At 38.9% G+C, this 63,664-nt stretch overlaps 2 protein-coding genes across 2 annotated transcripts; both read left to right on the forward strand.

Annotated features, from left to right (window-relative positions):
- The first annotated feature begins 24,936 nt into the window (after positions 1 to 24,936).
- LOC131258371 (protein OXIDATIVE STRESS 3-like) lies at positions 24,937 to 26,837 on the forward strand. The gene is made up of 2 exons (XM_058259653.1): positions 24,937 to 25,317; positions 26,475 to 26,837. The coding sequence occupies exons 1-2, from the start codon at positions 25,001 to 25,003 to the stop codon at positions 26,758 to 26,760; spliced, it is 603 nt and encodes a 200-aa protein (XP_058115636.1). The 5' UTR covers positions 24,937 to 25,000; the 3' UTR covers positions 26,761 to 26,837.
- A 5,356-nt stretch (positions 26,838 to 32,193) lies between these two features.
- On the forward strand, positions 32,194 to 60,608 carry LOC131258376 (uncharacterized). Its single transcript, XM_058259663.1, has 10 exons — positions 32,194 to 32,417; positions 32,496 to 32,666; positions 38,269 to 38,398; positions 44,610 to 44,732; positions 44,863 to 44,916; positions 57,920 to 57,966; positions 58,228 to 58,335; positions 59,306 to 59,360; positions 59,521 to 59,576; positions 60,254 to 60,608. Exons 2-9 carry the CDS (start codon positions 32,496 to 32,498, stop codon positions 59,541 to 59,543), a joined length of 711 nt encoding a protein of 236 aa, XP_058115646.1. The 5' UTR covers positions 32,194 to 32,417; the 3' UTR covers positions 59,544 to 59,576; positions 60,254 to 60,608.
- The last annotated feature ends 3,056 nt before the right edge of the window (positions 60,609 to 63,664 follow it).

The raw sequence follows: 63,664 nt of genomic DNA on the forward strand, positions 1-63,664 counted from the left end.
TGTATAAGAATTGTACAACACATGCTATCTACTGGGATACGGGGAGTGTGCTTTCCGAATAACAACCGTTGCTGGATGATTGGAACACGTCGTTTAGAGATGGATAGTGATTGGGTGAGGTGTGCAAATGATTAAGGAAGAAGCGTCCAAGAAATTAAGGGAACACTAAAAGGCCACTGTAATGGTCAAATATGAAGCATATCGTCTAGATGATTCTTTTTCTGTAAAAAAGTTCATAAATAGTAGAGGAAATTAACAGAGCAAATCGTCTCATACCAATCCAACAAACCAACCAAATTATCTTTCTTTACCATATCTTAAATATATCTTAGAAATAGCGGTAATCCTTAGTCATAATCTGTAATCTTTAATTGTAGTTTAAGTCTATACTTTTGTGCTGGACTATCCATGGTATCAATATAATTATTTTATTTTTTTAGAAAATGCGTTTTATTATTGCTCTATGTAATTGACCGTAAGTATTTTTTTTTATTCGATTGTTTTCGTTTATAAAAATACTTTCATACGAAAGGCAATGTGTAACCCATCTTCAGAGGAAGAACTCCACCTTACAATAATCGCCCGATCATCTTACAACTATATTGTGAGTGGCTAAATAAGTGACTAATCTACTCAAGTTTTGGTAATATACGCTCATGTTTAATATTTCTACTTATTTTGGCGCCCGTGGGTTAAGTTGCTCCATTTGAATCAAGTAGTACAATCGACTCTCTCACCACACATGTCATACATGACTTAACCAAACCCAAAGCCAATAGGTCCAAGCAGGGTCTCTGCAGCGCCGTGTTTTATGGGCGTTGTTTATCCACATTGCAGATCATTTTAAGGCGAGAGCCAAAAAACGAAGCAGATCCAAGGCTCAAGTGTGCCACACAGTGGGAATTGAATGTCCACCGTTAGAAACTTCTTAGAAGCTGCAGAAGTTCTAATCGAGGTGATATGTATGTTTTCCCTTCGTACACGTCTCCGTGAACATATGAAGAGGTGGCCCGAGGAAGGCTCCAGCAGTAGGCGTCATTATCACCGCTTTTTCATAAGGTGCAGGCCACGGTGAAATACACATCCTGTTGCGCCCTACGGATCCCCCATCAGGACGGAATCTGAACCGTGTCAAAGCTTTGTGGGGGCTACTTTTAGGGCATGAGCCAAAAACGAGGCAGATCTAAATCTAATGTGGACCACACTACAGGAAAACAGCGTTGATGGAACATCCACCATTAAAATCTTTCTAATGTCCATTATAATGTTTATTTGACATCCAACCAATTGATAAGGTTACAAAGGCCGGATGCAGGGAAAACATAAATATCAGCTTGATCCAAAACTTCAGTGGCCCCCAAAAGGTTTTGGGATAGGCCACGTGAGATGAACGGGAGAAATAGACAGTGGGTATAAAGAGTATACATCACGATGGAGCCCACAGAGATTTGACACCAGCTAGCTGGCGGAAGCGGATTGGCTGGTGTAACACACCACCGACCTGGCTGGTGTGGGTGCGACGTCGTGGGAAGACGAGCTGACATTCCTCAATCTCCGAGTTGTACGAACGGTTCAAGGGATATCAAAGTTACACTGGCCCATCCATCCCGTTCATCCATTCAGTGAGATCATTTTAGATAATGAACCAAAAAATGAGTCACATCCAAAGTTCAAGTTGACCAGACGCGGATTGCGTCCTACCCCGCTATCTCTAGCCACGAACGGTCAGTTCTGCATGTGGGAGCACTGTGATGTATCTGTTTATCCAAACCGTCCATTACTTCTATCATATCATTTTAAGGTATGTGCATAAAAATGAGGTAGATCTAACGCTAAAATAGACCACACCAAATAATAATCTTGGTTACATTAAATGGACAACATTAAATGCATGTTGTATTAAATGCAAGAGTCATCGGTGGTGTGGCCCACTTGATCGCTGGATCTGACTCATTTTTGTGTCATACCTTAGAATGATATAAGAGAAGGGATGAACAGCATAGCTAAACAGATACACGACGGTGGGGCCGCCAACCGAACTGCCCGTTCGTGGCTAGAGACGGGCGGGGTAGGACGCAATCTGCGTTCGTCGACCACACCACGTATACCAATGGGGCAATGATTCTTACCGTTAAAAAAATAAAACATTCACCCTGAAAACGTTTATTTTCCATCCAATCTATTCACAAGGTCACACAGACCTAGATGAATAGGAAAACAAATATCATATTCCCCAGAAGGGTTTCAATGGTAGACGTTCAATCCCTCAATACTTTTTGCAGTGTGGCCTATTGATCTTTGGATTTGTCTTATTTTTAGGCTCAAGTCTTACGATGAGCTCGCCAAATGGATGGACGGTTTGGATATAACATATACCTCATGATGGGACCCACAGAACTTGGTTACGTCAACACATCAGCCAGATCGGTGGTGTGTACTGCACCAGCCAATCCGCTTTCCTAGCTGGCTGGTGTTGGTGTCAGTAGCCAAACTGCGTCCGACGCAATGCACTTCCCAGGAGATGGTTCCCAACAATGTCTGGGACTTTCGCTTTTTTAAAGTCATCAAGGGACGTTGTGGGGCCCACGTGTTCCCCAACCACGGTGAAAAAGTGCGAGAAAAGGTGGGACGGAGGGTTTAAGGTCAACGGTCATATTCCGTTGAACGATCTTTGGTTGCCGATTCGATCGGTTCCTCGTTGATTGAAGCTCCCCTATGTGTGTGGATAAGGATGGATAGCAACGAACGGTGGAAATTAAAGTGCCCATCAAAACCATGACTCGTAGCATCGTCGGCTTCCTTATCTGTTCCTACCTTCCTCCTTCCTTGACACGATCAATGGGGCCCACCTGACTTACGGAATTTTTTAAGAGACTCGTCCCGGCCTGCGTACATCTACACTGAAACTCCGTGTATATACTCTTCCAAGAGGACCCGGATTGCGTCCTGCCACTGATATGATCCAAACAATGAGGCAGGTACCACAAAGTGGGGATTGAACTTCCACCGTTAAAAACTTCTTGAGAGTTAGAAAAGTTTCGGATCAAGCTGATATTTGTTTTTCCACTTCATCCCGGACTAAATGACCTTATGAATAGGTTGGATGATAAAAAAACATCATGGTGGCCCTTATAAAGGTTTCAACGGTGGGTGTCATTAACACTGCACCTTCCTTTGATGTGGTCCACTGGAGCTATGGATATGATTCATTTTTTGTCTCATAACTTTAAATGATATGAGAAAAGCTAGGAACGGCTTGGATAAAACACTTACATAGCGGTGGGCCCCACAGAGCCCTGCTCGGATAGATTACTGTGCAAACCGCGTCCCTTCCAAGAGGTTTGCTTATAGACTGCACATATACACTGAAACTTCATGTATATACTCTTTCAAGGGTTTGAGTACCCATAGGTGGTGAAATTCCACTAGCGTGAGTGTGTGTGCGTGTGTAAAAAAAAAAAAAAAAGGGGGTTTGCTTACAGACGCGTTAAAGCTTTACACATTCACATGCGGTTTTTTGATCCATGATGTAGTATGCGTTGATGGGGTTTTCCTCCTCAGTTTGGAGGAGAGATAGTGCAGCCGGTTGAATATCGAAGTGTTTCATCGCGCTGCTCAACCAGTTGAGTGGACTGCTTGACCATTCGAGGGTCACTATACTCAAAGTCCAGTGAGCTCAGTTTTTTAGTCTCGACCAGTCGAGTGAACAGTATTAGACCAGTTGAGGCCCTAGCTCGACTAGTTGAGAGTTACGCAGATTTGCGCGGATTTTGTGCGGATTATGTAAATTAGAGGCGGTTTCATAGAGGCGCGAAAGGGAAGTTGCTTAAACTATAAATAGGGATCCCTAAGGCTTTTCTAGGGCATTGAAAAAGGCTTTCTAAAGCTATTGTGTTAAGGGTTTTCATGACTAAGGTGAGAAAGAGAGAGAGAGGGAGAGAGAGGAAGCTTGTGGAATGGAGTTTTTGCAGTTGATGCCTCAGCGCTTCTATGTCCTCGTGATCGGTGAGATCTCTTCATTTTTCATTATTCTCTTATTGTTTATCCACTTCTGCGTGAGTGAAGAAGGTTTGATCTAAGCGGTGTGTGCTTGTGATCGGTTGTAACGTTTTACTTCATAGTGAATTGTTGCTGTGGACTAGGTCCCGTGGTTTTTACCTCTTTGAGGGTTTTCTAAGTAAAAATCTCTTGTGTCATATAGTTTATGCTTTGATCTATTTCATTGCTTTATTATCTCATAATTCTGGTGTTTTGGGAAGTGAGATCCTAAGGTTTTTGTGCAATGCCTCCAACAAAGTGGTATCAGAGCGTCCGGGTTGGTTGAACGGAGTGGAATCGGTTCTGAATTATGGAAGGTGGCTTATCAAGGATGATCAGTCTCAATGGTTCTAACTGGATTATATGGAAGTCTAAGATGGAAGACTTGCTTTATTGGAAGGACTTGTATGCTCAAATCTTAGGCATATCAACAAAAACAAAGGATACGACAGATTATGATTGAAAGAAATTTGGACCGGAAGGCGGTGAAGTTTATTAGACAATGGTTGGACGATTTCGTATTCCACCATGTGTCTACGGAAACCTTAACCGCTAGCCTATGGTTGAAATTGGAAGGGCTGTATGAGAGGAAGATAGCCGACAATAAGATTTTTTTGATAAGACGACTTGTGAATCTCAAGTTCAAAGATGGTGGTTCAGTGGCTGAGCACATGAATGAAGTCAGTAATATATTGAACCAGCTCTCCGCTATGAAGATGGTCCTGCACGATGAATTATAGGCTTTGCTATTGCTTAACTCATTTCCTGATAGTTAGGAGACATTGGTAGTGTCTCTGAGTAACTCTGCGCCAGACGGAAAGGTGTGCATGGAACATGTAACTAGTTGTCTCTTCAATGAGGCCCTTGTGACACAAGAGCGGGGGAGAGGAAAGAACAGAAAGAGTGGAAAGGCCTGAGATAAATCAAAAGGCAAGTCAAGTACCACAAAGGATGTTAAATGCTGGAATTGTGGCAAGAAGGGCTACTATAAGCATTAATGTCGTAATAAGAAGAACGACAAGAAATGAAAAGGAAAGGAGAAGGAAGATGAATCAAACTCCACTGCGGTTGATTCAAATGGTGACGTTGTAATTATTCTTTCAGCAGATCATAATATTTGTCTCACGGCTACGAGTCAGGACACCGATTGGGTGATAGACTCGGGAGCCTCGTTTCATACGACTCCACGCAGGGACTTCTTCCCAAGCTACAAGTCAGGTGACTTTGAGACCGTGAAGATGGGAAATTCTGGCATATTAAAGATCGTAGGGGTCGGTGATATTTGTGTGAAGACCGATGTGGACTGCACATTGGTTCTCAGGAATGTGAGGCATATCCCAGACCTTCGCTTTAACTTGATATCGACGGAAAAGTTGGATGATGATGGTTATGAAAGCCGATTTGTTGGTGGGTGCTGGAAGCTCATCAAGGGTTCGTTGATTGTAGCCAAAGGAAAGAATTGTTGCACCCTTTGCAAGGCAAGTGTCAGTGTGTGCAAGGGTAGGTTGAACGAAGCGAAAGATTCAACTATTGACATATGGCACAAGCGTTTAGGCCACATGAGTGAAAAATGGCTTCAACTACTAGAAAAGAAGAAGCTCCTTCCAAACGTGATAGGTATACCTCTCAAAACCTGTATTGATTGTTTATCAGGGAAACAACATAGAGTTTCATTTGTTAAATCTACTTCTCATGTTAATAAAGTACATGTATTAGATTTGGTTTATTTTGATGTTTGTGGTCCTATGAGGACAAAAACCTTGGGTGGGGCATTGTATTTTGTTACTTTTATATATGATACATCTAGGAGGGTTTGAGTTTATGCTTTGAAATCCAAGAATGAGGTCTTTGGTGTGTTTAAATTGTTTCATACTATGGTTAAGAGAGAGACATGTAGATAATTGAAGTGCATCCGCACTGACAATGGTGGTGAATACATTGGTGACTTCCATGAGTATTATAAGTCCCTGGGTATACGGCATAAATAGACGGTTCCCAAGACCCCCAGCATAATGGTGTGGCTGAGCGAATGAATCATACCATTGTAGAGAGAATCAGATGCATATTATCCCATGCAAAGTTGTACAAGACGTTCTAGGGAGAAGCAATACACATGGCAATGTATCTGATAAACAGGTCCCATCAACCCTGTTAAATAAAGAAGTACCCGAGAAGGTGCGGACTGCACAAGATCCATCGTATAGTCATCTCAGGGTGTTTGGATATAGGGCATCCGATCACATACCAAAGGACGAGAGGTCCAAGCTCGATACGAAAATCAGGCAATGTGTGTTTTTGTGGTATGGTGATGAAAAGTTCGGCTACAGATTGTGGGATCCGACTGAGAAGAAACTCATCAGGAGTAGAGATGTGGTTTTCTTTGAAGACAAATGTATTGAAGACCTTTGTAAGCCAGAAAAGACGCAACCTAGTTCAAGAGAGCTAGAAGATATGGATCCGGTTATTCCTCCCATAGTGCCTGATGATGGGGGAGTACAGCAAGGTGTAGAGGATGAGGGAATTCCTACAGAAGATGGACCGGGGGAGTAGCTCCCACTTGATCCACCTGTTGAGCCACAGGTGAGGAAGTCATCTAAGGACAGACAGTCATCCAAGAGGTACTCGCCGCATGAGTACATTATGTTCACTAATAATGGAGAGCCAGAAGATTATTCTGAGGCCTTAGTCGACGAGCATAAGGGGGAGTGGTTAAAAGCTATGCAAGAGAAGATGAAATCCTTGCATAAGAACCACGCATATGATATGGTGAAACTGTCTAATGGCAAGAAAGCTCTAAGCAACAAGTGGGTGTTCAGAAAGAAGATTGAGCAGAAGAATTAACAAACGAGGTTCAAGGCCAGACTTGTGGTGAAAGGGTTTGGTCAGAGGAAATTCATAGATTTCGAGGAGATATTCTCATCAATGGTGAAGATGACATCCATACGGGTGTTGCTTGGGTTGACGGCTAGCATGGATATGGAGATAGAGCAGTTAGACGTTAAAACTATCTTTCTCCATGGTGACCTGGAAGAAAAGATCTATGATTGCTTGCCTCCAAGTGCAGAGGTTCGTAAGTAATATCCTGTGAATACAGGGTCGATCCCACGGGGAGATGAATTACGAGAAGGAAAAAATCAAATGCAAAACAAAGTAAGTAATAAAAACTAAACTAATGATTTGATTTTGGAATTTTTGAATGGATGTAATTCAACTAAATTAAAATAACACTCAAGCTTCAAAGTTCCACACATAGGTTAATGTTCCAAAATCATGATGACTTGGATAACACAACTAGGATCTGAGCACTATGGTCAGCCTAATCAGAAAATAAAACAGTTTAAATATTTTAATAAATGATATAAAAGATTAGAAAATCATGGATTTGCACCATTGACCTAGATTCTTAAGCGCCAGTGATTTTAAGTATTCAATATCCATAGGATAATGAATATCAAAGAAATGTAGCAGGTTGAGAACCTCTCCTATTTAAGAAATCTGATTGATTCAGGGTAAGCCTATCCATCAATGTGAATTTCATATGATGGAAACATATGGATCTCACAAGAGGATAAAAAATAAAATCTAAATAATAGATAACATGCATATACCATTCTTTTCATCATTAAAACAATCAATCATCGTAACTTAAAGAATTATTAAACCCATGTGCTTCCCTTCTACCTTGGGCTAGAAGGAACTTAGAAAAACATAACCAAAATAGAGAAAGAAAGCAACAAGAAAGAATAAATGCAAATAGAAAAGATTTTAAAGAAAAAATAATTTATAAAACTTAAATAAAATTGAAAACCCTCTAGAAACCCTAAATCTTGCTCTTGAATACTTTGAATAATGCTTAGGAATGCCCTATGAAGCCCTATTTATAAGTGGGGAACTATAATTTTCATACAAAGTTGGAAAACTCTAGAAACCACCTCAAATTTATGCAGTTTTTTAAAATAGACTTCTCACTGCACAGTTTGTTTAAAATAGATTTGTCGCTGTGCAGTTTTTCAAAATAGACTTCAGAACTTTAGAATACACTTTTTCAGAACGATTTCAGGATTCTTCACTTGGTTTTCTTGGATATTTGTCATGTGAATTCTTCAATCTTGATCTCCTAAGATCCATCCCTTGCCTTGGTGATCTTGAGCATCAAATCCATGCTTTTTAGCACCCTTTTTCAATCTAAGCTCTTAAATTCACCTTGCAACACATACATAAGTAAAATAGAACATTAAGCTGATTCATGTTCATAAAACCAAGATGTAAATGGGAAAAATTATACAATATTTGAGTCTCAACACACACCCCAACCAGCATTTTTTTAGTCCCGAGCAAAATAAGCGAAGAAAAAATAAAAATAAGAATAAAAACTAATTTTAGAAACAAAATTAAAATGAAAAAAAATTCTAACTACACCACATTCGCAGGTAATCTTAATTGCATTTAGCATATGCAACAAGCCTTTAAACCCCTAGGTTTTTCCTAGTGGACGAGTTATAGTATCGTGAGGGTTTTCAGAAATGTTACCCACAAACATTGAAAACATGAAAAATAGTTCAACACTCAAAAATTTATACAATTATGCCTCCATTCATCATGTGAATTCCAAAATAAAATAATACTTACCTTAAGTCTGAAGTTAGTTAGAATCTTAATTTCCTAATCCATTACATCCTTGAGTTCAGAGACCTAATCAAAATTTAGAATAGTTATGATCCAATATACTTAGGTGCTCCGTGACACTAGTCTAACTTTGAGAAATATGTATGTTCTCTATCCTAACTCCTTTCAATCATTCCAAAAATATGAAATCTCTAGTTATCTCGTTTTCTTTCTTTATCATCTTATATATCCTCATTATTATAGATCACCCTTAGATGAAGATTCCCACCAGGTTTGCTTCATAACCTAAGGTATCGTACTTGTAATGGTAATAGTAATGGATACTTAGGTATCCTTACTCCGAATTACTGACATGATTGTTATGGTCATTGCATTCATGTTTATAAAAAAAAAAATAATTTCCATCACTTTTTTTTCCTTCAATATTCTCTCTTTTAAGCATATATCAATGGTACTAGTTCATTCAACCTTATTTGAATAAAAATTTGTTATTCTAGTTCACATATCATATCCTCACTTAGTTAGCTAAGGTGTATTGTGAATTCAGGACATCAAATTACAACTCACTTTAAATTAGTGATTAGATAATTAAGCTCAAGTCTATAATTTTCAGTTATCAGAATTCTAACTACTATCGACCTAGAGTAAGTATTAAGTTTGCCTTTGGAATTCGCATAATATCATGTTCACATTCTTGTATATAAATATATTATTTTGAAAATGTTGAAAAAAATTCTCCATAAACTTTATAAAAAAAAAACTGAAACCTAAAAAAAATAAATCACATGGATGACTATCCACACCCCTCAGCCTAAATCTACATTGTCCCTAATGTAATGATAATGTAATGCAGAGAACAATAAAAATAAAAGAAATGGTGGATAATACCTACCATGAAGAACTCACCTGCTAGGTAACACTAAAAAAATTTGAATATGATACAAATCCTACACAAATGCTCCGTTAGAGTAGGAGTATCAATTTGAATATGCTGGCTCATGAAGAGGGACAGACTCCTCTCCCAAATAAAAGTTTTCCACATAAGGCTTTAATCTCTAACCATTAACCTTGTACACATTGTCATTATGTAAATTCTCAATTTCAACAGCCCCATGAGTATAAACATTCTTCACAATGAAGGGGCCTGTCCATCTTGATCTTAACTTTCCCGGAAAGAACTGGAGACGGGAATTGTACAATAAGACCTTTTGCTGAGGTTCAAATTTTTTCCTTAAAATGTTTTTGTCATGAAAAGTTTTAGTCATTTCTTTGTATATTTTAGAATTTTCATAGGAGTCTCTCATCAGCTTCTCTAAATCATTTAATTCTAATTTCCTTTGTCCACTTGCTTGGTCCACATCAAAGTTTAATTTCTTTATTGCCCAGTAAGCTCTATGTTCCAATTCCACAGGTAACTGACAAGCCTTCTCACACACTAATCTAGATGGAGACATTCCAAGCAGTCTTATAAACAGTCCTATAAGCCCATAAAGTGTCGGATAGTCTGAGGGACCAATCCTTCCTATCTAGCCTTATAGTTTTCTCTAAAATGTGTTTGATTTTTCAATTAGAAATCTCAACTTACCCACTCGTTTGTGGGTGCTATGGGGTGCTCACTTTATGCTTGATGCCCTATTTCTTCATCAAAACCTCAAATGTCCTATTGCATTAGTGAGACCCGTCATCACTAATGATGGCCTTTAGAGTTCTAAATTTAGAAAAAATATTTTCCTTTAAAAATCGTATGACCACTTTATTGTCATTGGTCCTACTTGGAACTGCCTCAATCCACTTTGAAACATAGTCCACACCAACCAATATATAAAAAAATTTAAAAGAAGATGGAAATGGACCCATAAAATCAATACCCCAATAATCAAATATGTCCTATGGTAAAATTGGGGATAAAAGCATCATGTTACGCCGGAACACTCTTCCTAACCTTTGACATATATCACAAGCAATACAGAAAGCATGAGTGTCTTTAAACATGGTCAACCAGTAAAAACCATACTGCAGGATTTTTGCAGTAGTTTTCTTAGCAGAAAAATGGTCACCACATGCTTCCATGTGACAAAAGGAAATAACACTCTGAACTTTATCCTCTGAGACACAACGTCTAAAGATTTGATCAATCTCATATTTATATAAATACGGGTCATCCCAGTAACCTCGGTTTCAAAACGCTTCCTATCTTGTGACTTCTAATGATATGACATTTTTTCCGTTATAAGATAGTTCACTATATCCGCATACCAAGGTAATTTGGAGATCGTAAATAATTGTTCATCAGGAAAAGTGTCCTGGATATGCATCTCCTTAGTGGAATCATCTAACATTAATCTGGAAAGGTGATCAGTCACTACGTTTTCTACTCCCTTATCTTTTATCTCTAAATCAAATTCTTGGAGTAGGAGGATCCATCTCAAAAGTCTCAGCTTTGCATCTTTCTTAGATAGCAAATATTTCAAAGCCGAGTGATCCGTGAAAATGACTACTTTGGATTCCAGCAAGTAAGACCTAAACTTATCCAAAGTAAAAACTACTGCAAGTAATTCTTTTTCAGTTGTTGAGTAGTTCACTTAGGCCGAGTTTAGAGTTCTACTCGCATAGTGAATAACATAGGGCCGTTTATCTTTCCTTTGGCTCAAAACAACCCGTATGGCATAATCACTTGCATCGCATATTAGTTCAAAAGGAAGTGTCCAATCTGGTGGACGCATGATAGGTGTAGTGGTAAGGGATGATTTAATTTTATTTAAGGCACTTGCAAACTCATCTGTCCACTTAAATGGAACATCCTTTTGAAGAAGATTAGTCAATGGTCTAGTAATGACACTAAAGTCCTTGATGAATCTTCTATAAAAACTAACGTGCCCTAAAAGTGATCTAATATCTCTAACAGTTCGGGGGATAGGTAGATTAGTTATAATGTTTAATTTTGAGAGATCTACCTTGATTCCATTTTTGGAGATAACATGGCCCAAAACAATTCATTTTTGAAAGATGAAATGACATTTCTCCTAATTTAAGACAAGATGCTTCTCTTCACACCTAGATAAGACAAGAGATAAATTGTTGATGCATTCCTCAAAACTATTCACAAATACAGAGAAGTCATCCATGAAAACCTTAAGAAACTTCTCAACCATATTTGTAAAAATACTTAACATACACCGTTGAAAAGTTGTTGGGGCGTTACACAATCCAAATGGCATCCATCTGAAAGCAAACGTACCAAATGGACAAGTGAACATGGTTTTCTCTTGGTCTTCTAGGGCTATCTCTATTTGGTTATATCCGGAATATCTATCAAGAAAACTATAGAAGGAGTAACCTGCTACCCTCTCTAAAACTTGATCAATGAATGATAGAGGGAAATAGTCCTTCTTTATGACCTGGTTCAATTTTTTATAGTCAATACAAATACGTCAACCTGTGGTGACACATGTTCGTATGAGTTCATTATTAGAATTCTACATGATAATTATTCCGGATTTCTTTGAGACTACTTGAGTTGGACTCACCCAAACACTATCGGATATTGGGTAGATGATTACCACATCTAATAATTTGATCACCTTATTTTTTACAACTTCCATCATGTTTGAATTGAGACGCCTTTGAGGTTGTTTAATTGGTTTGGCGTCCTCATCGAGGTGGATTCGATGGGTGCATATGGAAGGGCTTATACCCTTGATGTCAGAAATGGTCCAGCCTAAGGCTCCTTTGTGGTCCCTTAGAATATTCAACAATTTAATCTCTTGATCCTTTGTGGTCACTCAACTTAAAGTTCAGCGATCTCAGTTTTCTGGCCTCGACCAGTCGAGGGCCTAACTCGACCAGTTGAGGCCCTGGCTCGACTAGTCGAGGGTTACGCAGATTTGAGCGGATTTTGTGCGGATTACGTAAATTGGAGGCGATTTTGCAGAGGTGCGAAAGGAAAGTTGCCTAAACTATAAATAAAGGTCCCTAGGGCTTTTCTAGGGCATTGAGAAGGCTTTTAAAAGCTATTGTATTAAGGGTTTTCACTACTAAGGTGAGGGAGAGAGAGATAGAGAGGAAGCTTCTGGAAGGGAGTTTTCGCAGTCGACGTCTCAGCGCTTCTACATCCTCGTGATTGGTGAGATCTCTTCATTTTTTTCATTATTCTCTTATTATTTATCCACTCCTGCGTAAGTGAAGAAGGTTTGATCCAAGCGGTGTGTGCTTGTGATCGGTTGTAACGTTTTACTTCATAGTGAATGTTGCTCTGGACTAAGTCCCATGGTTTTTACCTCTTCGAGGGTTTTCCATGTAAAAATCTCTTGTGTTGTATGGTTTATGCCTTGATTTATTTCATTATTCTATTATCCCATAATTCTGGTGTTTTGGGAGGTGAGATCCTAAGGTTTTTGTGCAACGCCTCCAACATGCGTGTGCTAGGCTGTTTAGGTCCCGTTTGAGAGATTGTATTTCGGATGCACTAGATTACAAATTACAAATTAAAGTAATTCTAAATTCTCAGTTGCGTTATGGGAACTTCAGAAATAGCAATGTATTGAGATTATGTAGTATGCTCATGTGAAATTGAAATTGATTACTAAATTAACTTTAATAGCCTTAATATTTTTTATTTTGTGTGTGTGTGTGTGTGTGTGTGTGTGTGTGTGTGTGTGTATTGTAATAAGTCCATTGAAACATGCACTTAAGCAAAAAAATGATGAAATTTCAAGCCTTGAGTGGGCCACAAGCATATGATCACAAATGAGTGACTTGTTGATGTTTTTAAACTGTGGATTTATATGGGCAATGTTAAGAATGTCCAGATCATTCTATTAATGTAAATTTAGTAGTGCTGCCAATAATTTGATTGTTTTAAATATCATGAGCGTGCTATGTGTGTAATGGATTAATAACCTAACATCACTTTTGTTACACATTTGACTTTCTTATATTTGAAAGCGAGAAGAAAAAAAAGAAAGAAGCATTTTATTCTCATAATATCATAAGAAAGAGATCTCAAAATAAGTAAAATTGTGTATTGATAACTATTTCTAAACGACTTTTAAATTTGTGTATTGATAACTATTTCTAAACGACTTTTAAATTCAAATGCCCTAAAAACATTAAAATTTGGGCTACCTAAGATACAGATTGCATCCGATCATTGCCATTAGAGCCCACTGTAATGTACGTATTCTATCCATGTTGTCCATCCATCTTGATATATCATTTTCGAGCATGAGCCTAAGAATGGGACATGCAAATCTTAGGCAGACCAAACCACAAGAAACTGTGGTGATTGAATGCCCATCATTAAAAACTTCATAAGGCTCATTGTAATGTTGATTTTGTTAGTGCACATATTAGTCAATAACGTGAGTCTGTATGTCAGTGAGTCATTTGAACCCTTGGAAGCTGAAGATTGAATACATATGAAGATTTGAATCATCAATGATTAAAGGAACATATAAAATGATGTACCTTGGTGACCTTAACCTTAGACCCAAAACAACCTACCATCTACATGATACATTCTTTAATAAAAAAATATATTTAATTGATCATCCATCAACCTTAGGAGTTCATTGAAAACATGATAAATAGACTAAAAGATATTCAAATCTACTATAAATTAAACTGCTTACAATAACAGACTTTTGAGCAAAGCTCGATTGAGTCAATTGGTCGAAAGTTGAGTCAATTGGTCGAAAGTTGAGCTCGATTGATCGAACGAACATGTACAAAATTGTCCAACAAGTTCTCTAGCCAAATTTAGGTGCCGATTTCTACCTGTTATTTGATCTTTGTAAATCATTCTCTTATAAATGAGCATTCAACCTTGGGCAAAATGATGAATTTTTTGTGCAAGTAGAGCTTAGGTGATTCCCCACTCATATCTATCATCTTAAGCCTCTAAACATATGAGATTTAAATAATCTTTTTTAGCCTTACCACTCTAATGATTCCAACATCTATTAAGAAGATGAACTTGATATCCACATTGTTCTAGAGATTAGACACAAACCTATAGACATATTTATGTATAAATCTTGTAGAACACCCATTTATGTGAATCCCTACTAGGAACCAACTATGATAATTTAATTGTAGGAGATTTAACCTAACTCTCATCACATTGGTCACCTTATTAGAGCATCGCAAGGAAGGTGTCTGATCGTAGAGTTGAACTATCAACATGGATAAATGTTGGAGTAATTGAGAAACTGATTCAAGGATGAGAGAGCATTGAAGAAGCATTTTAAGAAGGCGCTACAAATGAGCTTAATCTGACAAGTAAGTTGTCAATTGTAGGGTTAATGTCACACTCCTTCATTGTGTAAAATTGAGTGAAGAGTTTGTGACCCAAACTTGATAAATTCTTGTGTAAGACATAGGCTCTTGTATAATTCTGTATTCACCAGACACGGGTAAGTACGTGTTAATCTTCATGAGAGAGCCTCCAGTAAGAGTGTACGTAGGGCATTAGATTATGACCACTAATGATTGTTATAGTCTCCATGGGGGAGCCTCCGATAGGAGTGTACATATGGCCTTGGATTATGACCGCTTGTGATTGCTAGTTAGCTGATAGAAAATTAAATAAATCTCCACGAGAGCCACCGACACGGGCCGAAACGTGTTCCTCCGACATGAGAGTATACATGTAGGTTAGTGGTTAGCCTAGGAGAAACCGTTGTAAAGGTTAGATGCAAACCTGATTTAAAACCTCAAATAGTAAAATTCGATACACTCGAGGAGATTGTGTTCGTCGGGGGTAAAGTAGGCAAGTAGCCGAACCATTATACATGTTTATATCTAGGATTTTTATTTATACACATTTCTATTTTATACTTATGTGTTTAATTTGTTGAATTATATGAATGCATAATCAGATGTGTGCTAGTTGTTGTATAGTTAGGATATCCCACACACGATCATTTTTTATATATATCTATATAGACTAATTGCTTATATTGTTGTATTTATTGTAGTATATGTGATTGGACCTACTTTGTATTGAAAGGTTAAGCATTATTTGCCTTATTAAAAAGAATTAGCAAATTAGTCAATTAGACAAGAAAATTTTAAGTGATCATATTTACCCCCCTAATTCTTAGCCTATAATTTTAAGCGTCGCTAAGCTTTCGTGCATAGTATGTGATGTCATGTTAGACTACCAACATAATTTCAAAATTTACATCAAAACTGTTGACTAGGCTATTGTAGCCTCAAGAACGTATTAATGATGAGCGTTCAATCACCATTGTTTCCTATAGTGTGATTCAAATGAGATTTGGATCTACATCACTTTTGGGATAATTGCCTAAGATAATCTAGTAAACTTGATGAATGGCATAGATAAAACAAATACATTATGGTGGGCCCACAGAGCTTTCTCAACACTCACCAATATTGTTGGCAATGTGTGTTACACTACGCAAAAGTTTAAGAATATGGTGTTTACCATTTTCTTTTTGCCTGGCTGATCACTGACTTGCTCTTTGTTGGGAAACCACGTACACATTTCTCTTGTATGCGCAAATTAATAAGATTATTGGTATAAGATATTTAGATGATGAAAGTCATTTCTAACACAAACAAGTAAATCATTGAACATATAAGATATAAGAGAAACTAATATTTTTTACATGGAAAACCCTTTGATGTGAAGGTAAAAACTACGGGAGCTAGTCCAACACAAATCTATAATAGAAATAATAGAAATATAATCATCAAGAGACCTCTCTTGGACACCCAAACTACATCACACAACTAAGAATTACAAGCAACATAAAAGAAATGGAATTTCGCACAAACTAGAGATTATTGAAAATCCTCAACACAACCCTTGAAGAAGACAATTGAAGAAATCAGTGTTATGGATGAACATTCACAAACTTGGATGCAAAGATTTTAGTGATAGAATGCTCTTATTCTGTCTTTTACAAAATCCATTCTTTCTTCTTATTTTTCCTCTTTTTCTCCAAGAAAGAAAACTCACAAATGTTGTTTGAAATCTCTCTCTCAACAAAGAAACCTTTTTTTCTCTCTTTTTAGTTTGCTTGGCCAAAAGATAAAAAATACCTCCAATCTAGGTTAGACACACATGATAACTGATTTTAGCACACACATGCAGCTACATACATTCAAAACAAAGCCAACTGCTAATAAATCGAAGAAAAGTGGGATGTGGATTGCATACTAACCTTGTCAAGAGCGAGTAAGCCAACTGCTAATAAGCCGAAGAAAAGTGGGATATGGATTGCATACTAACCTTGTCAGGAGCGAGTCACTACTTGTTGGTGCTTTGTGAGCCCTACCATGATACATCATCGAGTTTTGCATCTTGGATTTGGTGGTAAACATGTGTATTTCAAATCCAAATAGTTGCTTTTTTACATTTGACATTTTTATATTTGGAGGTATTTCAAATCTACCTTTTTGGTGCGTAATAAAAAAAATATGCCTTTTTACCTTCTTTACAGGGCAAGAGAGTCTCATCTATAATGAAGGTGTCTCCCAAAGACTAATTCATTAGACACATGGTACACTGATGATACCCAAAATAATTCAATTATCAATTGCAACACTAAAATTGCATCGATGGAATGATCTGAACCATCTGCACCTTGGACATCTAATTAGACGAATAAAAACATCAATGAGTTGGGTTTTTGTGATCCTTACATTTGTGACCCACTAAAGGCTCATAATTTCCTCTCTTTTCTTCTTTTTTGCCAAATATATATATTTGGAATTATTACAATCATCCTATCAAATATATGTCTCTACACACACACACACACATATAAATTTAATATATAAAATCTAATTTAGTTAATAAAATCTAAGTTACATGAATATAGGAAGAATTTCAATGCCCCTCAAATACAAGCTCCTAAACAAAAGAATTAGATTTACATGCATTTCATTACAAATTCAAGCTCCCAAACGAGCTTATGTGTTTTATCACAAAGCCCATGAACCTGATAGCTCATTTTAAAAAATAATTGAAAAATAAGACAGATCCAAATCTCAATGGTCGGCACCACAGTAAACCATGGCGAATGAAGGCCTACTATTTAGAAAATTCTCCAGCACAAAAGTTTTGGATCAAGAGGATATTTATTTTGAGTGCGGATCCTCTGCCTCCCGGAGGCAGGAACTCCCTGCCTCCAGCGTTTTCATTGGTCAACGTCACTGCAAGTGCCACCTCATCAATATTTTAAATATAATAAAAAAAGTAAATTTAATAAAAACTATAACGGAGAAGTTAAACGGCAGCGGTTTGCGCGTACAGCACCTCAGTACGGTAGGCGTAATGAGTAGAGTCTGTGGAGCCCACCGTTATTCTCATTCGTGCAATGTATCAACTCCATCCATTTCTTTTAACATCTAATTTTAGTGTTTTACAACAAAAATTAATCATATCCCAGGATCAAGTGGACCACACCACCTGAAACAGTGTGAATTGAATTCTACCATTGAAAAGTTTTTGGGGTCATGGAAGTTTTATATCAAGATGATATTTATTTTTTCCATTCATCCATGTCTTTGTAATCTTATGTACAGTTTGGATGAAAAATAAAAATCATTGGGGGCTTAGAAACACTTCAATGGTGAAAATAAATATTTCCACTGTTTCCTTTGGTATGGTCCACTTGAGCTTTTGATATACTTCAGTTTTGGGCTCAACTCCTAAAATGATCTGAAAATACGGATGGACGATGTGGATAAACCACATGAATTCACAATGGGCTTAATAGAGTTTACTCATTACGATAAGACTCGGTACACAATCCGATTTCACATTTTAGACGCGGATTTCCTGCCAAAGCCTTTTGCAATAAGATGCTACGCAAGGATTATAGATGGGCTCACTGCGACGTTTGTGATAAATCTAACCCGTTCATCCATTTTTATAAATCATTTTAGGACATCATACCAAAACTAATGAATATACAAAACTCAAATGGGCCACACGAGAGGAAACAATGGGGATTTAGTGTCCACCGTTGAAATATTTATATGGCCACAAAAGTTTCGGTCTAATATTTTAGCATTTTCACTTCATCCTGGTAAAAATGACCTTATATACAGTTTGGATGGCATATAAACATCAAGAGGCACAGGAAGGTTTAAATGGTAGGAATTTCTTTCTCCATTGTTTCATCTTGTATGGCCCAGTTGAGTTTTTTATCATCCTAATTTTTTGTTACATGTCTTAAAATGAGCTCTAAAAATGGATGAATGGATTGGAATTCTTATAAACACACGGTAGACCCACCATACATCCAACGCTGGAACTTCATGCAAAACGCTTTCCCCAGTGAATCCGCATCCACGGTTTCCATTGGAAACGTATTGGCTACTCCCCTGCCACTTGGTGCTATGTGGGCCCACCATGATGTATGTGTTTCATCCATGCCGTCCATTTATTTTTCTAGATCATTTTATGGTCAGAGACCAAAAATGAGGTATAACCCAATCTCAAGCGGATCACATTGCATGAAACAGTGCTAAATGAACGTTAACCATTAAAAACTTTTTGAGGACCATAAAAGTTTTGGATCAAGTTGATCTTTGATTTTTCCCTTCACTTGGGTCTTTATGACCAAACCAACATATTGGATGTCAAATAAACAGTACAGTAGGCCTTATGAGGACTTTAATGATGGATATCCAATCACCATTGTTTTCCTGTGGTATGGTCCATATGAGATTTATATTCCTCTCATTTTTGGGATCAACTCCTAAAATTATATGTAAAAATAGATTAACGGAATGGATGAAACACATACATCATGGTGGGGAAGTGATGTCACCCATTTATATGGGTCCCACTATGATGCATGTTTTGTATCCACACCGTCCATCCATTTGGAGAGATCATTTAAGGCATGAGCCAAAGAATGAATCAAATCCAAAACTCGAGTGGACCTCACCATAGAAAGCAGTGGAGAGAGTCACGCCCACCATTTATTATGACTGAATCCAATCCAAATTTGTCTACTGAACCCTGTCACTTTGAACCGCAACCCCATCACTTTGTCTACTGAATCCCGTCACTTTGTACTTCAACCTCATCACTTTGTCTAGTGAACCCCGTCACTTTGTCTGCTGAACTCCGTCACTTTGTACTACAACATCATCACTTTGACTATTGTACCCCGTCACTTTATACTACAACCTCGTCACTTTGTTTACTATGCCCCCGTCATTTTGTATTGTAATCTCGCCACTTTGTCTAGTGACCCCATCACTTTATCTTGCAACCTAATCACTTTGTCTAATGAACCTCGTTACTTTGTCTATAACCTCGTCACTTTGTCTATCAACATGTCACTTTGTCAAGTGGAGCCCCGTCACTTTGTCCAATAATCCCATCACTTTATCTATTGTACCCCGTCACTTTGTACGCAACATCGTCACTTTGTTTATTGTACCTCGTCACTGTCATGACCTCGTCACTTTGTCTACTATACCCCGTCACTTTGTCCAGTAACCATACTTAACCTCATCACTTTGTCCAGTAACCCTACTTAACCCCATCACTTTGTCTAGTAAAACCCCATCATAAAGTGACGGAGTACTTCACAAAGTGATAAGATAAAGTAGACAAAGTGACGAGTTGCAGCACAAAGTGACTGAGTACAGTAGACAAAATGACGAGGTTGCAGCACAAAGTGACTGGGTACAATAGACAAAGTGACGATGTTGCAGTACAAAGTGATGGGGTTCAGTAGACAAAGTGACGGGGTTGTAGTACAAAGTGACGGGGTTCACTAGACAGTGACGGGGTTGCAGTACAAAGTGACAAGGTTTACTAGACAAAGTGATGGGGTTCAGTAGACAAAGTAACAAGGTTGCAGTACAAGGTGACGAGATTCACTAAACAAAGTAACGAGACTGCAGCACAAAGTGACTGGGTACAGTAGACAAAGTGACGAGGTTGTAGCATAAAGTGACGGGGTACATTAGATAAAGTAACGATGTTGCAGTACAAAGTGACAGGGTTTATTAGACAAAGTAACGAGGTTCACTAGACAAAGTGACGGGATTGCAGAACAAAGTGACGGGGTTCACTAGACAAAGTGACGAGGTTGTAGTACAAAGTGACGGGGTACAGTAAACAAAGTGACGAGGTTGCAGTATAAAGTAACGGGGTTCAGTAGACAAAGTGACGAGGTTGTAGTACAAAGTGACGAGGTCACTAGATAAAGTGACGAGATTGCAACACAAAATAACAGGGTACAGTAGACAAAGTGACGAGGTTGTAGCATAAAGTGATGGGGTACAATAGACAAAATGATGATGTTGTAGTACAAAGTGACGGAGTTCAGCAGACAAAGTAACGTGGTTGCAGTACAAAGTGACAGGGTTCACTAGACAAAGTGACGAGGTTGCAGTACAAAGTGACGGGATTCAGTAGACAAAGTGACGGGGTTGCGGTTCAAAGTGACGAGGTTTGGATTGGATTCGGTCGTAATAAATGGTGGGCGTGACTCTCTCCACTGTTTTCTATAGTGGGGTCCACTCGAGTTTTGGATTTGATTCATACTTTAGCTCATGCCCTAAAATGATATCTCCAAATGGATGGACGGTGTGGATACAAAACATACATCATAGTGGGACCTATATAAATGGGTGACATCACTTCCCCACCATGATGTATGTGTTTCATCCATTCTGTTAATCTATTTTTACATATAAATTTAGGAGTTGATCCCAAAAATGAGAGGAATATAAATCTCATATGGACCATGCCACAGGAAAACAATGGTGATTGGATATCCATCATTAAAGTCCTCATAAGGCCCACCGTACTATTTTTTTGACATCCAATATGTTGGTTTGGTCATAAAGACCCAAGTGAATGGAAAAATCAAAGATCAGCTTGATCCAAAACTTTTATGGTCCTCAAAAAGTTTTTAATGGTTAACGTTCATTCAACACTGTTTCATGCAATGTGATCCGCTTGAGATTGGGTTATACCTCATTTTTGGTCTCAGACCATAAAATGATCTAGAAAAATAAATGGACGGCATGGATGAAACACATACATCATGGTGGGCCCACATAGCACCAAGTGGCAGGGGAGTAGCCAATACGTTTCCAGTGGAAACCGTGGATGCGGATTCACTGGGGAAAGCGTTTTACATGAAGTTCCAGCGCTGGATGTATGGTGGGGTCCACCGTGATGTTTATAAGAATTTCAATCCATTCATCCATTTTTAGAGCTCATTTTAAGACATGTAACAAAAAATTAGGATGATAAAAAACTCAACTGGGCCATACAAGATGAAACAGTGGAGAAAGAAATTCCTACCATTTAAACCTTCCTGTGCCTCTTGATGTTTATATGCCATCCAAACTGTATATAAGGTCATTTTTACTAGGATGAAGTGAAAACGCTAAAATATTAGACCGAAACTTTTGTAGCCATATAAATATTTCAACGGTGGACACTAAATCCCCATTGTTTCCTCTCGTGTGGCCCATTTGAGTTTTGTATATTCATTAGTTTTGGTATGATGTCCTAAAATGATTTCTAAAAATGGATGAACAGGTTGGATTTATCACAAATGTCGCAGTGGGCCCATCTGTAATCTTTGCGTAGCATCTTATTGCAAAAGGCTTTGGCAGGAAATCCGCGTCTAAAATGTGAAATCGGATTGCGTACTGAGTCTTATCGTAATGAGTAAACTCTATTGAGCCCATTATGAATTCATGTGGTTTATCCACGCAGTCCATCCATATTTTCAGATCATTTTAGGAGTTGAGCCCAAAACTAAATATATCAAAAGCTCAAGTAGACCATACCAAAGCAAACAGTGGAAATATTTATTTTCACCATTGAAGTGTTTCTAAGCCCCCAATGATTTTTATTTTTCATCCAAACTGTACATAAGATCACAAAGACATGGATGAATGGAAAAAACAAATATCATCTTGATATAAAACTTTCATGGGCCCAAAAACTTTTCAATGGTAGAATTCAATTTACACTGTTTCAGGTGGTGTGGTCCACTTGATCTTTGGATATGATTAATTTTTGTTGTAAAACACTAAAATTAGATGATAAAAGAAATGGATGGAGTTGATACATTGCACAAATGAGAATAACGGTGGGCTCCACAGACTTTACTCATCACGCTTGCCGTACTGAGGTACTCAGCGCGCAAACCGCTTCCGTTTAACGTCTCCGTTATAGTTTTTATTAAATTTACTGCAACTATTATATTTAAAAAGTTGATAAAAGTTGACGAGGTGGCACTTACAGTGACGTTGACCAATGAAAACGCTGGAGGCAGGGAGTTCCTGCCTCCGGGAGGCAGAGGATCCGCACTCATTTATTTTCCCTTCATCCAATTCCACGTGACGTAAAAAATGGGTTAGATGAAAAATCAACATTACAGTGGGCCCCAGAAGTTTTTAATGATGCACGTTAAATCACCAATGTTTCGTGTGGGGAGGTCCATCTGAGATTTGCATGTATCATGGTGAGGCCCACATAGCATCGTCCCCTAGCGACGTGGCTGCTGGCAGGGCCCGCTATCCACGTTCATAAAAGTGACACCATTCTAGGGGCGCGGCTTCGGTGGATACGCAGATCCACAGAGGTTGGGGGATTCCTGACTGTGGGGCCTCGTATGATGTATTTTCCTTACATCTATGCCGTTCATCCGTTTTGTAAGATCATTCCAATGGAAAATTTAAAAAATGAAGAAGATCCAAATTTCAAACAGACCACGTTAAGAAAATAGTGCTGATTAACCATAAAAAATTTATTGTGGGCCAGAAAAGTTTTGGATCAAGCTGATATCTGTATATTACCTTCATCCATATATTTATGACCTTAACAACAGCTTGGATGGAAAATAACATTCCGATGGCTGCTAAGAAGTTCTTAACAATGGGATTCAATCACCATCGTTTCCTCCGGTGCGATCCACTTAAAATTTTGATATTATTCATTTTTTGCATCATACTCTAAAATTATATTTGAAAACAGATGGACGGAGTGGATTTAAGAAAAAAAAACATCAAGAAGGATCCACCCACCTCGATGGACGATCCATCGAAGCCGCACCCACATTCTAGGTTTTCTCTGGACAATTTCTAGTGGGCCCCAACCCGAATCTGTGGCTGCCTTGCAAAAGCCCTAGACGTGTCTATATTCCTGTGGGTGGTTTTCCTGAAATTCTGAAATAGAAAATGCAAGTGGTTAATGCCAAAAAGGTGGTGGTGACTAGGATATGGATGAATTCAAGGCCTCAGGCCTTATCCTTAGCAACCCAGCTTTTCTTAGTACGATCGGACCCGAGCTATCAGAAACATGATAATTTCGAATTTCAAAACATAACTTTAAAAATAGATCCTATTTCCTGAATAGTTATGATCCTCGGCCCGAGGATATGTATTCACCTCCTAGGCAGGTATTTTTGCAATTGACACCGTTCATCGGATGGAACGAACTTGGTAAAACGGATTTCTTGATGGAAAAATCCTATCCATTCAATTGATGACCCACAAAAAGATGGCTAGTACTACAACGGTAAACATTCAACTTGAAAAGAACAAATATTGTATGACCAGGATCTTCCTATCTGCAGAAAATTTTGGGTGGTGATCTGTTCAACGTGTGGCCCATTGGACCAACGGTATTGATCGCTAAGCATCGGCCCCACTTCCACAAACCTGAAAGGCCGAGGATACTATCTATGCCCGAGTGCGTACTATGATTACTCTCCCTTTAATAACCTTACCTCCTTGTGTTTGCCGCCACGCGTTCCATCCACACATCCAATTAAACAAACGGGAGTCGTTGGATACTCGTGAAGATTGTGATGGTGGACCTGCAGGCACTCAAAAATTATACACGTGGTATATATTAAATCAAAATAAACCGTTAAAAATTTCGGAATATCATGGATAGGTGAGATGATATCGAGATAATAACCATTTGTTTCTTAAATCTAGACTACAACTGTACATGAAATGAACATCAATCGTCCATTTAAAAAAATCTTAATCCGCATAAATTTTATTTAGTGATTCATCTAAATTATGGAATACCATTTGGACGGTTTAAATTAGTTAATCATATGCCATATGTAAAATTCCTTGGTGACTGCGTATCAACCATCGTACTCTAGCAGAGCACTGAAGTTTTTTAACAAACAAATTACATTTCTCTATTATAAAAAAGAGAAGCATGATGCACAATGGCAACGTGTATATATACAGGCCTTCAGCCCCACCTCATACCTTCGTATTCGTGCTTGCTTGGAAATCTCTCTCTCTCTCTCTCTCGGAAATCTCTCTCTCGCTTGGAAATCTCTCTCTCATGGGTGAAGTTGCAGAGAAAATGTTCATAGGGTTCTCGACGTCAACGGTCAATGTTTCTTCTATCAAGGGGCCACGGCACGATCATGTGATCATGGATTGCGATGATGATCTCTTCGATTCCATATCATCAGACGAATCCGGTGCGTCCATTTCATCGTCTTCGTCGGACTTGACGGAGGATGCGACTTCTTCTACTACATTTGCATCACCACCGTTATCATCATCACCGTCATCACCGCCGTCATCATCACCCCAGCTAGTCTCAAATGGGCCTCTATACGAATTGTCAGAGCTAATGGCCCACCTCCCTATCAAGTGAGTCCCTCAACCGTTGGATCGTCTCCTTTCATGATAGTTATGTATGGTGCATGATAAAGGATTGATAATTTGTATCTTCTGTTCCCAAAATGCCCCCACCATTTCCAGATTCAAATACAATAAGAACTTTAACATGCAACGGTTTCTTACCTCCCAACTCGTCATTTTTTATAACATCTGGACCGTGGAAATGGTGGGACACATCATAAAGACTGTTTATAATAGAAACCAGGACGACCCATTTATCAGGTGGGTTACACTGTTAAGATCAATGGAAAGCCAATGATCTCACTCAATTTATTTCTGGCCGTTTTAATTAGTGGACCGTTCCAATTTTTTCTCCATATGATCTCCTCGGTATGGTCCACCGTTTTCACGGATCGGATTTACACCGAAGTGCCACACTGGCTGAAAATAAAAATAAAAATAAAACAGTTTTTTTTTTATATGTTGAAGTTCTGTTGCATACGCTCAAGATCCCGTACATGTGAGGCCATAGTTCGCTGATCTGAAACCTTTTGAATGGCTTATGATAACCTTGAAGATTTCCCAATTGAAAGATCCTAACCCTTTGATCAGTAGACTAGGAATGGACGGTCAAGGAGAAATACAATTACAGTATCCATTTCTGGGAGATTTTGAAAACACACCCCATCCATGATGGGGCCCATATGATCAATGACTTCGATCGTCCCAATCACCATGTAGCTGGGGCACATAAAAAATTTCTGTTATCCAATTTTGACAATTTATTTCCCAATATGGCCCTACCCAGTTTTCTGCAATTGTGGTCCATTTCAAGTGTTCAAGCCAATTTCTCAAAATGCCCCAACAAATGCATACACATAATAAATTGATAGATCAGAAGCATTTATGCTATTTATTCCCTAAATACCCTTGACTACTAAATTTGCAAATACCCATTTTATTAAAATGAAACCTTATCCACACCGTTCATTTAAAAATGTCCCCAGTCCAGTGATTGCAGGCCTGCAATCCTACTCAAGCAATCATACCATTTATTCCCAAAATGCCCCCACTGATCAGATTGTCAATTTTCTTCAATATCTACTATACACGCTAGTGTACCAAAAGTATAAAAAGGGCCTGTGGGTTGTGGATTAGTCTAATGTATTCTTTATTGGGTTTTGCAGGAGAGGACTTTCCACGCACTTTCAAGGGAAATCCCAGTCCTTTACATCTCTATCCAATGTAAGATGCATTGAGGATCTTGCAAAGAAAGAGAATCCCTACAGAAAGAGAATGAAATCATGCAAGAGCTATGGAGGTGGACTGGATTGTAACAGATCTTATTCCCCGGGGACATATACAAGGACCATATCAAAGAAGCCTTCAAGGGGCTCTTTTTCATCTTTGCTAGCTAAGAAGAATAGTTTCATAGCTGGCAGGCCTCCCATTCATGTACAAAAGACTATGTAGTTTGCAGCCTTTGTAAAATATGCATTCTCCGTGCGAACCTTTTATCGAAATGGAGATAAGATGAGGTTATATGTTTTCTTTTGTTTTTTTGGAAAAGCTTTGATACTCTGGCAGTGAAATTGCATGCGTGGAATACAAGTAATTTAAATTAAAGTGTCAAATCATGGGTGCCAGTTTGGATGTAAAATGAACAAAAAATGATGTTTATTAGATTATCTGACTATGTTTAAAAATACCACACGGTCTGGATTGTTCAAGCAATGTGATTTTGGAATTGTGACTTTGATGACTGTGATTTCCTCGTTTTAGTCTGATTGGGTTTAACCTTGTTGGATGGGTTTTATTTACTCTTTCCATCCATTTTGACTTATTATTACAGAGAACAAATTAAAAAATGAAGTAAATCCAAGCTCAAGGGAACCACACCATATGAATGAGTGGTAATAATGAGTGATAATGACAATTCACACCACAAGAATCAGTGGTAATAATGAGTGATAATGACAAACACAGTGGAAACCTTCCCTTCACCTTGATGGTTCATTGCCATCTAACCTGTTCATAAGGTCGCATGGATCTGGATTAAATTTCTGCTTGATCCAAAACTCCAGTGGCCCTCAAAGTTTTCAATGGTAAATGTTTAATCTTAATTGTGTGGTCCACTCGGGCCATGAATTTGCCTTATCTTAGGGCTTTGCATCTTAAAATGATATGGACAGATAGACACCGTGGCCAAAACCCACACATTGCAGAACAACGACCAATCCCAACCAATTTATGCCACATGTACATTTTCCAAATGCATCACTAATTTGATTGTAGCCATCCAATGGGTGCCCTTTAAATGGACAGTGAGTAAGAATACCATAAAACATTCTAATCCAAAGGGTATGAGCAACACGCACCCGGAAAAAAAGGAAAAGCAATTTCTTTGGGCTATCCCTTTTAAGAACAATGAACTCATATTGAACTAATTACATTCCTGCGTGATTGCGTTGGATGTACGGTTGGTTTGTTTTCAACTATGTAGGAGTGTCAAAATTGATATAGCAGCTTGATCTAAGCTAATTAATTTTGACCCCAAGCATCAAAATAATAATTACTCAGCCGCATATAGAATTTGATAAAGGTCCTCTAATAATCGGAGGGTGAAGTTCTTTTTCCGAAAATGAGTTACTTTGTACCTTTTTTACAATCGTTCATCGTAAACAATTGTAAAAATGCGTCTTTAAAAAAAAATACTTGATATTGAATAAAGAGCAAATCTAACATATAAGCATGGCTAAGAATTACCACTATTCCTATTATAAGTTGAGATAAAAGATAAAACTACAACATAAGTTTGTTGAATTGTTATGTTAAATTGGTTTTATTAGGGTTGTTAGTTATTTTCTCTTTATATTCCTATGTTATTTATAGATTTATGATATAGGTTATAGCAGTTTAGAAACTTTTTAAGTTTTTTTCTTTTCTAAATTATTTTTTTGATACATTTCTCTCTACTATGGTCTCACTTTTGAATGCCTTTTAGACGCTTGCTTCACAATTTTGTTGGCTGAGGTTTCTCTTTGGTTGTGCTTATAATTTTTTATATCCTAAACAGTTAAATCCTGCTTCTTCACTTTGGTAACCAAGCAGATGAAAAGATCTCAAAATTAATCTTTGAAGATCTTTTTATACATCTCCTGTTACTCATACAATAATACATGTCACCTCTGGTGGACTTGCCCAAAATTTTCAGAAATAAGGCACAACAAAATAGTACAATCGCCAATTCAGACCGTCCATTTGCCCAGCCTGAATGATTCTCAAGCGTCTTCAGCACGACGAGAGTTCAGATGGTTACCTCGTTTGACTGAATCGACTGCTCCTGTGATAATCAGTCCCAGGTAGGATCCTCCAATGGGATGGTTCAGATTGATGACCAAGCTATTATGTTTTAGATCACATTGACCATCCATTTGAAAGCCATTCACTGAGCAGTGCCCCGATTGTGATCGACCATCCACATTTCAAAATGGACAGCTCAGATCAATGAACCTAAATGTCCAATGCAACTAGTCGCATCTCATTACAGCTCAGATCAATGAACCGCAAATGGTTTAGTCATTGACATAGACTATTTATCATGTGGGTTCCACCCTTGATTTTGCATGCCTATCATAAAATCACTTCTGTAGGATGATCCTAACAGCCCATTCATTGCCTAGGTAAATGGACGGTCTATATTGATCATTCTACTAATGATCCCATCATTGATATAAACCATCCATCGTGTGGGTCCCTCTCTTGATTGTCTGTCTCTCTTGCAATCAATGGCCCATATTGTTCTCTATGGAATGTCCAAGGCATCTGCATTATTTAGGAAGAGAAACGAAGCAACTGTCCACGTGGAACTAGAAAAAAGCCCAAGATGAGCAGCTGGAATTATGGTATGGTCAACCTACCGTGGACCCAATAAATGAATGGCCCGGATTAGGAGATGATGCGGTTAAGCCCTAAAACCGGAATTTACGTGAGAGTCATCCCTCCAAAATTCACGTCATGGATGATTTACAGTTTGTTACTGTCCATCTAATTGCACCTTATGTGGATGAACAATGTTTCAAAATATACATAGATCCAATGATCCTAGCCATCAGATTGGTGGCCCTCAAATCAACAGATGAAAACAACAATTGGGTGGGATTAAAGAAAAGCAATGGCCATGATTGGAAAATGTGTGATTTTTGAAACATTGGACATTTGAGACATGGCCAGAAGATGGATGGGCCCGATTTGATACATCAACGGTACACCTTTACTGCAGAGATAGATCGGTCCATCCTATCCCTGTTCTTCCATATATACCGTACAATAGCTCTATCTTAACTCTCAAAGCGAAGTTATTTGATACTCTGGCAGATTGTGAGGCTTGATACGCAGACACTTAGAAATGTTCCACGTGGCACACATTAAAATAGTACCGTCTCTATTGGTTGAGGAAACCTTATCCTCTGATTCCTGGACACTTGTTTCTAGAAATAGGACAAATGGATACTTTTATTTTTAACCGTCCAAATAACAGGTCACCAATCAGATAGCCAATAATCAAATAAGCTTAGTTTTTAGTTGATGATCATCTGAATTGAGACGAGTAACTTTGACATGTTAATTTGAATTTCTTGAAAGCCAAGTAGGCTATTTCTAAGTACTTTTTAAGTGCCTGCGTATCATCCATCACACTCCACCAGAGTACATAGCTTTTCCCTCCTTCAAACCAGGGATGGCTCTGACATCACTCCACAGCTGCCGGTTTCTGTAATATTCAATTCTATCTCCACGTTAGCATCCTTATCCCTACAGTCGTCCATCTTGTCTTTATAAAAAAAGTTCACTGCTTTCCATTGCTGCATGCATTTTTTTCTTCAATCAGTGATACATACGAGTAGGAAGAAGCATGGAGGCCACTGGAAAAGGATCTAAGGCCCACCTCAAAACTGATCATGGCGATCGAAAGGATCGAAAATCAGCCACTGGCGTGAACGGAGCTCCTAAGAAGGGAGGGTATGGCGGGAAGTTCACGTGGTCTGGTGATCATCGGCTTTCGATGGTCGAGATCGACGGGTTCAAGAATGGGGCCATTGATGCTAAGGATCCCAATTTTGAAGACCCACAAGATGTAGTGATGTGATGATTTTCAGGCTCTAGTCATCTATGCTATTTTGAGTTTTGAAATGTTTGAGAGAATGCAAAGGTTTCTTTTTTAATTTGTACAGAACTTCAGCTTTTCTAGCCATTTGATGTTTTTCTAAAAATGTTAGGCCAGCAACCATTTTACTTGTTCGCCCATTGCCCATGTTAAGTGGGCCCATTGACTGGCCTAGCTGGGCTGTACGATAGGTCTACATTGAGGCATATGACTTTGATACCATGTGAAGTAACCACTTTCTCTAGAAGTTCCAATTGTGAGAAGATGGCATTTTAATGTATATCAAGAAACCTTAACACTCTAACACTAACATGTCAGAAATTTTAAATATGTGACTGTAAGTAGGTGGATATGCATATTGTACCGGCATTGCACATACGAGCATCCGAATTTAGATTACAACCCATAATTTTTAGGCAGTTTGGTTTAAATTATTTGTATGCTATGCATGCAATTTCTAAGTAATGCTCGTGTATCATCCATTGCACTCAGCCGTATTATCAAAGTTTTAGTCCTCAACTTTAGGTGAGGTGGCCCTGTTGGTTGAGAGAGAGAGAGAGAGAGGGTGGGACCAATTCCACTACTTCCAAAGGACCGATTTTCCTGCAAACAGCATTATGATGATGTAGGGAGCTTGAGTAACCAAAAGATCTGGAGTCTTGTATGATACATCCACTTGGTTCATCAAATTTAGAAGCTCATGTGAGGATGTGAGTCTAAAAATAAGGCAGATCAAAATTTTAATTAGCTCAAACCATGGGAATCACTGAGGAAAACACCTACCATTCTAAGCATTTTAGGGCCCATTGTGATGTTTATATCCCATACAATCTGTTCATAAGATGATTCTTTTAAGGATGAAAGTTTAAAATAAAAAAAATAATAATAAAAAACCGTAAGTTTGATTTCAAGTTTTTGTAGACGAGAAGGTTCTTATTGTAGTGTTCACTCCATTTTATTTTATTTTTATATTTTTTTTGGTACTTTTTTCTCTATTATATCTTAACATAAGTTTATGCAATAGATTGTACAGAATGGATGACAACTTGGCAGAGATGCCACCAATTCGTCAGGTACCACGTGAATCAGGATCAAACTAGTTGGAGTCTTTAAACCATGATCGATCTTAAACTCATATATGAGAAGACCCGTAAAAAATGGTTGTGACTTTAGCACTTGGTACTCTATATTTTTATACAATAATCCAAACCGCTCAAACTACTGAAGTAATTGTGGATGTAACATACACCCAAAATTACATGGAATAGAGCGGTAAGAAGCGTATTTCCCATTTCTATTTGATAATGCTCACTATTATACTTTTAACCATCAATTTGATAGCCATCAAGTAGACCGTTAGGAGTGCTTGATCATTTTAGGGATCTGTTCCATCCACAATTTAGAGGGCATGAATGGCACTAAACTAGCACGGGTGTGTAGGCCCAGCCTGGAATTTAAAAATACGCCCGTGCCTAAGGTGGACCCTTGCAGTCTAAAATAGAGGCCCAAGCCCACCCCGTGTTGATCTTGCACTATATAGGTCGAGCCCCCTCTTCCACTTCTGTGCAAGATCAGTGTTGGTTATTTAAATGTGTCCTATCTTGCATGATACATGACAAAATGTCCTTGAAATACTTAACAATTAGTTGTGCGGGCTGACGGGCTTTTAGAGAAAGCCCGAGCTCAGATGATTGGCTGGGCTAGCCATCGGGTCCACTTTTGAAGCCTAAAGTGGGCCATCCCCGAAAAGGCTGACACACCATCCCGGCCCATTTACAATCTTCAGTCCAGTCCAATTCGGAAGAAATATTCAAACTTCACAAGCCCAAAACCCCACTTCCCTCCCGCGATTCTGCTCTCAAACCCTGCCCTTAGCTCTTCCACCATTCCCAATCTCCGCCCTGATAACGGAATCCGAATTCGAGGGTTCTTCCTCCCCAAGAAAAGGAAAGGAAAAGAAAGAAAGGTTTGAATTTATCTCCCGTCTCACGTTTCTGATTATGGACGGATTTCATTTTTATTTATTTATTGGTTTTCTTTTCAGATGGGTTTTTCCCTTTTCCTTTTCTCCTGCATTTCTCATATAGGGCTTTGGATGTTTTTTCTTCCAGAGATGGCTTTCAGAGGGCGGGGACGCGGGCGGGGACGTGGAATGGGATTCGGTAGAGGGCAGAGCATCCCTCGTGCCAAGGAAGAACCTTTTATCCTTTTTCCTGTGAGTCTCATCATCTCGTTCCTATCTGCAATCGGCTGAAACGTTTCTGGTCTGGGCTGTTTTTTTTTTTTTTTTTTCTGTGGCTCAGATCACCCACCCACTGGGGCCCACATCGACAGAATAGAAAAATCCTTCTCCGGTTGGTCGATGTTTTACTGTTCGAATTGAACCATTGAGTGGGGCCCGGGGGACTGGCTATCTGGATCACTGGTAGGTCTTTGTAAACAAAATTGAGTGAGATAAAAACTTTGTTACTCTGGCAGACGTGATAGATGATACTTAGGTGCTTAGAAATTGCATATGTGGCATACAAAGTAATTCAAACTAAACTTGTTCAAATTATACATCTTTTTTATATTGGTTAAATGAGATCCTTTAACTGTTATTAATCGAACAAGCCATCTTCTTCTTCATTCTTGGGGCTTCAAGTGTGTTAAAAATGTTGGAAATTTTGTTTTTGCATCTGTCCCTACTTTCACTTGTAGTCTTTTTCATGTTTAAGGGAGGTTGTGCATGGAGGATGATGTGATGGGCCTACTTGTTATGTAGGACGTGCCACAATGAACTCTTAGCATGGATGGACCAGAAGAAGCCCAAATGAAAGTGGAAGTAATCCTTCAAAACTGGATCCAGTCCTACATAGGGCATGATGTAACTAGGTCCCAGGCATGTCTGGTTCAAAGAAATTCATTCCGGATATTGAAAAATTGTCGTTCAAAGTTTTGACTGTAAAAGAGCCGTAACTTTTGATCCAAGCATCGTCACGAAAAGCACAACCTATCGATCTTTATGTAATGATGGTTTCGGGGTCAACCGACTTGCACAGCAGGTCGCGCACCTCCATTTCATAGCAAAAACTCATGCTTTTGGTTCAAATTTGTTATTTTAGGAATATTTACTATTTTTATTCATTTCTAATTTTATCGTATCTCCTTAGTTTTAGAGTTTTAGGATTTTTGTCTTTTTTAGAAATTATTTGTAATAATGCTAGGAATGCTCTGGTGAGGTCCGTTTGGATGTTTCTGTTTTTGGCAAATTATGCTTTAGAAGGGTTTTGTTATTTTGGGTAACTTCTAAGCGAATTAGGAAATTAGGCTTTAGAAGAGTTTTGCTATTTTGGATAATTTTGAACTATGGTTTGGGTTTTCTTTATTAGTGGTGTAATCGAGAAATCATACACACATTATTCAATAAAATACCTGAATTTTCTCTCTTATTTTCTTGTGGACTCAAGAACTCTCCTTGTGGATTCAAGGTTTTGATCACTTGAGGAAGTCGATGATCGTTCTCTTATTGTTTCACTCTCTTCCCTGCGTCAACTTGTTAATTATGGTATGGAGCGGGTCTATTTGTTTGCCATGGAGGGACTTCCATAAGTTATTTTGGGATGTAACTCATGTATTCTTCATTGATCACTGTGGATTTTCATCCCTTTTTTTGACAAAAGTGAATAGGCATACTTGAATTTTCAAAAACATCAGCATAGGATAGCTTGAAAATTTTTGGTCATTTGGTGTAAGTAGATTGATGTAGGCTTCGAGTTGGGACATGGTGGAGGTGCATCATTTTTCATCTTTTTGTTCCTTGAAGGTGTTATTTTTTGAATTTCTCTTTAGCTTTGAATTTAGAGACAATGTCGTATGGACGCCTATGTTTTGTTTGAATTTTAAAAAATTAAACTCTTTCCTAAAACCCGCCTAAGGTTTCAACAGTTAGTCAAATAAATGCCTACCATCCTATACCGTTATGTACGGGATATATTATTTTTTAAAAGACATTTTTACTCTATTTTTTTCTTTCAAAAATCACCTCTTGTGCTCCCTCTCATGCTCGAATGCACGAACCTCACTTGCAAACCCTCTTTCCTCTCTCTCTCGGCCTACTGAAGCCCCCCCTCTCTCTTTCCCTCCCACGATCTCGTCGTCGCTCGGAGGCTCCCTCTTGCTCGCTCAGAAAAGTGGGGATAATGACACCCACCGTTGAAAGCTTCCTAGGGCCACACCATCACCCACATCACTGGTTCGGAAGGGCATGGATTGGGTACTAACCCCACCAGGACCTAGATAGAGACTGAAGGTCCTGTTAGAGGATTTGTGGGGTCCACCGTGATGTAGATGTTTTATTCATGCCGTCTATCCATTTTGACATATCATTTTAGGACATGTGCCCAAAAAAGAGGCAGATTGAAGGCTCAAGTGGACCACACCACAGGAAGCAATGAGGATTGAATTTCTACCGTTGAAAACTTTCTAAGGTCCACCGTGATGCTTATGTGCTATCCAACTTGTTCATAAGGTTACGTAGACATGTATGAAGGGAAAACATAAATATAAGCTTGATCCAAAACTTTTGTACCCCTAAAGAAGTTTTCAACTGTTAGCTTTCAATCCTCACTGCTTCTGGTGTAGTCCACCTAGGCCTTTAATCTACCTCTTTTTTTGGATCATCCCTTAAAATGACCTCTCAAAATTGATGAATGATGTGAATAAAACATATACATCACGATGGGCTGCATAGAGCCCTTGACAAGACCGTCCATCTCTAGCTAGGTCCTAGTGTAGTACACAATCGGCGCCCATCCCGGAAGGGATTGCGTACTAGGTAAACTTTGTGGGGCCCACCATAGTTTATGTATTTTGTCCACTCCGTCTATCCATTTTACCAGATAAATTTATGGCTTGAGCCTAAAAATGAAGCATATCCATAGCTCAAGTGGACCACACCACACGAAACAATGTGAATTGAACATCTACCGTTGAAAAATTCTTAGAGGCCACAAAAGTTTTGGATCAAGCTGATTTTTGTGTTTTCTCTTCATCCATATCCGTGTGATCTTATGAACAAGTTGGATGACAAATAAACATCGCTATGGGCCCTAGGAAGGTTTCAACGGTGGAAATCATTATTCCTACTGTTTTCTGTGTTGTGGTCCACTTTTGATTTGGATATGCTTCAATTTTGGGCTTAACCCCTAAAACGAGTAGGAAAAATGGATGGACAGCATGGATAAACCGCATACATTCACGGTGGGCCCAAAAAAGTTTACTCAGTGCGATAAAAGTGTAACTCAGTACAATCGGATTTCACTGGTTTGGAAGCAGAATTCTCGTGGAAAACCATTCGTAGGGAGTTCTTTAAGTTGGGCCCACTGTGATGTCTGTGAGTATTCCACCCCATCTACCCATTTTGCAAGCTCATTTTAGGACACGCAATGAAAATTAACCCGAATCCAAGACCCATGTATGCCACACCAGAGGGAAAACTGGGAAAAGAAATGCCTGCCGTTGAAACCTTCCCGAGCTCCATGTTGATGTTTATATGGCAACCAAACCGTTTATAAGGTCATTCCCACTAGGATGAACTGAAAACACAAAAAGCTTATACTGATACAAAACTTTTGTAGCCATACATATATTTCAACGGTGGCCATTTAATCCCCATTGTTTCCTCTCATGTGGCCCTCTTAAGTCTTGGATCCTTCTTATTTTTTGTCTCATCTCCTAATATGAACTCTGATAATGGATGAACGAGGTGGATTTTCACAAAGATCACAGTGCCCCACCTAACTTCCCTGGCACAGGAAAGCCTTTCCCGCCAAATTCTGCGTTTGCTGGTTCCGCGGTCGTAGCCAAGTGGCGCTCTTACAGCACCACCTTCCCCTCCAGTTTTTTCAAAAGTTGTGGGCCCCATCGTGATGTATGTGGTCCACACCATCCATCCATTTTTCGAGGTCATTTTAGGACATGGGCCCCAATACGAGGCAGATCCAAATCTCCAGTAGACCACACCATAAGAAATGGAAGGTAATGAACACTTACCCTTGATAACTTCTTAGGGGCCAAACAGGTTCGATGGCAAAAATTAATTTTAGTGAGGCCCTTAATTTAGGTCCACGCCATCTAGTGAATGGGTTGGAGGTCAAAAAAGGAATTATGGTGGGCCCTAACATTTTTTAATGGTAGAATTTAATTGCCACTGTTAATTCTCATAGGGTCCACCTAAGATTTTGGATCTTTTTCTTTTTTGGACTTGTGCTCTTAAATCATGATTCAAGAAAGATGGACAGCTTAGATCAAACAAACGCATCATCGTGGGGGCCGTGGCGTACTCCAAGGTCCAAGTGGCCGTGACCCTTGTGCAATGAAGGAAAAGTTAAAATTGACACAATAGTCTTTTTGGAATACGATAGATAGAATTACACGACTCCCGTTAGTCAAAGTTAGAATGTGTGATTTTTTTTACCATATTTGAAAACTTTAGGTGGGTTTTACGAAAGAGTTTAAAGGTAGACTCATTTTTTTGGAATTCAACCAAAACATAGGCTTCTATACAACATTGTCTCTCGAATTTATGGTCCCTAACTCCCTATGTTAAAACCAAATAGTTTTAGAAATTAGGAGGGGCAAAATACCTGCCAAGGTTAATGTATGCTGTAGAAGAGCCAAGAGGTGCTTTATGTCGTTCCTTCTTTGGTTCCTTTTTCCATGCATACCAAGAGTCAAATTTTGGTAGTAGACTGATGAATTAGGAGTGAATTGGCGTCGCAGAAATTTATGGAATCAGTTTGGTGGCATTTTTGTTTTTTTTTTCCTTGTTGTTTTGCGTTTACATTTTCTAGAAAATATTCTGGTGAATGCAAAGAAAGGGGATTTCATTTCTGCACTTAAGGAATTGTTTCTAGTTCACCACTTTTAATCTTGTCTCTCATCCAGTACATGTGGCATAGAAGTCAATCAATGTCCAAATTGTAGGGCCCATTGTGGATGGAGCAGATTTCTAAAATCACATTATCCATCAAATTTGATGGCTATAGAATATGGATGGTTAAAAACAATTTGGTTAGCAGTGTAAATCCACTGAGCAAAGTCAGATGGTTAAGATTGTTTGACCAGTGCAAATCGAGGGCTCGGGCTGGGCCAACATGCTTCTAGATACAGCTTGATCCCGGAAAGTTTAATACACGAGCTTGAACTTTAGGCCTGGCCCCAGCCGTCCAGCTTGATACTTGAGCTTGAGCCCAGCCCAAAGTGGGCCAGGACCGGAAGTCCAATGGGCTGCCTGCCCATTGACAGTCCTAATCAAAATGTATGATGTATGATTGTATATGATCAGTATCATGGTAAGTTCATTGTATGGTACAATGAAAATGTTTTGTGTCAGGATATGGCAATGTATTGAAAGGTAATTTAGTATGCGTTTGTATTGTTGATCTATATTGATACAAACACATAGTATCAGAATGTATCGTCTATGCATTGCTCCCCAAATAATTTAATTGAAATTCAATATTATCACAAGATTGATAATATTGGAATGCATGATAATGAATTCATGTGTCTGTATGATACATTCAAATGATATTTTGAACATTTCTGATTATTGAAATTCTTCAAAATTTATAACAAGTGATTCTCGCAAATGCTTTTAACTATTTTAAATATGTGAGGGAAATGAATTTTGAGAATGGGAACTCATGAGAAGTGTCAAGGGAATTTATTGGTGCTGAAGCTACTAATGTTTCATAATTGCATAGTAGTGAACTTCTGATTATTTTTCTTTTAAAAAAAGGAAAAAAGATTTCTGATTGTTTTCTCAACCGTAGGAAGATGTATCATTGCCTGGAACTTGGAAGCCACCAAAGGAAGAGATTGCCTTGATTACTCGAAAAATCAGTTTGCAAAGGTATTGGGAAAGCTCTCCTTATTATATACGAGCAGAAGCCCCAAAATTGAGTAAGTATTAAATTTTAAGTCATTATGTTTGTTCTTTAAAAAAAAAAAATTTGCCTTTCAGTTTTGATAGTAAATATCAGTGTTTTAAATAGATATGCTATGTAGCGTGTAGCTTATGCTACGTAGCGTAGCTTAGCCCTGACACTACATTGCTCATGAAAATAACTTTAGGCATGTGTAGCCTACGCTAAATGATAATTTGCACTACACACCATATAGACCACGTTACACGCTATGTAGCACACATTACAATTTATTTTTTACTACAACATTAAAATCAATTAATGTTTTCAATGATTTGTTACATTTTTCTATTTTCAATCAAATTAATTAATTTTTCAATGGTTTTAGTAAAAATAATATAAGTAACAATATTAAATCAGTTTCGTTGCTTTCTTTACATTCACACTTAATCATTACCCTATATTATTTTATGTTGAGTTTAGTTGCACCAAATATCATGAAATATTGTTAAATTTTATTATTAGTCGGTCTAATTTGGTCCAAAATATCATGAAATAAGTGCAACTAAGCGCAACCTTGATTAAAAATCTAGAAGTAGCGTGTAGTTTACGTTACACACTATGTAGCTTACGCCTCACGCTGCAAAGGGGTGAACGCTACGCTACACACTATTCACTATTTAAAACACTGGTAAATATATCTACTACCAGATTGTGAAAAAAATGTCTAGGAGCTCTTAAAAGATGTCCACTACTCACACAGGGGGTCGATCCTTCTTGGCCCATCATGATATCAAGTTAACATTATCAGATTCATGGCATGACTGAAGTTGTTAGGGCAATCTTAGGCCATCTAAGAGATCAAACCTCACCTTGGTCTGTAGCATCTAGATTACCTGCTTATTCAAGGTAAACTTGATTCATCATCCTCGCACATTGCAAGAAAAAAGATTTTTTTCTTCCTCATTGCTTCTTCTATTGAGAAAATAATGTGGCAGCAATGGAGGAAAGATCATCATTTTCTTACTCTAAGATAATCCTTCAATCCATGAGGAACTTTGAATCTACACAGTAGAAAATCTCTAAAAATGAGAATATACTTGAAAATTGAGAGTTAAATTTTCCTTTACAAAGCAATCGATATGGCTTATATAATCTCCAGATTCATAACTTCCCGAAATTGTAAACTTTCTAAAAATAGTGAACTTCCTAAAAAGAGTAAAGGGCATCTAAATTGACTCATACTTTCTTAAATGACTCAAAAAGGACTTTAAGCCATAACAGAACTCTCTAAACCTTAAAACACCCTACAAATAGTAAAATCATTGGTTACTAAAAATAATAGGTTTTGACTTCAAACTCAAATTTGACCCCTAAAACGGCCTTAATTTGTAAAATTGTCCTAGGACCAATGGCCTTTACATTCGCCATGGCATATAACTTGTTGATAGTTTTCTAGTGACATATTATATGCATGACTCCGATGACCAGTTGTAAAGTTATGGCTGTCAAAAGCTATAATGTGCATTGTTTTGTTCTTCTTCTTAGTTTATTTTATTATTTTTTAAGAGCATTTTATTTATTATTATTATTTTGCCCCATTTGGCCCATATGGTCTGATTTCCTTTGATCCTGGCTCTCCATAGGGGCCGTTTGGATAGAAGTAAATGGAGGTACATGGAGGGAATTGAGAGTAAATGAAGGTAAATGGTATTTTAAGTGTGTTTGGATAGAAGTAAATGCATGCAAATGAAATGAAATGGAAGTAAATGGGCTCGTAAATGAAATCCTCCATACGAGAGAGGATTTGGAAGTAAATGGGGCAAAGTGCCTTTTTGAGCTCCCTTGGAGAGTCGCGGGACTAAACAAAGGTAGCGTTGTGCACATCCACCATACACATGACATGCTAGTGATGCTCCAAAACCATCCAAATACCAGCTACATCACTAAAATCATGCCAATAAAATGATCCAAACCGTCTAAATGTTGGTCATCTAAATGGACGGTTAAAAAGCATTGGCAAATTGCTCGTTTGTGATCCTTACGGTTGTGGCCCACCCGAGGATGAAGTTTTTTTTTTGGCTAAATTACATATTTCAATGAGCTTATTACAATCAATCTATTAAATATCACATATGTACACTAATTTGAGATATTAAAGCTGATTTGGGATATCACACATGTTATTGTGAATATATTGAAAATTTCCAATGCATTCCAAATCCTCCCATTTACTCATATACAAACAAAATATTTGGATTTTAAATGCATTTCATTTACTCCCATCCAAACACATGTTGAGTAAGCGAGTTACTCTCAATTCATTTACCTCCAATTCCATTTCCCATTTACCTCCATTTACAAGCTCCCAAACAAGCCCTAAGTCGATCATAACTTGTCTTACATCAGTCCTTCAATTGGAAAAGAACTCGTCCATGAGTCTTGGATGATAGTAGTCCATTGTGATGGCATCATGCCTTTGTAGCACGTCTTCTATAGCTTTGGTAGCAACTGATGGTGAAGGCCTACGTGTTGGATTGGAGTTTCATTCATAGGATGACACTTTATAAAATTCCATCTCATCTTTCATTTTTTTGCAATCCTCAGTGTCTGGATTGTTGACTTCCACCTTTTTTGTAATAATGGATTTGCGACTGTGGATTGCTGGAATGTTAATTGTGGCTCTATAGTTGCTTGATCTGTGTCTAGTGGACACGGTATTGTGATCAACACTATTGGCCTTTATCTATACATTTTGGTTGTTTCTGAGAAGGTAAAAGAATACCAGTCCTCATAGTGTTTGTCAGGTGGCCCGTGAAAGTGTCCGTCTTTTTGGTGTTCGAGTCGTCTATATTCATTAATCCATTGATCCCTTCTATTGGGCCATTCGTCAATTGATTTGTAATTCAATTGGAACACTTTTAGTCCAACTATTAATCCATTAGTTAATGCATTTGTGGATTCATCAAACAAGCCGGCAATGGATTCCTCGTGATGTGATGCTACATTTTTATGCACATGTGGAGTGGTTAAATACTCGTGGGCTTGTGGCCTTGGGGTTTGGCCTACAATTTGGCTTGGGTGTTGGATCTGTTGTGTAATGAACTGGCTGATTATAAGCCCCTTCGAAGGTTATGAGCCAATTTTTGTCATGGACTTGACTGTACTCCATGGCCTCATTCAACTGATCAAGCATTGCTATTATCTTCCTCATGGATCTCTAGTTTTCCCGTGGAAAGGCCTCGAATACCTCCATGGTCATTGTTGATTCTCCAGAGCATCATTCACAGGTTTGTCCTCGCTTGATGCGTTGTTGGAAAGCCGTCGATCCGAGGAAAGACTTCACTTGATACCAACTGAGATGGCGGGTGTGTGGAGAAAGGGGAGGAAAAGATCACCATCTTCTTCCTTTAAGATAATCCTTGAATCAACAAGGTAGAAAAATCTCTGAAAATGAGAATCTTATTAAGAATAACGAACGGATTCTTCCTTTAGCAATCGATATGCCTCATACAAGCCCTAGACTCATAACTCCCCTGAAATAGTAAACTTTCAAAAAATTGTAAAATACGTGTAAGCTGACCCAAACTCTCTTGCATAATTTAAAAAGGGACTTTAAGCTATCATAGGACTCTCTAAACCTTAAAACACCTTAAAAATTGTAAAATTGTAACTTTACTAAAAATAGTAAGTTTAGATTTTAACTTGAATTTTGACTCCTAAAACGACATTAGTTTGCAAAACTATTCGGGGTTCAATGCCCTTGATCATTGGCCAAGATGTAGGCCTCGTTGATGGCCTTCCAACAACATATTATATGAGTGAGGTTAGGCAGATTTCACCCACAAGGTTCAGCATTCGAGCCTCATTTCGTCTCTAGCTTGTAAGTTGAGTTGGTCGAAACAATGTAGTGTGTGTGTGCGCGCGCGCGCGCGTGTGTGTGTTTTATCCAGGGTCCAATCCCTGTTTTCCTTTGATTCCAATAATCGGTTGCAAAGTTATAGCCATTGGAAATTATATATTGTGCGTGAGTCGTTGCGTCTTTTTTTGTGTGCCCCATCACGGTCTGATTTCATTCGATCTTAGCTCTCCAGAAAGCTATCCATGACCTCCCTCACATCAGAAAATTGCACCATGACCTCATTGTTATGGACCTAGGATTATTCCCATAGGGCATACGCTCGACTTTGCAGGCCGAGAGTTGTTTGAAAATGTTGGCTCAACAGTACATCCCTCCGTCTTGAGTTTATTTGGGTTTCACACCAATTATTTGTGTACTCGTTGTGGTTACTATTAAGTGGATGTAGACTCTTCATGCAAACTTGTCTTCAGCGTTAAGGAGCTTTTAGGGAATTCATTCAGTTTAGTTTGCCTTTTTTGGGCCATTGGAACTCTGTCTCCAAGTGTCGATCTCATATTCTAGGAGTCGGTCTTGTTCGTCCGTGCTTCTATTAGACATTTAACATGTTTTAGGTTTGTTCTTTTCTCCACTTGTGATTCAATTAGCAAAACACGTAGTCAAGAGAACTGGCCTAAAGACTTCCCAAATGTTTTCTTTGGCATATGAAAGGAAGAGCTAACCTTGCTTTTATACTCAAGACGCCACATCTTCTTTTGGGAACGAACAAATCTAGACCAAGCCACTTGAATTATAGCACTTGGTTGAGCACTCATTTTTCTATTACCCAAGCTGCTGAAAATATTGCTCTTACACCATCGTCATTTTTCGCATGGAGAAGAAGATTTTGAGAGAAGAAAGGGTTGTGCAGAGAAAGAACTTATTTCTCACACACTAAGACATTATAATTAGCCTTAATAAACATAAAAGATAGTATTAAGAGGGAGCACTGAAATAAAGTACTCGCACATCCTTACAATAAGACTTTCACCCATGCATACGTACGGGGGCATGGTACTACTACTACTACACTCAAGCTGGAGCAAGGATGCCACGCATGTGCAACTTGCCCATAATAACTTGAAGATGAGAGGGATGAATGGCCTTTGTAAGAAAATCTGCTAGCTGATCATTTGTTCGAACATGAGTACTGAAATCTTGTTAGTGACAATCAACGTTTACGTGTTTTGTCCTTTTGTGAAAGATAGGATTGGATGCAATGTGTGTAGCAGCCTGATGCAATGTGTGACTCACAATACAACTGACTTGGAGTAAAAACTCAGGGAGGTTGGCTTGATTGTTATATTAGTCTATTTCATCCACGTAACCTGAAACATCTAAGTTCACTCGGTATCCTGTACTAAGTTTAAGAGTGCAGGCTTATTTGGCTGAGCTTAGATTTTGCATTGGAGTTTTAAACAGTAAGCTGTTGAAGTTCCCTGTCACATACTCTATGAACAGGATTTATGTGAACGTCAAGCAGAGGATAGCCACGATAATCTCGAGCCTTTAGTTTGTACAAGTGTTGGGACCCAGGGTACAACGATCCATGCGATTGATCAGATAGGTCTCAAGGTGGATTGGGGACTCACCAAAATTCTCCCAGATGGTGTGATCATATATATATATATATATATATATATATATATATTTGTGAGAATTGACAATTCATTATTGAAAGAGGAGTACATGGCTCGTTTTTTTGATTCGTAGTTACAGACCAGCTAGGATCGACCCATCATTTGGATCAAAATCCTTTAAACAAGAAATCCATCCAATCACATTCATTTTTGCTATACATCTCCATACGATTCGCTTGAGTCTTGGAAGCGCCATGCATTCCTCTCCCTTGATATTCATATACCCCATATTGCCGCTCTCATCATTAGCTTCTGCCACTTGTCTCTTCTTCGTCTTTTTTTTTTCTTGTGCTACTGCTGGGCCAGGCCAAAAGGAAGCCTGCAAATTGATGGTTAAGAAGAAAATACAGCCATGATCAATATTCAGTGGGAAAAAAAAGAAGCCAAAGATCAGATGGCTATGATCTTCCAGTTTAGATGATGTTCACAAAATTCCCCATCCCCACGTATCTCCCCATTTCTACAAGTTTTGGACTCAAGGATAGTGTGCATATCCTCAGATTGTGGTCCATGTGGTTCCTCCTCTGTGAACTAATTCCAGTGGTTGTCAAACCAAACTGACACAACTTGGCTGAGTTTATGTTGCATGCAATGGGTGTATTCCTTCACCTGATTGTCAAGTCTCTAATCAGCTTCTACTCACTTCTGATTTCCATTTTGCACATCCAAGTTTCATCTAATTGTGTTCTCATTATGGCTTTTGATGTCAGATGTCCAAGCTGCTGACATAGAACGGTATTCTGATAAGCCAAAGATCCAAGAAAAGCGCATGGGAACTCTTTCATCATTTCTGAATCTTACTGCTGCTCACTTCCCTCCAGAACTAATCGCAGGTGCTCAGTCTATATAGTTTATGGAAAGTTTATTACTTAAATGGTTAATTCACAGTGGTCTGCATTTGTTCTTTTTAATGAATAAAAAACTTCAGGAGTTTCCTTTCATAATATAGTGAAGCTTTGTCAGGTGCGAAACGGGTGAAACACAATAGGAAGAAATCACGTTGGGACCTTGATCCAGGTTTGAGAAAAATCGATGTCCTTGTTACACTCCTTTCTGTTTATGCAAACATTAGAATATGCTAGTTCAATGCCAGGCGAGTCATGCAACTTGAATTGGAGGATTCTATTATTCATGATAACCGTGTCGTGAAGGGCCCTTTTTTGTGGAAGAAATGCAGGCTACAGCAACGCATCGTTTGGTTCATTGCTAGAGATTTTATCTACTCATTGTACTGTATATTTAGACATTGGATCTTGCATATGCAAATTCTAGAACCCATAGTATCTATTGGATAGAACAATTCACCCTGCACTTGTGAGTTTGACATTGTTGATTTGTCAAACATTCTTAATTAGTTTGGAGTATTTAGAGTGGTTCCATTGTTGGACATTGAAGATCAGGCCCATCCCAGGGTCTTTTATTAACAATACGGCCTAGCCACACATCAGGGTTCCAGATGTGGCTGATTCATGATCTAGACCGAATCAAGAGCCTGGATGACGATCTGGACATGCCAGGAATTCAATTGGAATTTATACCCACAAATCCAATTGGATGGCCCAGATCACCAACCAGCTGGACTTCGGGGTCTGCTAGTCCAACTGTACCACTTATTCGGATCCATACATATGCTGTACAAGCCCAAACAGTCTTACGGTTTGTATATTGTAGTTCTAGATATATTTAACTCTTTATTTAGGTTCCTTTATTTGATTTTAGTTTCTTTTCTTTATTCACCATTGGAGCGATGTAATTGAATTATTTTAGGAAACTTATATGGCTCCTTAGGAGATTAGAAAAGAGATCTTGTTCAGGCTTCTTTCTAGAAACTTCACAGGCGGGATTGAAGCTTACAAAAGGCCTATTGGACCATGCATATGAACCATGAATGAATGCTTCATTATTGAATAAGTGAATTAAGTTTGTTTTTTTAATGCGATTGGATGCAGTGTAGGAGAGTAATTCTTCTAGTAGAATCTAGTGGTGTGATGCCTCTAAATCCCATTTATGTGTCTCCTTGGGGTTTTTCTTTGTTGCATGACTCTACATATCTATCCTCTTTTTCTTTATTTTATTAAGCAAGGACATTATTACTTTTGTGGCAACAATTAGAGGAATGGATCTTCTACAAGGGGTGTGTTTGAATCTATTTGATTTTGTTTCGATTCTTCGCTTGTGCTACATCACTTGGCCAATATAAAAGAGATTTGAGTGATGACACCAAAACTCTTATCTGTTGAACAATGAATGAAAAGATGATGATCTGATTTATTTGCTGACCTCTACATAGACCACGTGTCTGGAAACCTAAAATTTTGATGATGGTTGTGGTCAAGTAAGAATTTTGTTCTCTATTACCGTCCAAGACAGTTCCATCATCATTGGATGGATTTTGGTCTTGAAAGGTAAGCAGAGCATGAGAGATCTACACATCCTAGTTTAGAACCCTAAAGGAGTTGGAGGGCTTTCCTTTGGCAATCTCCTTCTTCTTCTTCTTCTTTTTAAGTTTATCTTTTTGATGAATTTTGGCTGGTAATTCCCAATTTCATTCTCCTTTACCTGCGTTTTCAGCAACTCGACCCAACAAGTCAACTAATTGGGAAATTTCCTTCTCTTATGGACCCAAGGGTCTGTTTGGTGTACACACAACAGTATTCATGTAAAAAAGAAAAAAGAAAGAGAAAAAAAGAAAAAAAAAATCCTAATTAACTATTTTGAGTTTGGCATGCTAATACACTATCGTGCTTGCAAACTTAACCAAAATAGTTGATTTTTTTTTGCACTTTTTTTACCCTTTAATTGCAGTGTTATCGGAAGCTGACCCCAATTAATTGGGATAAGGCGTAGATGACGGTGAGGTTGAATTGAGTGTTATTGAGATAGCTGCAATCCAGTAAAAAGCTGGAATCCAGCTATTTTGATACCTCACGAAAAGGCAGAAGGGACTCCACTATCAAGTATTACAGGAATGTACACCTTCATCATTGAAATTTGGGATCCACTTCAGATAATACTCACACAGTATCAGTGATGGGTGCATTGGCATGATAACATGTACGTGTTTAAATGTTGGTGCTCATCAGCTGTGCACATGGCAGAGCTGTACGACAATAAACTGTCCAACTTGCTCTTGGATTCAACCATACACATGGCATAGTTGTATGGCGATCCTGACCATCCAAATCACTGACTCAACGGAATGGAGCACTACTTGGTTGGTTTCAACTGTACACATGTCACGGTTGTACAACAATCCAAGCTGTCCAATTGATGGATCCCCACTTAGTTTCAGCCATACACATAGCATGGTTGTACCACAAACTAGACCTTCCAAATTGTTGGCTCAGCTATGGGTGTAGCCCCACTTGGTTTCAACTGTACACATGGTGTAGTTGTATGGCGATCCAGACTGTCAAAATTTGCTGGCTCAACTGTGGATGTAGCTTCAAATGGTATATGGGCTCATACAGGTTCACAATGCTAGAGTGTATAGCATGATTAATATATGACAAGTCAATTTGTGTCTTCCAAACAACAGATAGCACTAGTCACATAGGCCCATACCAATAGATAGTGTTGCTGCCAAACACCAAATATCCACTGCCACAACATCTATAATCATTATAAAATAACCATATCTGGATTCTGGGCAATGCGATCCATACAATGCTACAACACATGCCAAAAGGACCCTAAAGGTTAAGATCGAAACATCCTTTACCTTAATCAACTTACAGTAACCCTCAACTGAACTCATTTTCTGGTTCCTTCCTCATAAGATTGAGTGAAGTTACTCTCAATGCCTCCTCCTACTGAATACTCCCAAAATGTGGCTCTATTGCCCACTTCTGCACTATTATCTATCTCCTCAACTAATTTCACCTCCTACCTATTCTTAAAAAAAACAAAAAAAACAAAAAAACCTCCCACTCAGGGTCCTCTTTATAAGATGTGAAAATCCTGACATCAAAATGTATGAAATCCTAGATGAAGAATCAAAGCTTCTAGGGTTTATTTGCATGCATGATTTGAAAAGTGAAAAGGTCAAACTCTAACAAACAAGAGGGAAGTCTACTGTCATATGCCCCGTTTTGGATTTCATGCAAGATATCTCCAACTTCAACAAATCAATTATTACAAGAATGTGCTATTTGGGTATTTACCATAATGCTTTTCATGTTCTTGAAGTGACAATAATATCTTTATCCTTTATCATCGCTTGATGTAGGAATCCTGCCACACTCCCAGCTTCTATCCAGCTGCCATATCCCCTTGCATTGCCTATCTGCAATTTTATTTTCATTTCATATGCCAAATGTCACAACTCACAAGGCTCAATTAGTTATAACCACTTTCTTGACAATGCTTGCTTTTTGTCCTCAATTCTTCCTACACCTATCCATGATTTTTTTTATTTTCAAGCCTTTTTCCAATTAACGAGGTGATAAAGCGTGATGCCTCCTTTCCTACCTTCAAGTAGAAATCACTCTAAAATCTCTCCATTTTATCTGCCACCTTACCTTCTAGTAGAAATGTCTATAAAATCTTTCCAATTCATCTGCCACCTTCCTTGCAATTTTAAACGAGGACATAAAGTAAATGGGAATGTGCGGTAGAGTAGACTTAACAAAAGCCATCCCAGTCCACCTCTTCTTGCATATTACATTTCCTTCTACCACTTCCGAGCACTCTTTTTTTTTACTTTTTGCATGTTACATTGCATGAGCCCGATGCTTGTACTTGGGGATGGCATCTCCTTTTGATTTAACCCCTTCTATATTTTGTAAATTATGAATAAACTAATAATAAACTTCATAATTTATTGTATGCTGGAAAGTCTGGTTGGAAGTGATGTGCCAGCTAGTTCAAGCCCCATTAAAGCAATAGGGTTGTTGTCTGACAGTCGGTTGATCATAGAACTTTTGCCAAGCATTGTGGGAATTCATGTTCTGAATATGATTGGCAAAGTAGGATATATGGCTTTCAAAGGGTTGGATTTGTGTCAGGTCCTGGTATACCTGTACCTGGACCCACATAGGGTCTCATGTTTGGTTCCTGTCAACTTTGATTCCGGGTACCATATTCTATGATTTGCAGGAGGACGAGGAGGAACGAACAAATGACCGTTAATCAGAGGTTAGGACTTAGGATTGCTCATTCTCTCTGATTTTTAGGTAGTGAGTCTAGTGACCTATCTATGGTAGGACTTAAAATCTGTATTGTTTAATTTGAGTAAATGTGTGCCACACGTGCAGTTTGTGAGTGACTGTGGATCAACCATCACTCTCCTTGAGTATCAAATAACTCTCTATTAAGAGAGAGTTAGACGTAGATACTTTGGCAGAGTGTGATGGTTGGTACTATGTGCTGTGAAACTGTACATGTGGCATACAAGTAACTCAATTTAAACCATCCAAATGTGGTGCCAATCTTAGATGGATCATAAACGAGAAATCACCCTGATTTTGTTACCTAACTAGCTGATTTTTAGGCATTTGGTGGACAGTTGATATGGAAAATAACCGATGGTCTAATTTGAGTTAATGCATGCCACTTGTACAATTTTGAGTGGATGTGTATCAACCTTCTCTCTCCCAAAGTAACAAATAACTATCCATTTTCTTAAGAGAGAGTTAAACTTTGATGCTCTGGCAGAGTGTGATGGTTGATATGCAGGCACTAAGGAATTTTACATGTGGCATACAATTAACTTCATTTAAACTGTCCAAATTGTGGGGCCCAATTTAGATGAATATAACAAAAGCTATCCAGATTTTGTTGCCTGACTAGCCGAATTTTATGCATTTAGTGGATGGTTAAAATAAGAACTAGCTGATGGTCCTATTTCAACAAACAAGTGTCCATGAATCAAAGAATAGGGATAGATCAATTGATCTGATTTTAGGGTTGCAACCCATTTATAATGGGTCTCAGAGATTGGAAAAGGAAAGTTCTTGGGGCCCAGGAGGTTGAATTTGAGGTGAATAGGTGATGGCCAAAGAAATTCATGACCTAGATCTTTTAGAAGAGACGGGTAGTCTCCCAGAATTAAAAGGGCAGCTCTGTCCCAGTCTTACGCTTCTAAAGCTAAGGAAGATGAAATCAAATGGCAGCAAAGGTCGACGCAGGTATGGCTCAAGGAAGGGGATAAAAACACTCGATACTTCCACAATATATCTAGTGTGCGGGCAAGATTTAATTGTATTTCCACCCTGGTTATAAATGGCGAGAGAAGTACAGATAAGATGAAAATATATGACTCTATCATCTCCTTTTATAGAGCATTACTTTCGGCTGAAAATTGGAATAGACCGTGACTAAACAATTTGGTTTTTGATTCTATCTCGGAAGCGGAAGCTGCATCCCTTAAAGTTCCGTTTTTGATTGAAGAAGTCAAAGCGGCATTAGACTCGATGTGTGGAGATAAAGCTCCAGGCCTTGATGGTTTCCCCATGGCTTTCTTTCAGATTTTTTGGCATGTTCTTGGTTCTGACGTCATGGACTTTGTGGCTGAATTTCATGGGTGCAATAGATTGTCAGTGGAGATGGGAGCATCTTTTATTGTTCTTATTCCTAAGACCGATTGTGCGGAACAACTTAAAGATTTTAGGTCCATCATTCTTATAGGGAAGCCCTATACGATCTTGGCTAAAATGCTTGCGTTGCACTTCCATGGAGTCCTATCCAAGGTCATAGCTGAGAACAATGGGGCATTTGTGTTAGGCAGACAAATTCTCGACAACGCTTTAGTGGCTCATGAATGTATTGATTCAAGACATAGACAGCAACAAAACAAGTTGGTGTGCAAGTTGGATTTGAATGCATACGATTTGAAGCTGCATCCCTTAAAGTTCCGTTTTCGATTGAAGAAGTCAAAGCGGCATTAGACTCGATGTGTGGAGATAAAACTCCAGGCCTTGATGGTTTCCCCATGGCTTTCTTTCAGATTTTTTGGCATGTTCTCGGTTCTAACGTCATGGACTTTGTGGCCGAATTTCATGGGTGCAATAGATTGTCAGTGGAGATGGGAGCATCTTTTATTGTTCTTATTCCTAAGACCGATTGTGCGGAACAACTTAAAGATTTTAGGTCCATCATTCTTATAGGGAAGCCCTATACGATCCTGGCTAAAATGCTTGCGTTGCACTTCCATGGAGTCCTGTCCAAGGTCATAGCTGAGAACAAAGGGGCATTTGTGTTAGGCAGACAAATTCTCGACAACGCTTTAGTGGCTCATGAATGTATTGATTCAAGACATAGACAGCAACAACACAAGTTGGTGTGCAAGTTGGATTTGAAGGCATACGATCATGTTGATTGGGTATTCCTGGACTATATGTTGCACCGGTTGGGCTTTGGGGATAAGTGGAGTAGTTGGATTCGAGCTTGCATCCAGATTGCATCCTTCTTGGTTATGGTCAACGACTTTCCTCATGGTTTCTTCAAGGCTTCCTGCGGCCTTAGGCAAGGGGGTCCCTATCTCCCTATCTATTTGTGGTTGTTGGGGAGGCTTTTAGTAAAACGTTGTATAGAGCTGAGATGGTTGGTTTAGCCAAGGCCTTTAGGGCAGCGGATGATGAACATTCTATCACTCACGTGCAATATTCCGATGATACCCTATTATTTTGCGATGCGATACCGATGTTGTTGACAACTTGGGAAGGTCGTCGTTTGCTTCGAAGCGTTGTCAAGCTTGAAGGTTAATGTAGCCAAAACCGAAATGTTAGGGATTCATGTTCCGCAGAAGGATTTTCTTCTCTTTGCTAGAATTTTCAGGTGCAAGTTGGGTTTGTTCCCATCTACATATCTAGGCCTTCCCCTATGCATGGGAAAGACGCCGATCCATCCTTGGGACAAGGTAATTGAAACGATAGAGAATGAGCTTTTGATGTGGTGGAGTGTGTATATTTCCTATGGGGGAAGGCTTACTCTTATTAAAGTTGCTTTCTCGAACATGCCGATATACTTCATGTCTCTCTTCAAATGCTTGGCCAAGGTGGTCGACAAACTTGAAAAGCTGAGATGGGGCTTCTTTTGGAAGGGGGCCAATGAGGGAAAGTTTGTATACCGGTGTCAGAGGGAGGGGTGAGGACCAAAAGCTTGACTGTCATGAATCTCGCTATTCATGGGAAATGGCATTAGATATTTGGTATCGAAGACAAGAGGTTGTGGAGGGAGATCGTGGCAAGCATGGACAAGACGAGGGCGGTTGGTATGTGAAGCGGTCGTCGCTATATCGCGCCTTGGGTATATGGATATGGATTGTGACAATGGAACATTTGCTCTGTAGCAGGGTTGTGTATCCTCTTGGGAATGGCTTTCGCATCCATTTATGGGCAGACATTTAGTGCGGTGACACGACTCTCCAAGAGGTTTTTCCTAGGTTTGTTCTTCTTGCTCTAGACCGCCATATTTCTGTTGCTAATTGTTACTCCAATGTGGGTGGCACGATTGTTTGTAGCCCCCCTTGTTGCAGGAACATGAGTGATGCTGAGGTGTCTGATTTCATTGCTCTTCTGGATCTCCTAAAGCTTTTGGCCCCTTCGTCAGGTGCGGATTGCTTGATTTTGAGAGCCCACTCTTCCGGGAGATTTTCGGTCCGATATCTGTTCCATGCGATATCCAACACAAACACCTCCACAGGGCCATCTCACCCTTTCCATCACTGGTTTTATGGGGCCCCTCCGAGAGTGGCAATTTTCGTTTGGCTAGTTCGAAGAAAAAGAATTTTGACGATTGATAACTTGCAGTGAAGATCCCTACTTCTTCCCAATATATGTTTGATGTGCTTGAAGGATGCGGAGTTTATCAATCATTTGTTTATTCATTGCTCTGTTGCTCAGACAGTTTAGGGGTTCTCCTCCACCATGCATCTAGCTTGGGTAGTGCTGAAGTCGGTGGACGCCCTCCTTTGGGCTTGGCACGGCGGAGGTAGTACGAAAGCTGGGAAAATAGCTTGGAGGCTGCTTATTATGGCAGTTTTTTGGACCATCTGGAAGGAACGAAATCACCGATGCTTTTGGGACAGAAGCACTTTTGTCAACAATCTGATTTGAAAGATCATCGATCTTTTGTTGGGATGGGTCCCCCACGTGGAAGATGCTAGAGCCACGCTTAATCTTTCTTATTCATCTTCTTAGCTTTGTATTCTTTTCCCACTTGCAAGCTTTTTAATAAAATGTTCTCCTATAAAAAAAAAAAGTTAATGAATGACATATGTGCAATTTTGAGTGTTGTTATCAACCATCTGTGGACGCTAGATCCTGGATGGAATCGACTTGTGCTTCCACGGGTGCCTTTTTCAAGGGCATTGCGCTAGTGATTAAAAGAGTATTGCGTTTGAACAAAGTCGCCACTAGCTAGTTACTTCATCTTTACAGTTGGCTAGATCCTATGGAAATGCTAGGACAGAGGATTTGAAGATTCTCAACCCTAAGATGATTATTTGGTCTGTGATCAAAGATTCAGGGTAAGGGACCGCAGTTATAGAGAGGGAAGGGGTTAGGCTCCCACTTTGCTCGTATTGTTGTACGGTCTCTACTTCACAAGATCTGACTATTCTTAAGGGTTAATGATTGGTTCTCGTGCACAAATGATGTAAATGTGTGTGGAATGTTATGTCGAATGCAAGGCTTATGGCAAGCTTAGATTCGGGCTAGAGAAATCTAACCTAATTCCTCCACTTGCCAAAGCGAATAACCAGCCTACACAAATTTCTGATGGGCAGGAACCAACTAAGTCAGCAAGCCACGGGTCATATGTTTACACTAACTAGGTGCAAGATGTAATGTAATGTAGAAGTGATAAACTTGCTGAGCAAGGGGGTTGAGAAGAGAGTAAGCGTTGCACAATGTTGATGCTAGAACTAGATGAAGTTGATCGAAGATTGGGCAGATGGATGGACGGTAGTGTCGCAAGGATTGGATTGAGTGACTTGGATCGAGATCTTGATGTCTCAAGAGGCTATATATTGTGAAAATTCACACGTGGTGTAATGGGATTACCACGGTTGCGTTGCGGAAGCTATATGGAACTTAGGAATGAAGGTTGTTCTAAAGCGGGGGTGATTATGACCAATTAAACTTTTCGTCTTTTAAACCACAATTACCTACTTAAGCTAATATGCAAATTAAGCTAAATAAGACAATTAAATCTAAGGCTTCCAAGCCAATAGAGGGTCCAATCATATAGACTACAAATGATAAGTCAATTAAGCAACTAGTCTATAAACATGATAGTGTACATGTGTGTGTGGGATGTGCAGTGTGCCAACTAACAACTCCTAGCATTCATCTAATCATGCATGCATATAAATAAACATTCACCACATAAGTATAATTAAACACGTGCTCAAATAACAATTCCAGACACAAGCATGTATAGTGGTTCGATTTCCCTACTCCACTCTTGGCGAATGCACTCAACCCATGAGTGTACCAGATTTCACTATTGGATGTTTGAAATCAGGTTGACCTCTAACATTTACAATCCTACACAAGGACCGGCTCTCGCAAGAGACTTTACATGGTTTTCCATAGGCTCTCCATGAACCTCTGTCTTACACAAGAACCTACTGACGTACACTCCCATCAGAGGCTCCTGCGAAAGACTCTTGTTGATTTTCTATCGGCTAACCAATGACCACGGTCCTAATCTAAGGACCTACGTTTGCTCCCGCTGGAGGCTCCCACAGAGAATAACACGTATGCACTCGTGTCTGGTGGCCTACACGAGGACTTGATTTAGGCCCTACACAAGGACCAATGTCCTACCCAAGAACCTAAATTTATGCCCTACACAAGAGCCAAAGTCCTACATGAAAGCCTAGTCGAGTTTGGGTCACAAACTCTTACCATCAATCCTACACAAGAAAAGAGAGTATACATACTCTTACAGTTGACAATTTATTCCCATTTTGTAGTGCCTTCTCGGGTTTCTTGATCGATTTTCTCCCATGCTTCAATCAACTCCCCTTTGCTCCCCCGATTATGATGTTGATGCTTTGCCATGGCTTCAACTCTAAGATCAAACAACTTGCATATAGTGCTCCTTTGAGGTGACCAAGGTGATTGGAGGTTGGTTGAATCTCCTACAACTAATGGAAAGTTGTAATTCCTAAGGGATTCATCTAAATGGGTCTTTTAGAGGATTTAGACAATGGTGTGCCTATATAGGTTGAGCCTAATCTCTAGAAATGATGGAGTTCAAGCTCATCTTTAAGGTGGAGGTTGGAATCCTCATTAGAGTGTTAATCTCAAGGAAGTTGACTTAGAACTCATTGGTTTAGAGGCTTGGGATGAGGGATATGATTATGGAATCACCTAAGCTTCTATTGCACCAGAAACCCATACAAATGCCTAAGAACCGAATGTCCTGTATAAGGAGTTTGAGCTCCAACGGTAAAAAAACGGGCAGATAACGGCTTCGTCGATGGGATCGAGTGATGATGATTCATTCTTGTTGAGCATATCTGAATTACATATTCGATGTCATTGAGGTGAACCTTTGATGCCATCGAGAAAATCAGATAAAATGATCAATTTTTGCTGGACATATCTAACTTATCCACTTGATGCCATTAAAACCCCTCAAGGTCTGCTTGATGAGATCGAGCACAACTCGTCACAGCAACTTTGCACATCTTCTAGTCTTACTTATCATATTCCAATTAGGTTTCTAAGGCTAATGGATGATCAATAAAGTTTACCTATTAAGCCAATATCATTTGGAGGCTCAAGGGTTGTTTTGAGTTACCAAGGCACCTCATTTACCTGTTCTTTGCTCCCTGATACTCCTGTCCGCTTGTGTCTTCGGTCTTTAGCTTCCAGAGGCTCAACCAACTACATGACACAAGGACTCGCGTAATTGACAAACAGGATGCACAAATCAATGCACTAACAGATTGAGTTGGGTTAAGCTTGACCTTGGTTGGACTCTTTCCTATGGTTCTTTCTTCTCCTTGGTGGAGGGATGTAATGGCTAGGCTAAGGGCTTAAGGAAGGGAACTATTTATAGCCCCCACCAATTTTCCTATAATTCTTGCAAAGCTTGAGGTTGGAAAGGGTTCGGATGGCTGAGATTTGAGATTGCCATGTGGCAAAATCTCATAGGTTGGATTGAATGGCATAAGGTGTAATTTTGGTGCAAGGCAGGGGTACCAGAGTCAAATCACATTGCCATACGCTTGAGGTTTGCAAAAGTACAAATTGCACACGGATTGAGCTCTCTACAAAAATGCAAGAGATGCCATGTGGTAAGCAACACCCTAGGTGCCGCTTGTCCCGTGCCAACTTCTATGCTTTGGTAGGTGAGCTGTCCCACACGTGTGGGGAGTTCTGACCAAGTAGAGTTGCTTTCCTATCTCCTTCTGTACTCCAATTGGGCTTTGGATGTGTGCTTGGACTAAGGTGGGCTTTGGGCTTTACTTGACAAGGTGAGTTGGCTGGGTGGGCTGACTAGGTGACCTGGTTGGGTGAGTTGACTCGGTGGGTTGCCTGGTCTTGATCAGGTTTCTCCTAAGATTAGGTTTTGAGATTAGGTTGTTGTCCGGTCCATTTGACTGGGTTTAGGGTTGGTTCCTAGGATTCAGGCCTCTGGGGTTTAGGATTTGGTATGGATTATGGTTTAGGGTTTGGATTGGGGTATGGATTAGTGTTTGGTTTGAGGTTTAGGGTTCGGGTTGGGGTTAGGGTTTGGATTTTGGCCAACCTAAATCAGCTTGTTGGCCCGGGGTGGGGTGTCTATACCATTGCACAGTCCCATTGTATTAAACAACTTACCTAAATTGCTAAGCTACCACAACAGAGATTGATCACATTGTGTATTGAATTTTCTCATTCAATCTTTCTTTGCCGCCAACATGTTACTTGTGTAGGATTTCTGATCTATGAAAAAGGTGGGCAACATCATGATGATCACCTGGTGCAAAAATCAAGAAGATCCACTTATAGGGCTGGAGAAAATGTCAAAATCAATGGACAGCCAATGGTCTGACTCAAGAGTACAGGTATGATCCACCCAATATGTGCATTGGCATGATTTTCGAATCAAGTGATTGCCAATTCGTCATGGTTTGGCCAACCTTCCGTGCAGATCAGATGTTCCACGCATCTGAATTTTGGCCGGAAATAAACGGATGAATATGAAAGTTCATAGGTATGGAGGCGCTGCATGCTGTGATCATCTCTCACTATAATAGTGAGCTTTGCTAAGCCCATGCGTGTGTACAAGGGAGCCCATTAAACACCGGCTATGTGTGAAAGTGGCACACACGCATGATATCCAAGCTGCTATCAGACAGTTCCCACCATACAGATGCTCTTTACAAAAAATATGGTCTCTCTGATCAACAGAGCTACAGTTTACGATTAATGACCATCCTTCTGTTTCTAAAACCATGGCCTGTTTTTTAAGCGGATTGGCTTGATTTTTAGGCAGGGCATCTACTAGGAGTTACCGGATGAATGGCTTGAATCTCAAAGACAAATACATTTTCCACATTGGCACATCGGATAGCATGTAATCCCCTTATACACGCGTTTGGGCTTAGTAAACCTTTATAATAATATGTAATAGATACTATATCAACAAGTGGTGCTACAGTGTAGCTTTTAGCACTTTCGACTTTCAATCCAGCGACATGAGTTCTGACTCCCAGTAGGACTTTTATGTATATTGTCTAAAGAATATTAGTGTGTATATTAATATGTAATATATAATATCAATATTCAAATCAGGTACCCGACTAATTTGAAAGATGAGACTAGCCTATTATGATTATTGATTTATTGTGTGGGAAAATTAGTTGTTAACTTGATCGGTGAGTTCACCTAAGATATCCTGAAATTATTATCTTGAATTCCTAACTAAATCAAGTTATTTACATGTAAACACCTTTTGTTCAATATCTTCCTATAATGAAAGACCTAGCCATTCACACCTTTGCATGGTCTCGGGCAGCTGAATTTCGTAATGCAATACCGAGCAATTATTCTAAGTTGTCGCTATTCCTGTGTGACAGACCTAAAGAAGTTGGATATGTATGAAAAGCTTGAAGGAGAAAATCAGGTGAGAAATACGTGATCTGCTACTGATTCCTGGTTGTGAATAATTGTGTCATCCTTATTTTTGAACTGATAGAAACACAAGTTTTAACTATGGTACATTCATGATTGAGCTTGTGACCAAGAAACTGTCTCCTGACTTCTGGAAATTTGTTATGATCTTCTTTGTTCTTAATATGGATTTTCCTTTTCTCCTTGCGTTTTTCTTTCAATTATTCATGCGGTTGGCATTCCTTACGCCTGTAAACTTCTAATCCTTATTCAGGGGCAAGATCCGAAGGCTGTGAAGCCAAAGGAAGAAGAAGAGGAAAATGAAGAAGAAGTTGGATCAGAAGAGGAAGAAGAAGACTCAGATGATGGTGATTACAATAAGGTTCACATCAAACTATTAGCGCTTAGTAGATATTTGAATTTTATCAGATTAAACATATATATTGCTTGATGTGGATGTAATCTGAGACTAGTGCCAAACATATGTCTCTGTTCCTTGAGTCACTCTTTTGTAGTGCATCTTCCTCTGCTTCAAAAACATTCTACTTACTGTATGGTCAAATTTGTAAAAGGTTGATGTTCTACTTAGTAAAGGATAAATTTGTTCAGAAGGGTTCAGAGGGGTCAAGGAAGAAGATTTTGAAAGGGGGCCCTTTTCTCTATTGCTATGTCGTGTTTTTCTTTTATGAGTTATCGGTTATTGATTAACAAACAAATGTGTCAACCATGATTGCTTCTTAGATATTATTTCCAACCACAGTTTCATGTTTTGAATCTCGAGCCAGGTTATCTATTTGGTAACTAGGTAGATTGTCACACATGTTGGTTGAAATCAATACGAACAAGCATAACTCATGTATATATAAAATTTCTTTTGAAAAGAAAAAAATCATTACCAACAAAAATAACTAATATATACATATAAAATTTCTAATGCTTTTGGGGTTTCAAGGTCTAATAACTTTTCTTATCAATTACTATTGTTTTGTCTGATTTGTTATATTTCAAGTGTCATGCGAAATTTTAGTCTTCTGGATCATGGTATTCAAAATTGGTTGCATAACGTTACGGCCGTTACTTAACACTGTAACAGTAATGGTCATAGCCATTACGCATGGCTACAGAGAAAACAGGCCATAATGGCCCCTGTAACAGTTTTTTTTTTTTTTTTCTCAATGAGAGAGAGAGAGACCTTGTTCTGGATGCTAAGCTATGATACTTCTTTTAACTCGTTTTTTCAGCTGTCCCAGCTTCTCCCTTTTGTTGATCTGAAATTTAGGCTATTCTCTTGAGAATCAAATTCTATTCTTCTTTTTCTTTCACTCCGATACTCATATATATTTTGCTTACAGAACATTGATTTTGATGATGATGAGGATGATCTTAATCCGGATGATGATGGTGATGGTATGCTTTTTGTGCTTTTGCATCTTCATTCTACTCATTGGCATTGTCAGTAAATAGGTTGCTTCTCTTAGATGTTTGCTCATTTTGTAGGTGTTTTCAAAGGATATCCAACTGATTTCAATTTTGTTCAGTAGTGCTGACATTACTTCATGTGTTGCAGATGAGCCATTGTATGATGATTAGCTTCTATTGGATAGGTTCGAGATGAAAGTGGAGGTAATATTCCATTCCTTTTGTTCAGATCCATTTACTCTGGTCTGCTACCTGTGCATCGTCATGGCCTGAATGTGAGAGTGAAGTCTCTTGCTCCAGTGGTAGACTCTCAGGAGTTTCAACACTTGGTCAAGGGTTCGAGTACCCATGGGTGGTGAAATCCCACTACGGCGTGAGTGTGTAAAAAAATAAAATTTAAAAAAAGAAAAGAAAAAAGGAGGGCTGTATATTATTTAATAGATCTGAGAAGAATCTCAATCATTTCAAGTTGTTGATAATTAGATGTTTATATCCTGTGATCTCCTATATTGTTTTATGTCTCCCTCCCTTTGTTGGATAGCACTATGGCCTTGGCCTCCCTCCCTTCGTTGGATAGCAAGCTATGGGCTTGGATGCCAGATACCTGGAAATGGATGATGCATTTATGTTCTGTGACCTGCTTCTGTACTTGATTCTTTAATGTTACTTTCAAAATCTGCTCTTTGGCAGAGACGTAGCCTGCCAATATAGTAGATGGTGGGTATCTTGTTTTCTAACTGTTTAATCATATAGTTTCATCTCACACCAAAAATCAATGGTCCACTTTGGGTCAATGCTCATCTCCAAAACCCCTAACAGAGTTTCATAAAATATCTCGAAAATCTTTTCTGTAAGATGGTTGTTTCAAGTGAATTTTGCAGGCCCCCATTGGATTGCACTGATTGGAGTGAGTTTCAGTTATTAATGGCACTGGGACACATCGGGCATGAACAGTCTGCTGGGAGAGGTGTTGGAAGTGACTACTCAAATTTCTTGTAGAATTAAGTTAAGTGAGAATGTGAAAATTTACAGAAGACTGTAATTTATATATATATATATATATATATAGAGAGAGAGAGAGAGAGAGAGAGAGAGAGAGCAGGCACTGGGCGAAAATTTAAGGGGGGAGGAGAAAGGAAAATTTGGATGTAGTTTCTTGTCAGTTTCTCAAAAGGATATGTAATATGCAGAAAAGTTGAGGCAGTGAAAATAAAAGTGGTAAAATTTCTCTGTTTCTATTTTTCTGGAAAACTGCAATTTATTTGGGGGGAAACATCAAATATGCCAATGGGGTACACATGACATTGTGGAGAAAGCGTCTTCATCTCCCTAGATCAAAATCAATATTTTGGATAGGCCAGGCCCAGAATGACCGTCCCTACTGGTTTGAGATCCAGGCCCACCCCTTGACATCCCTGCATCTTCCACCACGCAAAAAGGTGAGAAATGGTGGAGAAATCTGCATAGGGGTTCCACTCCAATTTCAAGAGGCTAGATGCCTTCCTCCTATCGTAACATGTTCCCCTTTCCAATGGGGTTTTGAGATATAAAATTTCCTGGATTCTCTCAGGTACCTTCATTTAGTGGTCCCCATTTTGGCTGGGACAATTGTGTGGTGATCTCACAAACTAGACGCCTTAGTTGAATGTGTAGTGCCGATCCTTCCTTGTTTTGACCATTCTTTTGTTAGCCAACATGTTGATGAAATGATCTGCCAATGGATGTGGTTACTGGGTTCATGATCCTAAGTAGCTGTTTTGATGGTCCAGATCATTAGATTGTTGTGCTACATTTTTTGCATGTGATACACTGCAGCCGCAAGCAGCTGAAGTTAAGGGTGATGGTTGAAGTAGTGTCATATGAGGCGCTTGAATATAGATGGACGGTGCTCTGTGGGCCCCACAATGATGTATGTGTTTATCCACGCCGTCCATCCATTTTGGATCATTAGGTACGAGCCCAAAAATGAGGCAGATACAAATCTCACGTAAATCACACCACACGAAGACAGTGGTGATTGCACGCCTACTGTTAAAACTTCCCGGGGGCCCACTGTAATGTTTATTTTCCAACCAACCTGTTGGTTAGGTCACAAAGATCTGGATGAAGGGGAGAAACAAATATCAGATTGATCCCAAACTTTTGTGGCCACCAAGAAGTTTTTAACGGTGGAGTTCAATCACCACTGTTTCCCGTGGTGTGGTCCACCCGAGAATTTTATCTGCCTCAATTTTGAGCTCATGCCCTAAAATGAGCTGGAAAAATGGATGGACAGCGTGGATCATCATTGTGGGTCCCACAGTGCACCGTCCAATAATGAGTCGCTACTCGCTAGTGGCGGTGGCAGTGGCGATCAAATGACGGTTGAGGACGTATAGTAGCGGATGCAAGACGTTTGGCACGTGTGATGTATCAACACCGGTAATTCTATTCTTATATTGTATCCAAAAGAAGATGGGAGGGATTGGAACCTTTGAAGGGTGGGTCTGCTCATCAAACAAGCCAAACTCATGCCTAAGATCCTGACCATCCCTTGTGATGGACCCAAAGAATTAGGCTGGTCTGCTCATCATCAAATGAGCCAATCTCAATTTTTCTAGGGGATTTATATAATTCTTGAGACCCTTGAGCTTATTGTACTAGTGGGGCCATGAACGGGTTATCCAGACTGTTTGACTGATGAACCACAATGGATAATGGATTTGTCAAAGAGAAAGGATCTTGTGAGTTCTGTCTATGGAAACCTTTCCATGCACCTATTGCATTTGGGCTCGTTGGCATTTGCATCACCTATTTGGACTGTCTATTAGGTTTAATCCACACTTCATTCTATGCTTTTCAAAAATCACACCAATGTTATGGTCTTACGCTTTCATTACTATTAGAACTATCTTCCATGAATAATCTTACCATTCATTTTTTGTGAATACCAAAAATCACAGCAATATCGGAATATTTTTTTTATAATAATATTTAAGCAGGAGTAGTTACCACTGGTTGGAAATCTCAGAATCTACTTATGCTGAAAACAGTGGAAAGAAAATGATTAAAGGGCAAAAATTGATGGTGTGATCAAATAACTCCACTTTGCCTAACTTCTACAGATTTTTGGGTTAGTACCTTGGTCATAGAAAGAAGGTATAAGGCACCTTCTTGCTTGCATGTGTGCACTATTTCTAGTTATGGGATTTGGGTTTGTTGAGATTGAAGCTCTAAATTGTAAATTAAAGTGAATGAGTAACTAAATTAAAATGTGTGAAGTTAGAAGTGTAAAGAAAGATAATGTGCCGATGCGAATATTTTTAATAAAAAAATGTTAACAAATTCCTTAGATGTGTTCTCAGATCAATTAATATGAGTTGAAGAAAGAGAATCCTCGACACTCTTCTATAAAATAACGAAGATGACCAGAGCTTTTAAATTTCTTTACTTTACTCGGTAGATATATCAACATAAATAATGAAGAGCATTATAGAGAAGAACCTCAATACTCCCATGTGTGATAAGAGAGAATGATTGAAATTCATCAATCTCTATCCTACTTTAGATCCTTCTCCTGTGGAGTTTTCTAAAATGTATGGAGGGGCTGTGAGAATGAAAAGGCTAAGCACAGACATGTTTGTGGCTTAGGGAAAATGGAATGATGGGATGAACCTAATGGGAACCTGAGAGGGAAAGAGAGGTTTCTCATCAAAATTTCAAGGCTTAGTATAAATTAGTTGAGAGGTGGTAGTATTTTAATTATTTTTTAGATATTGTGAGGCCAATAATGCATATATCATCACCTTATGTGTCATTGAATGCATTGGGATGCATGGGTTGCTCTCATAAATCATTGGGAATGGTATATTGTATAATTTTGAGAAGTTTCATTGGTGAATTCGTAAAAAATTATATTTTCATTAATTTTTAAAGACATAGTAATGAGAAGGGCACCAAAAGGCGAGTGGATGATAAAAGGACTATCCACACACATATTAGGCTGAAGACTCAACCAGTTTTGAGCATAACCGGCTGAGCCTCAAGTGATTTTGTGCATAGCCGGCCCCCACGCTGCCAGCTCAGGGTTTTGGTTTAAAACTAGCGAAGCATCAATTGGTTCTGGCCAAAACCGGCTTACACTCCACTGGCTACAAGTTATGCGTTGGACGGTTCGCCACGTGACTTTCGCTTTTTAACGGTTCTGTTTGCATGAGCCTTGCTTTCAGATGAAGCTATGGCTCAAGAGAACTGAACCCGACCATATGTCCCTCCCCAAATGCCTATAAAAGGGAGGTCGGACGAGAGAGGGA

The sequence above is a fragment of the Magnolia sinica genome, chromosome 1, assembly GCF_029962835.1.
Source record: "Magnolia sinica isolate HGM2019 chromosome 1, MsV1, whole genome shotgun sequence".
NCBI lineage: Eukaryota > Viridiplantae > Streptophyta > Magnoliopsida > Magnoliales > Magnoliaceae > Magnolia > Magnolia sinica.

What these genes read in the sequence shown, in the direction of transcription:
- LOC131258371 (XM_058259653.1), top strand. Translation starts at nt 25,001, where the DNA reads ATGGGTGAAGTTGCAGAGAAAATGTTCATAGGGTTCTCGACGTCAACG. An exon ending in ATGGCCCACCTCCCTATCAA is followed by an intron (nt 25,318 to 26,474) that starts GTGAGTCCCTCA and finishes TGGGTTTTGCAG; the next exon opens with GAGAGGACTTTCCACGCACT.
- LOC131258376 (XM_058259663.1), top strand. Translation starts at nt 32,496, where the DNA reads ATGGGTTTTTCCCTTTTCCTTTTCTCCTGCATTTCTCATATAGGGCTT. An exon ending in AACCTTTTATCCTTTTTCCT is followed by an intron (nt 32,667 to 38,268) that starts GTGAGTCTCATC and finishes TCTCAACCGTAG; the next exon opens with GAAGATGTATCATTGCCTGG. An exon ending in TCCGGATGATGATGGTGATG is followed by an intron (nt 59,361 to 59,520) that starts GTATGCTTTTTG and finishes CATGTGTTGCAG; the next exon opens with ATGAGCCATTGTATGATGAT.